The sequence below is a fragment of the Sorex fumeus genome, unplaced genomic scaffold, assembly GCF_029834395.1.
Source record: "Sorex fumeus unplaced genomic scaffold, SorFum_2.1 ptg000129l, whole genome shotgun sequence".
NCBI lineage: Eukaryota > Metazoa > Chordata > Mammalia > Eulipotyphla > Soricidae > Sorex > Sorex fumeus.
The window spans coordinates 9,615,836-9,683,923 of NW_026606186.1; the positions used below are offsets into that span (position 1 = coordinate 9,615,836).

The 68,088-nt window shown below is 38.9% G+C and overlaps 1 protein-coding gene and 1 pseudogene across 1 annotated transcript; both read left to right on the forward strand.

Moving 5' to 3' along the window:
- Nucleotides 1–1,700: 1,700 nt before the first annotated feature.
- Nucleotides 1,701–58,788, forward strand: LOC130045800 (complement C5-like). Its single transcript, XM_056138675.1, has 21 exons — nt 1,701–1,794; nt 2,523–2,715; nt 3,414–3,579; nt 4,863–4,933; nt 6,735–6,826; nt 9,074–9,156; nt 10,688–10,784; nt 13,576–13,693; nt 14,251–14,371; nt 18,578–18,696; nt 19,181–19,363; nt 26,170–26,373; nt 28,002–28,211; nt 28,313–28,456; nt 29,240–29,369; nt 31,381–31,443; nt 34,410–34,607; nt 47,771–47,840; nt 50,195–50,268; nt 51,910–52,017; nt 58,605–58,788. Exons 1-20 carry the CDS (start codon nt 1,730–1,732, stop codon nt 51,984–51,986), a joined length of 2,478 nt encoding a protein of 825 aa, XP_055994650.1. The 5' UTR covers nt 1,701–1,729; the 3' UTR covers nt 51,987–52,017; nt 58,605–58,788.
- Nucleotides 27,103–27,235, forward strand: LOC130045874 (uncharacterized; annotated as a pseudogene).
- Nucleotides 58,789–68,088: the final 9,300 nt, after the last annotated feature.

The following is a 68,088-nucleotide window of genomic DNA, read 5'->3' on the forward strand; positions in this document are numbered from 1 at the left end:
ATTCAAAAAATTTCAAAATTCCAAAATCGTGCAGCCACCACTGCAGCCGCATAACAGCATATGTTATTCATAATCAGCAAAGAAAACAAATTGTCTACAGTTGCCTTTTCGGCAGATCTGAGTGTTGGGGTAAAATCCCAAATAATAGTGGTGGGTCTGGGGTCGAAATATTGAATAAAATCAAAGTAGAGAGAGAGAGAGAGTAATGTGGAAATCATCTGCTCCACAGGTAGTGGGAGGGAGTGAGGTGGGGCGTATACTGGGGTTTTTGGTCGTGGAAAACGGGCACTGTTGAAGGGACAGGTGTTTCATCATTGTATGACTGAGACTTAAACCCGAAAGCTTTGTAACTATTCTCACGGTGATTCAAAAAATAAACTTATAAAAAAGAAAAAAAATGAATGTTACATTAGATATTGTATTTTGCCTTAGAGAAGAATTTCGGTAGTATTTTGCATACCATGGTATGTCTACCTATCTTATAATGCGGAAAAAAAGTTTAGTAGAACAGAGAGAAAGAAATGGCAAGAACCTCCAGGGCAGAGCAGGAAAAATAAAGTTTATCATTCCCACTGCATTTAACATAAAACCTAACTTGGCACTCAAGACCGCAACACATTGCCCTTAACATCAGTTTAAACATTATCCCCCTTGACCTTGGCCCTGAACTCAGTGTGCTTAAAGATTTGTAGCTCAGGATAGATCACTGCATGAAGTTAGATTCAAATTTGAGAAAACCTAAAGCAGTTTCAGAGCTTCCTTGCTCAATCCTAGTCATTATGGGTTATGTTCAGTCTTAGAACTTTTGGGTACACCTCAGCATTTGCCTTGGGATTTAAGATGTATTCTTAAACTTTAACACAGTGTTGATATACTGTGTTAAAGTATATCAACACAGACCTGATAGGTCCATTTTCAAACCAAATCCATTTTAGGGAAGCTTCAGAACCATTTTCATAACTGAGATCCTCTGTGTGAAGTCCAGAATGATTGTCTCCTCTTGTGATCTCTATATTTTGGATGCTTTCCCAGAGGAAATGCCTCAGACAGATATTCTTATCAAGTGGTATATTGTAAGACTTCTCTCAAGAGAAACCATGGAGCATTACTAGGCAAAAAATAAACAAAGGAAAGGCAAGGTTTAACTGAGGCTTTACCGCAGATGAATTTGATGAGTTCAGTAGTTTAAATGATATTACAAAATGACATCACCTGAGGATGAGAGCCTAGTTGTATTCCCAGAATTTATCGATTGTTACTGTGGACCATTCCTAGTGAATAGAAAATAATATTTTAGACAGTTTTGGGCAAGTCGTCTTTAGTAAATAAAAGGAATTGCCTAGAAAAAGGAGTAATTAGGAGACTTTGGTCATCGACATCCATGGTATCTGTAGGTTTCAATGTACTGTGCTCAGAAAAGGTACAGGTTCAGGGCATTAGCTTCATCTGCTACCGCCAGAAATTATGGAAAATCAGAGTCATCTTCAAGTATTTTATGTCTATGTCCAGCTTTGAAACTTTGTTGTCTTCTCAGTTTTATTCATCAAAGTCAAGTTTCTTTGCTTCAGATTCCAAAATTAGCTGTGGACGCAGACAAATCATCATTCCAATTCTTAGGTTCCTGCTCAGTGGCTTCATTAATAATTAACTAAATTTATTTCAACAAAAAATCTAGCTGAGTTCACAAAGAGGAGAGCAGCTTCAGCAACACTTCAATGCTACCCCAGCTATGGAGATTTTTACCATAGTGTGTATTTTATTCTACTTGGTAAGAAGTTGGGGACAGGAGCAAACGTAAGTTTTGCATTCCATTTATATCTGCAATGTTTTGGTTGTGGTTATATTGGAAGTATAATTTTCTCATTGTTGTTCAATATGTTATTAGCTATGCAAGAATTGTGGTCTAATAAAGGCTGTTCCTCCTGCCCCCAAGAAAAGTAACCTGCTGACTAATATTTTTATTAAGAAATAGTGTTGGGTTGAGAAGATCGGAAAAAGTGCAAGGCTTTTTATCCCTCTGGTTTGGGTTGGGAAGATAGGAGATGGTGCAATGCCTGTGCCCCATCTGGGCTCTACCCCTGAACAACTTGATCTGCAGATCACAACTGCGATGGTCCTGGCGGTCTCCAGTATCACAGTACCACATCCTCAACCCTAGATAAGAGCTGCTGGCCAGACTTGCTGAGTTACTCCTGCCTCCCAAGCATCAATGATCTCCCCAAATAAGTAAAATAAAACTGATACTTCAAAAGACAGATGTATTTATCCCTCTGTGAAATGGTTTTTGGGGACTCTATTGAACATTCCTTTGGCTGTTAATGAGTCATCTGTCTTTTATCTACTACCATAAAATAACACCTTTACAACTTTTTCAGGATTTTTTTCTAGCTTTATCACAAAAAATAAAATTTATATTCCCAAGTATAAGAAGCATTTTTAATTGATTTGCTAGTCCTAGGTGAAAGAGATTTTCTTTCACATTTTATCAATATATTATCAGTCTAATTTCACTGTTTCCACAGGTATGTTGTTTTTGCACCTAAAGCATTCTATGTTGGCACCTCTCAAAATGTTGTGATTCAAGTTCATGGGTATACAGAATCATTTTCTGTGTCCATTGCTCTAAAAAGTTATCCTGACAAAAATTTCACATATTCTCATCGCCAAGTTAATTTATCTCCAGAAAATGCATTCCAAAGCGCTGCAAGCTTGACTGTATGTATTCTTCTCATAATTTCTTTCATATGTTAAATATTTCTGTAAAGTACGTACATGGTTGATATGCCAATCCCATGGATATATGTTAATGAAAATGTAATACATCAACTTAAGTGAGTTTATTGATAGATGAGAGATAAATATTACATGGTTGTACATGTTTTTATGTGGAAAATATTAGAGAACTTGTTTTTGACTTGTGATTTAATATACATAGAAACATGTATGAGTTTGAACGAGTCAAATGGGAATTATTACAGTGAAAGGTTTTAGTGAAATGAAAGCTAAATACATCAACACATGAATATGCTTCAAAATTAGATGTTGAATGATAGAAAAAAATCATTGATCTTGCCCGATTTTAGTGGGAAAATATATCTGGAGAGAGATACTGAAATGACTTATATTTCAAAAAAATTAGTGAATGGAGAACATTCTGAATATTTGTTTTACTAAGCTATCCTAATTGTTAGAAAGCATAGTGGCTCTAGAAAATTTTTTTTCTGAAATATTTATTTATTTTGGCTGTTTGTACTTGAAGCATACAAATTTATTTTCCAACCAAATCTGTGAAGCAAATATTCAAGGAAAATGAGAGAAGTGTGCATTACCCTATTAGCATAAAATAGATTTACCACATACATTATTATGAAAATGGATACATAGTAATAATACTTTAACTTTTGTTTTAACAGATACAACTAAAAGATGTGTCTGGAGGACACGTCACAGCTTCACATGTCCATTTAGAAGTTGTCTCTGATTATTTTTCAAAAGTAACACAAATTCCACTACGCTATGACAATGGATACATCTTCATCCACACAGATAAATATGCTTATTTTCCATTTGAAAAGTCAGGTATGAAGAGGGAATTTTTTTTCAAAAAAATAAATAGAACTGCATATATCTTTGAAAATTAGTATTCTAGGGATTGTATTCTAGGGATAGATGCTGAGAAGTGAGATTGATGGATCATGAAAGAATTTCATTTTACATTTTTCAGCAAGTCTATGTACTTTTTTCCACAGAGACTGAATCATGCAGCACTCCCACCAACAGTGGATGAGGCTTCCTATTTCACCACATCATCCATTTGTTTACCTTTGTATCACTTTGTTTTGGGGTCACTCTTGATCATGCTCAGGACTTACTCCTGGCTCTACATTCAAGGACCACTACTTAGTAGACCTGGTAGCGAGGCAAATGAGTACCAGATATAGAATTCAAGTTGGCTACAAGGCAAGCACTATACTATCTCTAGGCCCCCACAACCACCACTATATAGGAATTGCATAAATCATATAATTCTTTAAGGAGAATGGTCATTGTGATAGAGTTAATTGTTCCAATTCTTGAACATTGAATCTTTTCCATATGCGTTAAAATTTTTTTAGAGTGAAAACTTTTAGTGCTTAAGTCTTTTACCTCCTTTGTTAGTTGAATCCAAGGTACTTGTGGTTTTGGACACTATTTTAAATGTGTGTTTCAAAAACTCTTTCTAGATTTTCAATTTTATTGTTAACATATAGAACTTCAATAGGTATCTGTGCTTTGATTTTATAGCCAGCAATTTTTTCTTGACTTATTAAGGTTATTGTTTCTAAAAATTATTTCAGAAAGCAATGAGCTATGCTTTCTTTTCTATAACTTGTCTAAAAATACAATAGGTTGAGTGAATTAATTTGTTATTAGCCAAACCTTATTTTAAAGAGTAATGTTTAGGTAAACTTATTAAGGAGGTCTTATAAAAATATAACTTTCACGTCCAACAGTTTAGTTCATCTTGCCACCTAAACTTGAATTTAAAGTGTTGTACTTTCTTAGTTTAATTTTAATTTTCGTGGTCTCGTACTTGAAAATTATAAATGTTAACTTTAGGTCATTAAGAGTTGGCCATTTTTTGATTCTTAATGACTGTTCTCTAGTGGGAGCATTTCACTGTAGGGGTGGAGGGGACAGAAATAGAATGGGGAACAATGGGACAACCATGGAGGAAAACTGACACTGTTATTGTGTGTGGTGATAGACTGTTTTGGACGTAAATCTCTACCAATATTAATATTGTAAATCACAGTGCCTAAAATAAAATGAAACTAAAAAGAATTGAACTCTTTCTAATAAAGACTTTTTTTTTTTTACAGTAAAAGTTAGAGTTTATTCATTGAATGAAGACCTAAAGCCATCAAGGAGAAAAGTAGTCTTAACTTTTATAGTGAGTATAGCATTGATTTAAGTCAAAATTTAACCATGGGGGGCTGGAGCGATAGCACAGTGGGTAGGGCGTTTACCTTGCACTCGGCTGACCCAGGTTCAATTCCCAGCATTCTGTATGGTCCCCCGAGCATTGCCAGGAGTAATTCCTGAGTGCATGAGCCAGGAGTAACCCCTGTGCGTCGCCGGGTGTGACCCAAAAAGAAAAAAAAAATTTAACCATGGTATTTCATTATATAAATAGCTTTCATTATTATAATATTGATTAAGTGTGACATTGATTTATTTGAATGAATCAATATTAATTTAATTATAAGAAATCAATACTAATTTATCTGAATAAATTAATATTGCATTGGTCATTAATTTATCAATTAATGCCATTGATTAATTTATTGATGTAATTGGTAAATTAACATTAATTTTAAGAAATGAATATTAATTTATTTAAATAAATTAATGTAACAATATTAAATAGCATCAAACCTTACTTAAATATCAGTTGTATGCACAAGTTTGTAATTTTATTTTATCTTTTTAATCTCAATTGGTAGCTTTTGTGGGTAAATGTTAGTTGAAATATATTGTGATAGTCCATTAAAGAACACTTTTCAATAATTCAGTCTTTAATGCAGGTCTGTTGAGTGTTTGTTTTTACTTGCCAGTTGGGAAGCATAGGCAGATGTGGCAAGAGTTATAGAGACACTCATTGTGTTATCTATAAGAAATCTATGGCATAAGTTGTATCATAAGGACCACTTTAAGAGATAACTATTATCTATTTCTAGATGAAAGGCTGAGGGTTAAAAATTTAAGTGACCACTAAGATAATATTGACAATAATTAACTATACATACAGTTCAATATAGTAAATCAGTTATAGAAACACATAGAACCAATAGCAGAAAAACAGGAAATGTAAAGTGAGGATGATTACTCAATTATTGTTCAAACAATTACTAAAGGTCAGCCAATGATTGATTTTTTTAGAGATCCGTTAAGAAGGATTGATAAATAGAAGCTCTAGTATTTCTCAGTAATTGCAGGAAAAATATTCCCAAGAAGCAAAGAAGCAAAGTGTGGAGCTGAATAAAACAATAATTGGCAGAGCAGAACATCCCAGCAATAGTTTAGGAAACAGTTATAGCCATATTGTTTTACTTTAGGCTGAAAAAACTGTGTAGGGTCATATAAATTCAGATAGACCTGTTGGAAATGTCAATGGCTCCACCCCACTCGGTTCCTTTGCTCGAATTCTTCATGTAGAGGAAGGACACAGTGAAGAGGTTCAAGGCCATTGCCATGCCGTGTGCTAACTGTATTTAGGTTGGTCTTGTAAAGGAGAGGGAGACAAGAAAACTGTTATGCCATAACATAAATATTACACATAAAACTTATTGTAGAAGTCCCACTATGGAAATGAAGGGTTGTGAGGGTCCAATTGAAGTTTATTTAATGTTCCTTTAATATCTACCTTTATAAGTAAGAGTCTTATTAAGTGCCTTGGTTTGTGTGAACTACCATGAACTCTTGATAGTCTTGGTGTCAATACCTGACCATGCTGACAATGCTGCATGCACTTAGTTTCAACAACGAAGAGAGGGAACTAAGGAAGGGAAATATTCTTATATGAATATATGAATTCTTATCTGATTATTATTATTTCCCTGAGGGAGTTAAATATTATTCTATGAACTAACAATCACACAGTATGTGTGATTATATGTCATGTATTATATACATTTGACTCAACATTTATAGGTTCTTTAAAAATAAATTTTGTTTCTTCTTTACACTTATAGGATCCAAAAGGGACAGAATTTGTTGAAGTAGGAAAAAATACATATCCTGGAGTTATCACTTTTCCTGACTTCAAGATTCCGTATAATCCTAAGTATTTAAAACTATTTCTCCTTAGTTACTTTGTTTAAAAGCAATTGAAGACCATGTATTACGGCACAATTTAGTGAAGTCATTTACATATGACCAAAAGAAACTGATGTAAAGAAAGTTTTGGTTCTGATTTTTACCTCGGGCTGAAGGAGTGTCCTTCTTCCCTAGGAAGGAATGTCTACGTGGGCTCTTCTGCAGCAAAGCAGGGGCCTAATAGAACACAATGATCTATAGGACCAAACTAGTCTGTTCTATGCAATTCAGGGAGCATGTTTCACAGAAAAATCCACTGTCCCCAGATGCTAAGACTTTAATTAAAGGGAAAAAAAGCTGTACAAATGGAGGATTTCCACTATTAGTCCACAAAGACTTTTGAATTATCACAGAAAATAATTGTAAGGATTTAGATTACTTATTATGTGATTTGAGACTGTCATGTTGCATAATTCTTTGAAAATATAATTCTTCAAAGTGGAAAGGAAATTGGCATTTTTGGATCCTCCCTATGTGCCAATGATTAAGCACTCCAGTCCTTTATCATTCCCATTTTAAGTTGAGAATATTGAAGATCAGAAAAATGTATAGATTCAAGGCCACAGAGTTCTTTTTTTTTTCTTCACACCTGGCAATGCACAGGGGTTACTTTTGGCTCTCCACTCAGGAATTACTCCTGGTGGTGCTCAATGGGAATTGAACCTGGGTCATCCACGTGCAAGGCAAACGCCCTATCCGCTGTGCTATTGCTCCAGCCCCGTCACAGAGTTCCTAAATGGTGGGCTGAAATGGGAACCCAGAGATCAGTGAGCAAAGTGCCACCTTTGTTCTTTCCTTCTACCACAGTGCTCTCTAAAACTAATTTTAGAGATCTGTGGATGTGATAGAGTGAATACCTTGCATGTATGAGGGCCTGGGTAAGTACCCTGGCACTGCAAAAAAAAAAAAATCACACCGGTTTGAAGTTGTGAAATATTCAGAACTATGTCGATCATTTTTACAATTTTGACTTGATCAAAGTTGTAAAAGGTTCTGTTATCATTGACCATATTTTTTGTCACACTGTACAATATATGAACCTAATAATGTGGTTAAACTTATTACTGGGTTATCAAGTAATTACTGACTGAGGGGCTGGAGAGTCTTTTCAATGGGTAAGGCACTTGGCTTTCAAGTGGGCGACCAGGGTTCTTTTATCCCCAGAACTTCTTTTTTTTTATTTAATTATTTTGTTTATTGAACCACTGTGGAATCCCCAGAACTTCTTAAGATATCCAAGTTCTACTAGGAGTGATCCCTGAGTACAGAGAGGGCAGTAAGTCTTGAGTACTGTGGGTGTGACCCCAAAACTGTAGCACGGTAGCACTGTCCTCTTGTTGTTCATCGATTTGCTAGAGAGGGCACTAGTAACGTTTTTATTGTGAGACTTGTTACTGTTTTCAGCATATGGAATACACCATGGGGAGCTTTGCCAGGCTCTAACCCAAAAATAAGAACAAAAAAATAATTGATTGATAAATTCCCTTGCATTTAAAATTTTTTTAAATTAGTGAATCACTGTGAGATACAGTTACATACTTACAAACTTTTCTGCTTGTGTTTCAGTTTACATTTAAATATTTTGTAACCAAATATTTTCTGTGATACATTAGAGGATGCATGATTAGCATGAGAACAAATTTCAGAATGCACAACTCTTCTGAAAATACATATTTTTGTTTATAATTCTAGAGTATTTTTCAAATATGGTTCATAAATCTGTTTATTTTGGGGAGGCAGGGGACACACCTGGCAGTACTCAGAGGCTACTCCAGGCTCTGTTCAGGAATAGCCTTTGGCAATACTTGGGGTTTCTTTGCCATGCTGGGGATTTGAAGTGGGATCAACAGAATGCAAGCCAACTCCTTACCCCCAGAACTTCAGATCCATAAATCCGAAACTGCCTTCAGAGTCATATGGATTTCCTGTCAAGGTCTAGTGAACAAGATGGACAATAGGAATCTCAGCTTTACCACTAACTCATTGTATGCCTAGGCAAGGTGTGTTACTTCACCTTTCTGGGTCTCGTTTGTCTGAAGATGGAGATCATAGCACAATATATTCTATTGCATTTTTATGAGGATTGTAAGAGTTCACATATCAAATAATAAAAATCGTACTTGAATGTTACTAAAAACTCATTGAAATACTGTATGTAATCATTGGGTAAAATTATTATTTGACAACATCTATTTCCAATGTTTTATTTTCACAGTTATGGCATATGGACACTTAAAGCTAAATATAAAAAGGACTTCACGACAACTGGAACTGCCTATATTGCGATCAGAGAAAATGGTATTATCTTATGAATTGCTGAGAGCTCCTGTGTAAAACAGATTATAGAATATAGGAGGGACAGTAAGGATGGTTGCACAGAGGAGACTCAAGATAGAAGGCCAAGGACCTGAGCTCTTGGTCCGACTCATCTCAATTTAGATACTGTGCTCCTGGGTGTTGTTTCCCCTCATAGTTCAGGTATGGGCCAAATTGGATTAGAGGACAGGAGTAGATAATGTCCCAGCAAAATCCCTGCTAGTCTGACACTCTCTTCTGATCTACTTCTTTTGAAGCAAGAGAAATGTGAAGACACATAGGTTCTCACTGCCACTTTGTCCAGTCTGAGAGTTAGAATCTACTCCTAAATCCCAGTCATTGCTCATTTCCATCATCCCTAAAAGTCAATTATGTGTTTGGAAAATTACACTATTTATGAAAATAATAATATATTTATTTTAGATATATTTATATTATTTGTCCTAATAAGCAATTTACAAATATGACTTTTGTCCATATTTCATAGAAGTTTGCTAGAATATTAACATGTATGCTTGGGTAAATTTGTTTTTAAGCTACATAGATCACATTTTCTGCCTATCAGATTAATTAATGGCTTTATTATTTATAATTAGGAGGGACGATCAAGTTCATATCAAAACTGGAAACATGTTAGAGATACATCCACAGAATACCCTCTGAAATTATTAAACTCAACATTTGAAGTTGATTTATTAACTCTCTTGGACACTGTTGTTTAGGTGACAAAATCCCTGCTCTGTCTTTCCCCCAGTTCCACTGGAGGCCATTTTTCTCTTACACAGGGAAAAGCAACCACTACAGTGGGACAATGACCCTGAAGTCAAGAACTCCTTTGCTCCATTGGCTCCACTTCTCACTTTTTTTTAGAAGTCAATTTATTTTATTTTTTTTCTTTTTTGGGTCACACCCAGCAATGCTCAGAGGTTACTCCTGGCTTTGCAGTCAGGAATTACTCCTGGTGGTGCTTGGGAGACCATATGGGATGCCGGGAATCGAACCCGGGTCGGCCACATGCAAGGCAAACACCCTACCCACTGTGCTATTGCTCCGGCCCTCCACTTCTCATTTTTAAAAATGAAATTTTATTCTTAAGATAGTCACTAGAAGATGCCCTTCCTTGATGAGAGTTTGAGATTCATGATCATATTTTGATTGCACAAAGGAGAGTAGGTTAATAGCAGACATGCTAAAGAAGCAAAGTCAATTCCAATCTGATGAGCACTTACACTTGCACTCCCCAGTAGTGTCTCTGGGGAGTAACTTTGCACATGTTTACACTGATAAGACTAGGTCTGTCCTTACGGAGGTCTTACTTTAATAGCATATGTTCTTCAATAAGGATTTAGAGGAAAGAAGAGTTTCACCCCTAATTGGAGGATAAAGAGGCTTCCCAAGGTGTGATTAGTCATAATGAGAAGGATATCCATCTTATAGATGTTTCTTTCTTCCTTTCATACCAAAAATTTTCTTTTTTGAACAACAGTTAAAAGAGTGTTATTATTTTGTTTAGTTCCAGTGAGTACACCCTTCTATATTTTATTAGAACCAGAAGAAAAATTGATTAACCGTAAAAACATTGAGGATTTCAAGATTACTGTAAAAGTTCGGTAAGAAGTTACTGTTTTCTGATTCATCTATTCCCCTGAGCACAAAGAGATTTCACTTCAGGAGTCAAATATAATTGATTTCAGTGCTTGCCTAGGGTTCTATATTAAAAAAAACTGTGGGATTCAACATACAAAATAAAAAAGATTAAGAATAACTGCAGGGATGGAGATGTTGTAGACAGATTAAGGCACTTAACTTTTTACGCACCTACTCCCATTCAAATTCCAGCACTACATAAGAGCCACTAAGAACTGCCAGTAGTGATCTTTAAGCACAGAGCCAGAAGTAAGCTCTGAGCAGGTATACTTCCAAATTTTTAAAAAATAGCTGCAATAGGAATCAGAGTGGGGCGGGGGACAGTAATTCCTCAGCACAGAGTCAGGCATAGTACCTGAATATCAGTGTGTGGCCTAACCATTTCCTCCCCAAATAACTGGAGCTTGATTCATGATTCCTTTGAAGTATCTCTGTTAGTTGGATTCTTACATTTGTGTTTTTCCCCCACTTTATTTAAACACCATGGTTTACAAAGTTGTTCATGATTATATTTTTAGGCATTCAATATTATAACATCAGTCCCACCACTTACTGTCACCTTCCTTCCACCATTGTCTCCAGGTTCCCAACCACCCCTCAAACCTGCCCTCATAGCAAGCCCACTAATCTATTTTATATTGCTATGTATAGCAATTAAATGACTAAAAGATGATCAAAAATATTTTTGTAGAGAAAATATGTGAAAATTGTTGTCTCACCATGGGGACATAAAGCCCTTGTCTGAGTTTACTAAAGGTGTTGTTGCAAGTTAAGCCTTCTGTGTTAATGTTTTTGTTAGTTGGGATTGGTTGGCTTCTCCATTACATCCCATCCAGTCTGATGTGATCCTACTGGGATGTCAGTATTCTAGAGTTTGAGATCTCAGTGTTCTAGAACTCCAAAAGATCCAGAATTTTTAACTGGGAAGTCCAGGTGGAATTAAATCAAATTTTTAATTAGGCAGTGACTTTCGGGTGTGAGAGTGGTTGTCTGGGCTTTGTTAGGGCTGGAGCTGGCCCACCCCACTCCGAGAGTGCCTGGAAGTCTCTGCCAGGAATAAATGTCCAAGAAATTTTTGCAGTTAGGTGATTACCTCTTTTGAGATTTATTTATGAGTCACTGGAACAGGGCTGGTAGATGAGCTTACATGGTGTCAGAGGTGGGACACGGGCCAATTCTTATACTTGGGATCATGTAAGTCAGAATTCTAGGAAAGAAATGTCAGGATTCAATTGAATGGCCACAGTGAAAATGGCTCTTGAGTTGAATAGCACTGCTAATTTAAAAATATGATGTTAAAGCTTTCAGTTCATTTATGGCAGTTAATATTTATTGATTTTACAACTCAATTCTCGAAACCTAGTCTAGAATGGTTTAAGCTGACTCAGAAATCATAATTGACAAGTTACTTATTAGGAACAGTGACATCATGTCTCTTGTTTAAAATAGGAGAAAGTTCATGTTTTCTTTTGAATTAAGTAGACAATAGACCAAACATGATTGCCACTCAGTGCCTCTCTTGCAAACCACAGGAGCCAAAAGGAGAGAGAGAGAACAAAAGGGAATGCCCTGCCACAGAGGCAGGGTGGGATGGGGGGGTGGGGGGTGGGAGGGATGCTGGGACCCGGAGTGGTGGAGGATGGGCGCTGGTTGAGGGATGGGTACTTGATCATTGTATAACTGAAACCCAAGCACAAAAATTTGTAAGTCTATAACTGTACCTCATGGTATTTCACTAATAAAAAAAATAAATAAAGGGGGGGGGGAAAAGGTAAATACAGGACTCACATACTTGCCACCAGCACACCTGGGATCACTGTGATGTTTAACTTTTACTGAAAGATGCCACAGGAAATCGAACCCTAATTGTCAGTCCATGCTACAGTGATTTATGAGCATGGCCCATTACAAAGGCACAGGGATCCCAAGTTCAGTTCTCTAGAAACTATTCACTTTAAAACTGTGGAAAGATGTGAGGCAGAGGGAAACTGGGGTCATTAGTGTTGGGAAATGTATACTTGTGAAGGGATAGGTATTGGAATATTGTATGACTGAAATGCAATCATAAACAACTTTTTAACTCTATCATTAAAAAATAAATAAAAAGAAAACTGTGGGAAGCTGACTGAAAGCTTTTTATCCTTCTGGAACTCAGTTTCATCTTTTATCTATAGGAATAAAAATATCTACCTCAACTCAGCATCTGTGGACTTTACGGATATGGATAAAATGTATGACTAGACAGGAACACTTTCTAGAGTTAAAAAAATTTCATGTCTGATGAAATTTGATGAAATTATATTTGATCTTGTTTCTATAATTGCTCTATTGAAAAGAGCTAACAATATTCTTTTCTGTTTGTTTGAAACTTAATTAAAACACAAATTTGCAGAGTTGTTCATGATACAGTTATTTCAGGTATTCAATGTTTCAACACCAATCCCACCACCAGTCTGACTGTTCCTGCAACATTTTCCACCCACCCTAACCCTATCCCCTAGCAGGCGCAAAATAATTTACATTGCTTGCTACAACATATATCTCATAATGGCCTTACTAAAATAATTGAGAATTTAATGAGTTGGAAGGTGCTACTTGAGCCTTCTGTGTTACTGTTCTTGCTCATTGAGCTTAATGGGTTTCTATGCCACTTTTCTATCTAATTTTTCTGTCAGTACTATGAAAGTTGGGGATTTCTAGTGACTGCATAATTGGCTGTGCACTCTGAGATCTAACACCTTTCTTTTTTGACAGATATACTAATAATTATAGAAATGTGCCTGAGGCTGTAGTCTTTGCCTTTTTTGGAATAAGAGGAGACTTTGATGATAATGGAAATGAAATGATGTTTGCAGGAATAGAAAAGAAAATGGTAAGTGGAGCTCAAGCAACTTTTACAGAAATAGAGAACTAGAGTTAACGCACCAGAATATATAAAGAGAAGTGGGTTTTCCCTCTAGGACTTTACAAAGCTAAAAAGAATAAATAATATCTTAAACTCTGGGAAGTTCCACATCCATAGAGGCTTGAGTTTCTAAAACCTGCTTTCTATGGCAATTCTATCTGCTTATGGGCACAATATCCTTTCCTTTACATTAGGTTTCCTTGGATATACAGTGGAACCCAATAATAGTGTCAAATTTCAAACATAAAGAGGCAAGATTTAAAATCAGAGATTTTCATTGCCATCAAAGGTTTTTATTCCATGTACTATGGCTTTAGAATTCAGGTTTAAAAGCAATAACTTGTCAATGAGTAGAATACCTCATAGATCTCTACTTATGCTTTGTGTTGTCTCTAGCTGTAACTAAAATGTTATTGGTAAAACGAAGATTTTGCAGACTGATGAAAGAACTTTTTTGTTTTGTCTCTGTGAGTTTTTCTGTAATACTCTATCCTCTACCTTTTTGTCCTTCTTTTGTAAAACAGCTTATTAAAGGAGTTGCAGAAATACATTTTAATACTTCAAAGGCAATTTACTCACTAAATAAAACGATAGAAGATTTAAACAACAAATACCTTAATATATTTGTGGAAGTAGAAAAAACTGGTGAGTTCCCAAATTAATCATTAATTAATTTCTCACCACTCGTCCTTATTTCTATGATTCTCAGTTTCTCCTTCTTGATTTTTCATCACTTTATTTAATTACTGTGGTTTCTAACGTTGTTAATGATGATTTGTTACAGGCATTCATTATTCCCACACCAATCCCACCACCACTGTCACCTTCTCTCTACCTTTGTGTCCATTTTCCCAACCACCTCTCATGCCTGCCCCTGTAGCAGGCCCACAGTAATTCATTTTTTATTGCTTGCTACCATCATGGGGGTCTCCCAGTGGACGGTTCCACAACGAAATTGACCACATCATATTCAATTGACGGTTTTGCATGACTAATGTCCCTGTTGTCCCAAAATTCCAAATGGCATCAGACCACCGTCTCCTTTGTGCAAAATTCTACTTCACGAGTGGGAAGAAAGGGCTGCAAAATTTAAGAAGAGAACTCCCAGAACGACCACCAAATGGGAGCTCTTTGGCGCTATTGTGGCAACTTGGGAAGATGCTGTCATTGACAACATTGACGAGGAATACAATTGACTGGTTCAGCACCTCCATGATTGTGCGAGGAGCGCTGAGAGAGAGATAGCCACAAAAAGACATCTGTCTTTGAAAACTCTCGAGCTCATTCGCCAACACAGCTTGGTGAAAGCCTTAGGCAACCGCAAGCGAACATCTGAGCTTGCAAAGCAGTGCAGAGAAGCGATAAAGGAAGACCTCAAAGAGAGAAGAGCAGCAGTGCTGGCAGATGCGGCAGAAGCTGGGAGAACATTTGCAATGCCTGCCTGCCCTTCGCCAACTATAAGACCAAGATGATTGCCCTCCGAGGTCCTGATGGATCTATCACATCTTCCAGAAGGGCAATGGAGAAGATTATCCAGGACTTCTACTCGTATCTCTTCAATAGCCACGTCCACCTGCCCACATACCAAATTCTGCAGGATGGATATGTCATTCCCAATGTTCTCCCTTCCGAAATCCGACATGCCATTTTATTGGTAAAGAAGCAAACAGCACCCAGTCCAAACAAGGTCAGACCCGAACACCTGAAGAACCTGTCGTCAGTAGTCATTAATACATTGGCTCTGCTCTTCACACACTAGATGTCTGAATGCAAGGTTACATCCCAAAGGAAAATCAGCAGGACTGTACTACTACTGTATAAGAAGGGAGACATCCACAACATTGGCAACTATCACCCGATCTGCCTGTCGTCTGTCGTCTACAAGCTGTTCACTTGAGTCATACTGAATAGGATTGGCAGAATACTAGATGAAGGACAGCCATGTGAGAAAGCTGGGTTCCGAAAAGGATTCAGCATGATCGACCATATCCACACAATAACCAAGCTCACTGAGATTTCTTGTAAGTTCAAGATGCTGCTCTGTCTAACGTTCATTGATTTAAACGCCTTTGGTTCTGTTGAAACTGAAGCGGTCATCAAAGCCCTAGCCAAACAGGGCATTCAAACTCAATACATCAGGATCCTCCGTGAGCTGTATTGTGGATTCACTACCAGGATCTCACCATTCTACAGGGAGGTGATCACTGATGTCAAGAGAAGGGTTTGGTGGGGTGATACCATTTCACCGAAACTCTTCAGTGCTACCCTCAAGAACATCATGCAACAACTGAAATGGGAAGAAATGGGAGTGAAGATAGACAGCTGGCAACTACACCACCTGCGCTTCGCTGATGATATCATTCTCATAACAACAAACATTAGCCAAGCAGCACAAATGCTGGCTGACTTTGACTGTGAGTGTGGAAAGGTCGGACTACAGCTGCATCTCACGAAGACAATGTTTATGAGAAATGGTCTCGTTTCTGATGTTCCATTCGCTGTCAATGAAATGAACATCTCCAAATGCAACAGTTATGACTTCCAGGTCAAGAAGTCAACACGACGAATGACCTGGCATCTGAGTTGCGAGGAGGAAGAGAGCGGCTTGGAACGCCTTCAAGAGCGTCGAAGAAATAGCTAAGAGGACGAAGAACCTCCAGCTCCGGGCACATCTCTTCAATTCCACTGTTCTTCCTGCATTAACGTATTCCTCAGAGACCTGGGTCCTATGAAAATGGGATGAGAACGCTATTCGGGGCTCCCAAAGAGGAATCGAAAGAGCTATGCTTGGAGTATCATCCTTCACTCAAATGAGAGAAAGAATCTGAAGTTCTGACCTTCGTCGACGGTCCAGAATCAGAAGTGCTATCTCATTTGCCAAGGCGTCGAAGATCAGATGGGCTGGACACATAATGCGATTTGGAGACGACCACTGGACTAGAGCCATTACCGACTGGATTCCATAGTATGTGAAAAGATTGCGTGGCTGCCCACCTACAAGATGGTCAGACTTCTTCATCAAGACCCTGAACAATCAGTTTGACGCTCTTCGTGTTCCTAGATCAAGCAGACGCCATTGGGCTACACTAGCATGCGACAGGGGATGAACGGAGACATTACTGGCGCCCGCTGGAGCAAATCGATGAGTAACGGGATGTCAAGTGATCAAGTGCTTGCTACCACTAATTGGCTAGGCTAATGAAATGATCAAAAGAACTATTTCTGTAGAAGAAAATTTGTAAAAATTGTTGTATCTGACCATAGGGATATTAAGTTCTTATCTGAGGGTTTACTAAGTTGCAGTTGCAAGTTAAGTCTTCTGTATTACTGTTTTTGGTAGTGAAGAGCACTTGGCTTCTATGTTACATCCTCTCCAACCTGGTGTGCTCCCATTACCTACTGGAATGTCGGTGTTGCAGAGTTTGAGATGTCATACAGCCTGAATATAGCTGTGCGCTCTAAAAAATCCAGAATATTAAACTGGAAAGTCCAGCTGGAGGCATGGCAGTGGTTGTCAAGTCTTCTGAAATTATGGGGAGGTGCAGGAGGGGGAGGTCACCCATCCTAACACCAGAAGACCTGGAGTTTTTAGCCAGAAGGACCCATGCATCTGAAGTTTTGGGCAGGTTAGTTTCTCTGTGGAGCTTTGTCCTGAGGTGGTGGAGTCTGGCCCAAGACATGGCTGTGTTTCTGGTGCATGGGAATGGCTGCTGGGGCGTTGTTGGGGCTGGAGCTAGCCTGCCTGCCTCCATGATTACCCTCGAGGTCTCTGACAGGAATGGGTATTCAAGAAATTTTTTCAGCTAGTTGATCTCTTTCAAGATTTATTTATGAATCTCTCAAATAAGTTTGGTAGATGAGCTTACATGGTAGTGGCAGTGGGAAGTGGATGTGGTGATCGGTTCTTCCAGAAATAGGGGCAGGTAGGGGCTTTCTCCTCTTGTTATCTTGTTTGTCTTGTTACCTTGATGGACATATTTGGTGTTGGTGCTCACACACTTGATTGTTGTGTGTATCTGTGATTATACATCCAGTGTGAAATTTGCACATTTGGCTTTTGAGCTAGCCATGGGTCATACACTTTAGTTTCAGTTTTACTTCTGTATATTCTGGTGGTAGAGCTCCTCTGGGATCATTTCACAGCTCTTATTTCAAAGTTTTGTAGCTTCTGTTGACCGAATGTTGGGCAGAGATAGTTGTGCAACCAAAATATTGTTTGCATAGGGGATGCTGATGAAAGATACCTTTCTGAATGGTCACTCCCAAATCCTTCATGTAGAAGATAGTTTTACTGTTATCAAAACAAATAGGGAATGCTGGCATCAGAAATTTTCCTTGAAAAAATCAAATGAGAGCGTAAAATAATTCAAATTATCAAAGCTTCACTGTCATTTGGCTGTTTGCTTCCATATTGGTAAAGAGTTAACACTGGTATTTTAGCACACTACAGAATTATTTTGAATGTTACTTTGGAAATGAGAACCGGTCATATCATATGTGAATCTCTCTTACAAAGGATTATCAACCCCTTGAGGACAAAGGTATATTTCATGATTCAAAGGAAAATGGGGTACATTATCTGACAGTCTGTATCAGTATGCTGTAGTTGCAGCTGATGAATGGAAATCTTAACAACCTCCTGACAACCTCATATTTTTGATTCATGGAGGGGTCAGGACCTTCCAGTATGACCATAGCAATCATCCGATTCTAGGTTTATAATTTTGTATTAAATAATCTGTGCTGGATGAAGGGTTTATACATAACAAAATAAAGAAAGACACAGAGAAGGGAACAGAAGATGGGTGTGCTATACTGCCAGATTCTTAGAGTGATACTTTATTCCAACAGGATCTACACTTGAGTATACAAATCAAGTAGCTGATGTCAAGTACCAACTTTTCCCCTACACACTGGATTTGGTTGCTACTCCTCTTTTTTTGAAGCCTGGGTTCCCATTTTCCATTAAGGTGAGATTCCTCTGAAGTCTGACAGAATGTATGTGTAGTCTGTGGAGGCAGAGGATCCTTGAGGGATATTGGTGTGTAATACAGAGAGGATACTTGAATGGAAAAGAGACAGAGGGAGAGGAGAGGAGAGGAAAAAACACTCAAAAGCTGTGATGAAAAACCAACAACAGCCAGTGATTGTCTAGACCCAGTCCTCACCCAGGCAATGATTTTGTCCAACTCACAATAAGAGCTTCTGGAACAATTCAGTCACATAAATTGAAGTGAAAGTAATTATTACATGTTCTGGAGTGCTCCAATCAAAATCTAAGAAGAACTGCATTTGGTGACTGAATTAAATTCTATCAAGTTTGTGCCTGAAACTGAAGGAGGGGGTGTTACTTTAGGGTTCTTATAAAAGGATCAATATTAATTACTATTTCATTTACCATATTGAAATATGTTAAAATGTTAACTAGCTAAGGAAATGGATTTGATCCAACAGGTGCAGGTGAAGGATGCCTTTGGTAAATTTGTATCTGGGATTGAAGTAATTTTGAAAGCAAAGACAGTAGATAAAACTCAGGAGAAGACAAATCTGAACCTAAGAAAAAGCACAACAAATTATGATGGAGTAGCATCATTTGTGATTCACATTCCCTCTGATGTGACAACACTGGAGTTTCATGTGAGTAGATTCTCATGTATCCTATGTTAAATTCCCTTCAGTCTGTGTGCTATTCAGTGTGCGGGAATGTTGAGGATGGTCTAGAAATATCTTATTTGTGGTCATAGGAAGTACAATTTAAAGTGGTGGAGTTTCCATGAAAGTCATGAATCTAGTTAATCTGTACTTAGGAACTAAAATTTGCTCATATTGCTGACAAAATACAGTTTGGAAAATTTAGAATAGTTGTCAATAAAATACAGTAATAACAGAGTCATATACATTATTTCCTAGTATCATCCTCCTCATCAATTCACTTTGAGATTCACTAAAGAATCACGTATACTCTCCTCCTTCAACCACATCTCAAAAACTTGAGATGTGGCTTATTCTTCCACTACCCCACTGGAAATAATTTTGCTGAAGTTACCTGTCGGTTGCTTTACTAAGATCACTGGATATTTTTATCATTTCATTTCTTTTTTTAAAAAATTTTTATTTATTGAATTACCATGAGAACAGTCACAAAGCCTTTCAGTTTAAGTTTCTATCAGTCATACAATGATCAAGCACCCATACCTTCACCAGTGCACATTTTCCACCCCCAAGAACCCCAGTATACCCCCCTCCCAACCCTCCCCCTGCCTGTATGGCAGATTTCCACTTACTCTCTCTCTCTACGTTGACCACATTCAGCATTACGACAAAAGACTCACCATTATTATTTGGAATTTTCCCCAACATTCAGACCTGCCAAAAAGACATCATTGGATAATTTGTTTTCTATTGCTGATTATGAAGAGCATATAATGTTGCATGGCCATTTTTTGGCTATGTGATTTTAGATTTCTGATATTTTAGTAATAAGTCTGGAGGGATTACTACCAAAAGCCACTGGGTTCTAAAATTGGTTTGTGTGCCTCTGGGATCATGGTCATTCAGGAGCCGGAGGCATTTGTGGGTGGCAACTCGAGGCCTTGTCAGGGCAGGGAGCAGGGCTGGTTCCACCCACTATCCCATGAGGCCCCACATGCCTCGTCACTGCAGTCTCATACCTGGCTGTCCATTAGGTTCTAAAATATGACAGCCACCATGTCGCCACCTCCAGGGGGGAAAGGTGGAGGGACAAACACCCTTTCCTTCCCGAGCGGCATAGCACTGTAGTTTAAAGCACAGTCCAGATGCATTTTGGTTGGGCATTATATTTTGCTCGAATTTTCCCACCACCATACAAGCCTGCCTTCCAGGGACAGATGCTAGATCATTTACTTTCCACTGTTCAGTTTGCATATCAGGAAAGGTCACGCAGCCACTTATGTGGCCACACGGTTTGGAAGAATAGTCCTGGTGCCCACATACTGGAGTCATGCTCATGGTTTCCGTGATTCCTTCTGGAGAAGGCAGGGAGACTGCACCTACCCCATCTGGGACCTCCCAGTGATATCGGCTCAGTATGGTGCCCGGAGAATTCTCTGGGTGTTGTGGTGCCCGCCAGCCAGGTTTCTTCACTGCTGTGTGCAGCAAGATGGTGCTGGGGATGGGTTGAGGGCATAACTTCTCGGATCAGGGGCTGACTGGGAGCTGGGATGGAACTGCTGGACCCAGCGCCCCCATGCGGTTTGTAAGAATAATCTTGGTGCCCACATACCGGAGCCATGCTTGTAGAAGCTCATAGTCGCCGAGATTCCATCTGGAGAAGGTTATTTTTATCATTTCTTATCTTTATGGCTTTTGTCAAAGACATTTGACTGGTTATTTAAAATTGATGATTTTCTTTAAATTATATACTATTGCATTCTGTATTTTACTTACTTTTTTGTTTCTTTTTAAAGTCATTTTATGGGGGCACACCTAGAATATTGGGGATTGATACCTGGCTCAGTCCCATTGTGTCACTCCATTGGTGATTGGGTACTGTAAGGGATCATGGGGTGCTCAGCACCAAACTCTGTCCTCCTCCATGAAAAGCATGTGCTCAATTCATTGAAGTATCTCACTAGACTTTTTAAAATTTTTTTTTATTTTATAAGGTAGTTCACAATATTTGATTACATTTAATATTCAAACACCAATCCCACCACCATTACACCTTCCCACCACCATATTTGGTATGTTTCCATCCCAAACCCCAATCCCTGTCCCAAAACAGAACTGAAATAATGTATGTATATATATATGTATATATATATACACACACACATATATTGTTAAATCATCTGGCAAATTTTATTTTATTAACTAATTTTTTTGATGTATCACCGTGAGGTACAATTATAGACTTACAAACTTTCGTGATTATGTTTCAGTCATACAATGATCAAGTACCCATCCCTTCACAAGTGCCCATTCTCCACCACCAATGTTCCCAGTATCCCTCTCACCAACCCCACCCCATCTCTCCCACCCCAACCCACCTCTGTTGCAGGCTCATTCCCTTTTACTCTCTCTCTCCTTTTGGGTGTTATGGTTTGCAATACAGGTATTAAGTGGCCATCATGTTTGGTCTATAGTCTACTTTCAGCATGCATCTCCCATCCTGAGTGAGCCTTCCAAGCATCCTTTACTTAGTGGTCCCTTCTTTATCTGAGCTGTCTTTTCCCCCAGCATATGAGGCTTCCAATCCATGAAACAATCTTCCTGGTCCTTATCTCTACTCTTCTTGGGTGTTAGTCTCCCATTATGTTACTTTATATTCCACAAATGAGTTCAGTCCTTCTATGTCTATCCCTCTCTTTCTGATGCATGTCACTTAGCATGATACTCTCCATGTTATCTACTTTTATGCAAATTTCATGACTGCATCTTTTCTAACAGCTGCATAATAGTCCATTGTGTAGATGTACCATAGTTTCTTTAATCGGTCATTTGTTCTTGGACAGTCTGTTTTTTTCCAGATTCTGGCTATTGTAAATAGTGCTACAATGAACATACAAGTGCAGATGTCATTTCTACTATACTTTTCTGCATCTCCAGGATATACTCCCAGAAGTGGTATTGCTGGGTCAAATGGGAGCTCAATTTCTAATTTTTTGAGAAACGTCCATACTGTTTTTCAAAAGGGCTGAACCAGTCGGCATTCCCACCAGCAGTGAAGGAGAGTCCCCTTCTTTCCACATCCACAACACTGGTTGCATTTGTTCTTCTGGATGTGTGTCAGTCTCTCTGGTGAGAGATGATATCTCATTGTTGTTTTGATCTGCATCTCCCTGATTATTAGTGATGGAGAGCATTTTTTTTTCATGTGCCTTTTGGTCATTCGGATTTCTTCTCTGAGAAAGTTTCTATTTATTTCATCCCCTGATTTTCTGATGGGATTGGATGTTTTCTTCTTGTAGAGTTCAACCAGTGCCTTGTATATCCTTGATATCAAGTCTTTATCAGAAGGGTATTGGGTAAATATTCTTTTCCATTCTGTAGACTGTCTTTGTAATCTGGTCACTGTCTCTTTTGAGGTAAAGAAGCTTCTTAGTTTAAGATAGTCCCATTTATCTCTGTTTCCACTTGCTTGGTCAGTGGCATGTCATCTTTGAAGATACTTTTAGTTTCAATATAGTGGAAGGTTTGCCAACCTTTTCTTCATATACCTTATGGATTCTGGTCTGATGTTGATGTCTTTAATCCTTTTTTTTATAATTTATTTCTTTATTGAATCACTATGGGAAAAGTTACAGAGCTTTCGGGTTTAGGTCTCAGTCATGTAAATATCAAACACATTTCCCTTTACCAATACTTATTTTTAACCGCGAACCCCAATAGAACCCCACCTCCCACCCCTCCCAATTCCTGTGAGGCAGATGAGTTCTAGTTAATACTCTATCTACTTTGACTAGATACATTGTTTTGATAGAAGACGCACATTATTGTTTAGAGTTTACGACCCCCCCCATCAGACATGCTGAAACAGCATTGTGAAATGATTTGCTTTCTACAACTTGGTTTAAGAATAAAATGATGGATTTCTGCTATTTTACTTGTTAACCCTGGAAGAATTTCTATTAGAAGTTAGATAGTTAAGAGATTGGTTTCTGTGCTCTGGAGTCGTGGCCGTGCCGGAGAGCCGCTCGTGGGGGGCAGCTGGTGACCTCGGTCGGGCGTGAAGGACAACCCAGAACGCTCCCCTTCCCATGAGGTCCCTGCCGCCCCCACCCGCGGCTCAAACCTGCTGTCCACAAGGCTCCAGTGCGGCCGCCATCTTTCTTTCCAGAGAGGAGTGGGCGAATGGGGCAACACCCTTTCCCCTCCGGGCAGGCATGCTGGCGCGGTTTAACACATAGTCCATTTGCTTTTCTGCTCCAAGCGGGTGGCTCTCTGTGCTAAGTCCTTGTGCCTCTGGGGCCGTGGCCGTGCTGGAGAGCCGCTCGTGGGGGGCAGCTGGTGACCTCGGTCGGGCGTGAAGGATGGCCCATTATGCCCCCCTTCCCATGAGGTCCCTGCCGCTCCCACCCCCGGCTCAAACCTGCTGTCCACAAGGCTCCCGTGCGGCCGCCATCTTTCTTTCCAGAGAGGAGCGGGCGAGTGGGTCAACACCCTTTCCCCTCGGGGCAGGCATGCTGGCGCGGTTTAACACATAGTCCATTTGCTTTTCTGCTCCAAGCGGGTGGCTCTCTGTGCTAAGTCCTTGTGCCTCTGGGGCCGTGGCCGTGCTGGAGAGCCGCTTGTGGGGGGCAGCTGGCGACCTCGGTCGGGCGTGAAGGACGGTCTTTAATCCATTTTGATCTGACTTTTTGTATATTGTGTTTAGGTAGAGGTCTGAGCCCATGTTTTGCATGTAGCTGTCCAGTTTTGCCAGCACCACTTGTTAAAGAAGCTTTCCTTGCTCCACTTCACATTTCTTGCTCCCTTATCAAAGATTAATGATCATATATTTGAGGGTGTGTGTGTGTCAGGATATTTAATACTCTTCCATTGGCCTGTGGCTCTGCCTTTGTTCCAATACCATGCTGTTTTAATTACTACTGCTTTGTAGTAGAGGCTGAGGTTGTGGAAGGTGATGACTCCCATCTTCTTTTTCCCAAGAACTGCTTTAGCAATTCGTGGGGGTTTCTTGTTCCACATGAATTTCAGGAGTGTTTGATCCATGTTTTGAAGAATTTCAAGGATATCCTTATAGGGATTGGATTGACGCTGTATAATGCTTGGGCAATATTGCCGTTTTACAATGTTAATTCTCCCAATCCATGAGCAGGGGATTTGTTTCCATTTTCTTGTGTCCTCTTTTATTTCGTGAAGTAGTGTTTTATAGTTTTCTTTGTACAGGTCCTTTACCTCTTTAGTTAAGCTGATTCCAAGGTACTTGATTTTCTGAGGCATGATTGTGAACGGGATTGCGTTTTCATGTCAATTTCTTCTCTTTCATTATTTGCGTATAGGAAAGCCATGGACTTTTGGGTATTGATTTTATAGCCTGAAAATTTACTACACAAGCCTATTTTTTCTAGGAGCTTCTTGGTAGAGGCTTTAGGGTTCTCTGAATATAGCATAATATTATCTGAAAATAGTGAGAGCTTGATTTCTTCCTTTCCTATCTGGATGCCCTTAATATCTTTTTCTGCCTAACTACTATTGCAAGTACTTCCAGTACTATATTGAATAGAAGTGGTGAGAGTGGGCATCCTTGTCTTTTCCTATTCGTCTTTGTGTCTTTATTAATTAGCATGATTCCTGACACATTAAAGACCGGTGAGTATTGCTTCTTGAAATCAGAGAGTTCTCAACCCACACAAGTGGAAAATAATGGTCTTTCTTCTCTCTGACAGCAAGAACCATTTTTCTTTTGTCTTTATCTTTTATCAAATTTCTTTCACTAATAACATCTTCACCAAAAATGTCTAATTTTTCTGATTTGAGTAAAACATAGATGGCTCCAGCTTATTGTTTAAGCACGGAGACAGTCACATATACAGGGACAGTATTTGACATATATCTGTAATAGTATTCTATGACTGTACCTCACCTTTGTTTATGCTTCTTACATTCCTCAATTTTCTAAGCAGAACTTGCTTAAGTTCCTTCTCCCATCTCTCTCTCTCTTTCTCTCTCTCTCTCTCTCTCTCTCTCAGAAGTTGTGATTTGCTATCATTTTCATTTACAGTTAATGTCTCTATTAGCTTGTAAGAGTTCTACCCATGTATGAGGCCCTGGGTTTGATGTATCAAAGCCACAACAGAAGTAATTATCGCCACATCTCTCTCCCAATTTACACTCCTCCCAATTCTTTGCTTTTCTCAGCCTGAGTGTGTGTGTGGGGGGAAATACGAGACTGTAAGTTGTCATGTTAGTTTAGAAAGAGATCTAAGGTGAGAGCACATATGTCAGATCTCCTCCTCTTCTTTGCCATTTTTTGGACTCTTTCAAACTTCCAGATGTTCATAGTTAATTTTATTGTACTTAATCAACAGTATGTAGACACTACAGGCCATGTATGTTATTAAAGCATTGGAAGCTATTTGTCCTTATACAAGTTGTTATGAGTTCAATATGTATGAAGCACGTGGATACATTTATAGCTATCAGTTAGAACCAGACCTGTCAGTAAGTGACAGCTAGAACAATGTTGAGGATCACTAACACCACCACCACCCTCATTGTGGTTATCATTGCTGCAAAGTTTAGTGTCAGCACTTTTTTGTTTTGTTTTGTTTTATTTTGGGAGTCACACTCAGCGGCTTACTCATGGATATACACTCAGGGTTCACTCCTGGTTGGTTTGGGGGACCTTATAGGATGTCAGGGAATGAACCCAGGTTGGCTGATCCAAAGCAAAGGCCCTACACACTGTACTATCACTCTGGCCCAGCACTTTACATTTTTGTTACTGTGTTCTTTAGGTCAGAACGGATGATCCAAAACTTCCAGAGGAATATCAGGCTAGCAATGACTATCAAGCAGTGGCTTACTCAACACACAGCCAAAGTTTCCTATTCCTCAGTTGGCCTGACAGTTATAAGAGTTTGCCGGTGGGAAAACATCTCAGCATAACTGTCACTCCTAAAAGTCCTTTTGTTGACAGAATTACACACTACAATTACCTGGTAAGGTTACTTCTTGCAATATATCTTTTTCTAAATATTCCTTTAAATCATTTCTCACCTAAGACAAAGAAACACCAAAGTGATATTTAATTAATGTGTGGATGCACCTATACAACAGTTTATAGTCTAAATAGCACTTTCACAATCACCTCAGAACTCCTCCTTGAACTCAATAATACAGTGTTGCAGAGAAGAGAGTCAATAATCTGCCTTGGTCACAGGTATTTGGGTGTAGTTTTGAGATTTAGTTTGATGTCTTCTAACTCTTAGATTTATAGTCTGTGGTGTGAAGCCAGAAGTTTGATCAGAGCCTTCACTCATCCCCAGATTAGTCCTGGCCAATGAAGAGCATTACAAGGGATTAGACTCAATAGGGACTGTAACATTCTTTATGAGCATGCCTATTTACAAAAAAAAGTTGTGTACACAAATAAGAATGTAGTATTTTCAAGCATTGTTCATTGCTGTCTAAAATGCAAATAGTGGTGGCTTTGTTGAGTCATGGTGTAGTACCTAGCCTGTAGGTATGAGTTTGAGGTTCCATTGTCAATATAACTCTATATACCAATGGTCATCCTGGTGGTACTCTTGTTTGGGATCCATGGTAACAAAACATGGTATGTTAAAGGTGGTATATCACATCCAAAAGTGATGAGATCAGTGAAACATCAAGCAATAATAAAGGCAGGAGGAGAAATATTGAAAAAAATGGAAGTACAAGCTAGCAATAGCATGATCTTCTACTTAAATAAAGCCTGGACTAATCATTGGCATGTGAGTCAATATACCTGCATGTTAGTCTTAGGTTCTGATAGAAATGACATGAAATTGACTATCAGGATGTGACTAGTGTGCAGACACCAATTATGAAAATTTCTGCTTGGCAATGGAAGAAGTTAAAACAAGTCTCCTATATTCTACAGAGGGATTATGCAATGCAAAAGAAATAGAAATTAGAACCTCAAGGAATAAATTGCTAACTTATCTCTTTATTGAAAATAAAAAGGCCTGAGCTTTGAATCAGCATCATCAGAGGTGCTTTTTTAGATAAATTCCTGTTCAGAAAGAAACCTTTGAATACAAACAATTCCAAGGTCTCTTCCTTTCAATGACTGATAACATCTTATTTACTGAGCCAGTTGTTGAAGTAAGCAGGAAGTTTATTGATTCTGAGAGAAGCAACTTTCATGCTAATAAACAGTTTGTATCTACAAACCTCAATTTTTTTTTTTTTTTTTTGCTTTTTGGGTCACACCCTGTAGGATAACACTCTTTTGTTCATGGATAAGATTTTACAAAACCCAGCTATGCTCAGGGATTATTCCTGGCTCTGCACTCAGGAATTACTCCTGGCGGTGCTTGGGGGACCATATGGGATGCCAGGGATCAAACCCAGGTTGGCCGCGTGCAAGGCAAATGCTCTACCCGCTGTGCTATCGCTCCGGCCCCTACAAACCTCCATTTTTATGTTACTAAAGGGAATAGATAAAGTCATAATTTTATTATTATCACATGTATAAATTCATATGTGGGTTTATTGCAGAGGAGCATCTCTATGAAATTATTTCTCTCTATTATTTACTCAGTTTTCAATCGACTGATGTTTTTAAATTGTTGTTTATTTTTAGATATCATCTAAGGGTAAAATAGTACACTTCGGTTCAGAGAAGAAACTCCCAGGTTTATCTTCCCAACTTTTGAACCTTACCCTAACTCAGCACATGGCTCCTACTGCCTGTCTCCTCGTCTATTACTTTGTCACAGAAGATCAGATGACAGAATTAGTGTCTGATTCAGTCTGCCTAAAGACTGAAGAAAAATGTGGTAACCAGCTCAAGGTAAGCCACAAAGAACCTTTGCCAGTCTGAATTCTTCTTTAATCTGACACTGACTCTGCTTAATCTAACACTAAGATTATTTCATTCTCAACTCATTTCAGATTCTTCTGTCTCTAAATACACATTCTCGGGGCAGAGGTGTTTCTCTTACTATGGAAACTCAATCAGAAGCCTGGGTAGCATTATCAGCCGTGAACACTGCTACATATCAAGATGAAGAAAGAGTCAAAAATTCCATGGAAAGAGTTAAGTAAATGCTGATCACCGACACTTGGTATGACTTTGGACCCACTAACCTTCATGTTTCTCTCCATGGTAGAGAAAAAGGGAAACATGCATTTATAGCCACATTTATCTCCTCAGTTACATTTACGGACAGTAAAACAAATAACCAACATTTGCTAAACATTTTCTGTTTGTTTAGTATCATTACAAGGCCTTTGTTTCTATAATACTTTTGTTTCTTTTACCTGTTGGTGTTCCTGAATCACCCCATGTGATGCTTGGGAGACCATGTGTAATCGGGAGATTGCATCCAGGTCTCCAACATGCTATGCTTGAGTTCAAGACCTTTTAGCTATCTCCCAACACAGCTTCTGTAATCTTATTAAATATTCACAACAATCCTTAGAGATGGCCATCAAATATAAAGATATTTAAATTTTTTTTAGGCTAGGGAGAATAAAGGGGTGGAATGCATGTTTTGTATGCAGAGAGCATGGATTCTGTCCTCTGGCTCCCATGTATCCCGAGTACCACAAGGAATGTTTCCCAAACACCATGTTGTGGGTAGCCCCTAATTGACTGTGGCTCAAAAACAAGAAACTGAAAAACAATTTTTCCCACATTTTGTGGACTACTGACATCCTTATGTAAAACAGGGAAGGTGAGAATGTTTGGGATAACTGCAGAATTCAATTTTAACCTTTAGTATGATAGTTACTTGGGGCTAACGCTGCTCACAGTCCAGGTATTCCATAATGGTCTCTGATTGTTGTTTTTTTGGGAAATGGTTTCCTCTTGAACAGATACTTCAGTCTTCACACAAAAGTGGTCCGGCGTGTGGATCAGGTGGTGGCAGGAATAATGTTGAGGTGCTCTACTCCACGGGACTCACTGTCCTTACTAATGTGCATGCAGATAACTCCCAACAAGATGGTAACTCATTTTTTCTTTTCAATAAATCTTAAGATTCATTTTGGGGGCATGAAAGAGGAGATCTTCAGAAGTGCTTAGTAGACCCAAGACTACTCCCAGTAGTCCCAAGACTACTACCCAGTGACACCTAACCATCTCACACATAGTGTTTCATTCTGGGGTGTAATAATACTTAAAGTCACCAGGACTATAGCTGGTGGCAACTGAGTGTCAGAGGACCACATAAGAAAACACTATAGGCTACTAAGGCTATGGATGGTGGTATTGGGGGCGAAATGAGGTGGTGGTGTGTTGCCAGGTATCAAACTTGAACTCAGGGTCATGCACTAGTCTCTGGTTATATCTGGTGGTGTTGGGGATGTTGCAGGGGTGTGGAGGTGTGGTATGCATTGCCCGGGATGGAACCTAGGCCTGTCTGTGGAAGCATGCTTCTCTGACTGTCAATCTATCTCATGTCCCCTAACCTAAATGTCATTTCAAGAGAATCCATTGATTTTTCTGACCCTACCAAAGTTGGTGGCAGCCACAGCATAATCTTTGAAAATAAAAACAATTATCACTGTATCATTATCATCCCTTTGTTTGTCGACTACTCGAGTGGGTGCCAGTAACATCTCTATTTGTCCCAGTCCTGAGATTTCAGCAGCTTATCCTTACTGTTCTTTTCCAATGATTGGAGGCTCTTTCAGGGTCAGGGGAACGAGACCTGTTATAGTTACTGGTTTTGGCATATGGAATACGCCATAAGGAGCTTGCCAGGCTCTGCCTGTGCAGGCAGGATATTCTCAGTAGCTTGCTGGTCTCTCCAAGAGGCTCTCTCTATATATAGAGAGGCTACAGTATATATATATATATATATATATATATATATATATATATATATATATGGGTTGCAGCGATAGCACAGTGGGTAGGCCATTTGCCTTGCACGCAGCCAACATGGCCGACCCGAGTTCAATTCCTCTGCCCCTCTCGGAGAGCCTGGCAAGCTACAGAGAGTATCTTTCCCGAACAGCAAAGCCTGGCAAGCTACCCATGATGTATTTGATATGCCAATCGATGAACAACGGGAGGACAGTGACAGTGACATATATATATATATATATACACACACACATATATATATTTCTCTCTATGATTTGTTGCCTACTGTCTGAACCCCATCAAACATGGCGTGGTAATTATGGGAAATGGGTAGGAAATGTCTTATGATGTGTCGAAGCGACCTTGCGGCCCAGAAAGCAGCCTGGAGCATGGTGGTGGTTGGGTAGTGGAGGTTGGCTGCCGGGGCTGGTTCCCTTGGGGCGGGGAGGGCTCTTGCCCACCCCCCTCTGGGGTGCCCTGAGTGAAAACAGCCTGGCACAGAGTCCAGTGGCGTGGTTATGGGGCCTCATTTTATACTCCCCTCTGGGAGGAGCAGCCGTGAGTTCTGGAGGGTGACTGATGAGATTATTTGGTGCTGGCAGATAATGAAAAACAATTATAGTGGTAAAGATTATCTTTTAAACTCTATTTTTAAAACTTAATTTTAATAATGAAAAAACTAATACCCAGGGTCTGGGAAGATTACCAATAGGGCTATCACACATAGTCTGTCTTGCATCAGCCCCCAAGTCGATTTGGGTGGGCCAGGATTATACATGGTTGTGCTCAGGTATTGTTTTCATTTTGTTTCTGTTTGGCCACACCTTGCAGTGTTCAGGGCTTATTCCTGGCTTTGCATTCAGGGATCATTCTTGGCAGAATTCAAGGGACCATATGGAGTACTGAGGATTAAACCCAGGTCAACCACATGAAAGACTAGTGCCCTGAATATTGTACTACCTCCCCAGTCCTATTGTCCTCAGGTGAACGGCAGAGTCGAGTATTGAGACTGGCATCCTACAGAGGCACTCATGTGTCCAACACTTTAAGTACTCCTTCACCTCCAATCTGTGCTATTTTGTTAATTACTTATATGACTGAAGCATTTATTCTAAGAAATGTTCTCTCTCTCTCTTTTTTTTAATAGGTGCATCATTTAAAAAAATTCTCAGATCAAAAAGAGAATGGAAGGATGAAGTAGATCGAATGGGTACTTAAAAGTTTTATTTTGCTTTTTAAGTTACAATATAATAACCCAGCATCTGCAACATTTTTTCTTTCAAAATAATTGATATAGAGGAGGTGAAAAGATCAGTGCTCATTTTGATTTTACTTTCCACAAGCCTCAGTTACTGTAGGCAAATAATCCCACACTTAAAATTTACCAAGTCTTTACATGAAGAAAATTGTTCTCTCTCATGTCAGTTCTCTGTAGAAATAATAGAGACATCTAAAATTATCTCTTAGGTTTTACTCTGTCAAAATGTATGCATTTGTGAGAATGAAAGCCATCCCCTTAAAGAGAACAATACTAATACATAGAACTCTTACACTGTGACAGAATTTGTGAAACCCTCATGATCAGCTTCATAATTTTCTCTTTGAATACTTATACTAACTACATGATGAAGGTACCTACTGCCCCATTTTACATGTGAAAACATCTGGCACAGAGAGAAATTAATGATGATGATAAACATACAATTAATATGCCCAATACCATAGTGATAATAAATGGTATCGGCCAAATATAAATCTAGATCAGGCTGAGAACAGAGTCCCCTACTCTGGATATCACTATGTCCTACTGAGCACCACTTTTCTTCAGTGTATTGTTATTTACGACCTATCCAGAGGATCTGAGAGATGCGTATTTTCAGAACCAGGATTTTCTGTACTTCTCAAATTTCAAGTGCACTATCGATGGTATTAATTACTGGAGGAGTTACAGATATTGTGGTTTAATAATGATGACGGTATCAATAAAGTAATACCACCACCACCCTGCATTTTAGCAGGCCTTTGCCAAAACAGCATCACTTAAGGAACAAAAATGTTATAATCAGAGATCAGGCTTGACTTCTGGCTTACTTTTTACAGCTATGTGACTTCAGGCAAGTTATGTAATATCCCTGAGCTTCAGTTTCTTTTGTCAAATGCAGACAATTTCCTTCTGTCTTACAAAGTTCAAAGAATTAAATGAGATCACTTAAGTAAAGCACCTTGCTTAAATTCATTAACCAGTAACTTACTGTATTTTGTCCTTTAAAACCCCTTCTTTTTTTTTAACATTAATTTTATTTTTGAGCTATTAAGGTACTGTTATTTATATAGTTATTCTTTTTTTTCCCTTTATTTTATTTTATTTTATTTTTTTTTACAGTTGTAGATTTACAATTTTTTGTGCTTTGGTTTCAATTATACAATGATCAGATACCCATCCCTCCACCAGTGCCCATTTTCCACCACCATGGATAATATCCCTCCCACCCCCCATCCCCCCATCCCCCCTGTCTCTGTGGCAGGGCAATCCCCTGTGTTCTCTCTCTCCGTTTGGGTGTTGTGGTCTGCAAAAGAGGCATTGAGTGGCAAACATGTTCAGTCCATAGTCTACTTTCGACATGCATCTCCCCTCCTGGGAGGATCCTCCAAACATCCTTTATTTGGTGCTCCCTTCTCTATCTGAACTGCCCTTTCCTCTAGGATACCCGCTGGCCTCTAAGTTATGGAGTAATCGTCCTGGTGCTGATCTCAGCTATTCTTGAGTATTAATCTCATACTTTGTTACTTTATATCCCCCAGATGAATGCAATCTTTCTATGTCTATCCCTCTCTTTCTGACTCATTTCGCTTAGCATGATACTTTCCATATTGTACCACTTGTATGTAAATTTCATGACTTCATCTTTTCTAAGAGCTACATAGTACTCCATTGTGTAGATGTACCAAAGTTTCTTTAACCAGTCATCTGTTCTTGGGCACTCAGGTCTCTTCCAGTTTCTGGCTATTGTAAAGAGTGCTGCAATGAACAAACACGTGCAGATGTCACTTCGGCTACACATTTTTGCCTCTCTGGGATATATTCCCAGGAGTGGTATTGCTGGGTCAAATGGGAGCTCAATTTCTAATTTTTTGAGAATCGTCCATACTGTTTTCCAGAAGGGCTGAACCAGTGGACATTCCCACCAACAGTGAAGGAGTGTCCCTTTCTCGCCACATCCACGCCAGCATCGGTTGCTTTTGTTCTTTTGAATGTGGGCCAGTCTCTGAGGTGTGAGATGGTATCTCATTGTTAAAACCCCTTCTAACCAAAGCCAAAGCCTGGTTTTTCTTAAACACAAATATAATCATTTTACAATAGTGAATTTAAAGTTAGGATTGCTATTAGTTATGGTTAGGGTTAACATTTCTGACCCATCCAGACAGTCCAAGTGATGGGGTGCATTGGAGCAGTCACATGTGTCAGAGCTTTTATTCTGTGGTCTAGTGTCTTTTGACTTTATGATACTGACTCTGAGCTCCAGCCCTTACTTTAGCTGAAGTAGGTGTGCCCATCTGGGTCAATCTCATCCCTTCTCTGAACATTGCTTCCCATCGCTAAATGACAGAGGTGATAACCCCAATGTCCCAGTACGTGGTTTTTAAAAAAAAATGGAAAAGTGATCAAAAGGAATGGCCTTTATTTCCATGTAACTAATCACTGAGACTTTGTTGAATTATAGTGTGACTGTCTCTGCTAAGTGACCAGTAGAGAGAGACTGTTTGAAGGTTTTGAAACCAGTCTTACCCCATGAAAACATAATAAAATTATAGACTGCCTATAGTGTTTACTGGAGAGAGTAAGACTAAGGTGACTATGAAGTCTGTATTTAAATAGTCAAGAAATTCTTGATTATGGGACTTCTCTGCAAAAGAGGATTGATTCTGTGACTATTTATAAGAGTTAGATTTTGGTTTAGATGTCAAGAAAAATTATAACTGAAATAGAAGAATTTTCTGGGGAGGAAGTAATTAATTCCTTACTCAGGGAACTATTCCTTCGAGGGCTTGGTAACCTCTGGTACAAGAAGGGGTATGCCAGGGGTCACCAGGAAGGAAGCTGGACTAGAGTCTCTAAATCTAGCCACAAAACTTTGAATACATACTTGTCTTAGAGTAGTTGTAATATCATTTCAGTATCCAGATACAAACACATGGTGATCCAGAAATGCTGTCGTGATGGAACCCATAAAACAGAGGAAAGCTGTGAGACAAGAGCTGCTCGGGTTGACATTGGCCCCAGTTGTGTCAAAGCCTTCTCTGATTGTTGTGATCAGGCAAGACAACTGAGGGGTGAGAAAACTCATCATGGTTTCCTATTAAGAGCGTCAGGAGGTATGTATATATGTTAAAACTCTTACACTATGGAAAGTGCAGTAAGAAGGGACCTGGCAGAATTTGTGCTGCCTTGGGAAGAAACTTGGTTTAATACAGAAAAGTTGAAGTATCAGCTCCTCCACTTCAGCTGGAAATGGCAGAACAGACAGACACAGTGACACTATTGTGGATACCACTTTACTACTAATTTATTCTATAAAACAAGAATACTTGACCAAATGATTCTGTGATATCTGTGCATATAGTCATGTGTTGTATTTAAAATTTTGCATAAAGACTATAAGTGTGCTTTGAATAATCAAAACATTATTTTAGATTATGTAGTAAAACTTAGCTAATACTAGAATGTTAGGAGTAGAAGGAAGCTAAAAAGGCATTATAGAAAAAATTACTCAATTTTACATGAAAATAATTATTCAGTTTTACATGATTTGAATGCAAAATAGTAACAAGTATATTTCAGAAACTTTATTTTTTACTGACTTTTCAAACTATTTTTTGGGGGGTTTCTTCTGAATTGTGTTTGTATACACTATTGTGGAGATCATATTGCTTTAAAACTTACTTTGACTTAATCCTTAAAAAGTTAAAATTTTAACATAATTGGAATGTTTTGCTAAGATATAACTGACATTGTGTAAGTTTAAGGTACGAAATAAAATGATTGAATTATGTATATATATTGCTGAAATGTTATATCAGTAAATTTACTTAGCATCCATCACCTGCAGGAAAAAGAACTTTCATTTACAAGACCACTCTCTATATGTAGGTTCAGTGGAAGAATCCTTCCTTGCCTCTTCAAAGTCCTTGTTCTCCTAGACTTGCATTTCTCTGATAATAAGTGGTGCAGAGTCTGTTTTTACATACACTTTTTGGTCATCATATGTCTTTTTTGAGCTGGTTTCTGTTCATTTTCTCTTCCAATTTTTTGATGACAGTTTTTTTTTTCTTGTAGAATTCTATTAGTGGCTTATATACCTTGGATATCAACCTTTTATCTCATGAGTATTGGGCAAACATTCTCTCCCAGTCTGTGGAGTGTGTTTTGATTCTGATCTTCATTTTCTTTGTGGTACAGAAGCTTCTTAGTTTGATATAGTTTCATAGAGTCCTATTTGCTTATCTTTCCTTCAGTTTGCTTGGTCAATGATATCGAATCATTGAAGATACCTCTAGATTCAATGTCATCAATGTTACCTATTTTTTCACCAATATAATTTATGCATTCAGGTTTGATATAGAGATCTTTAATCTGTTTATCATCTCATGTCCACCAACATAGGTTGTTCCCAGTATTTTTGATATGTGCCACTCTCACTGGTTTAAAGTAACTCATTGTCTTCTTGATTTGCATTTCCCTAACAATAAGTGATAATGAGCATTTTCTTCATGTGCCTTTTGGCCACTAGTCTTACATAGAGAAGCTATTCATTTTCTCACCCCATTTTCGAAGGGTTTTTAAAGAAAATTTTTTTGTTGATCTTTGTGATTATTTTATATACTTATAGTACAATTCTTTAATTTTATGTAGTCACAATTGTTTGTTTTTGATTGTGTTGTCTTTGCCAGTGGTATCAGATTATTGTAGACCTTTGAGTTCCAAATCTTGAAGTGTTCTGCCTATATTTAACTCAATGTATAAAATGTTTCTGGTTGGATCTCAAGGTCTTTGATCTGCTTTGAATTAACTTTTGGATCTCATACAAACTTTATAATTAACTGTTCTAAGTCTCTGAAGAATGTTGTCTGAATTTGGATAGCGATTGCACTGAATCTAGTAGTTTAGGAAGAATGGTCATTTTGACAATATTGATTTTTCTAACCTATGGGCATAAAATATACTTCCATACCCTAGGTCTTCTTCAATTTCTTATGTGTTTTAAAGCTCTTATTCATTTTTAATAGTGAATCACCATGATTCACATACTTACAAACTTTCGTGTTTGTGATTCAGTCATACAACGATCAAGTACCCAACCCTCCACCATCCATTCTCCACCACCAATGATCCCAGTATCCCTCCCACCACCCCCACCCCATCACCCCCACCCCACCCCGCCTCTGTGGCAGGACATTCCCTTTGTTCTCTCTCTCTCTCCTTTTGGGTGTTGTGGTTTGCAATAGAGGCATTGAGTGGCCATTGTGTTCGATCTATAATCTATATTCGGCATGCGGGTCCTCCAAACACCCTTTACTTGGTGTTCCCTTCTCTATCTGAGCTGTCTTTTCCTCCAGCATGTGAGGCTGGCTTTCAAGCCATGGGGCAGACCTCCTGGTCCTTATCTCTACTATTCTTATCTCTACTATTCTTGGGTGTTAGTCTCCTATATAATTAAATTATAATTTTATAATAATAAATATATAATATTTATATTATATATTATATTTTGATAGCACAGTGGGTAAGGCCTTGCACACAGCCAACCTGGTCAGCCCAGGTTTGATTCCTTCACCCCTCTTGGAGAGCCTGGCAAGCTGCTGAGAGTATATCTCCCGCATGGCAAAGCCTGGCAAGCTACCGATGACATATTCGATATGCCAAACACAGTAACAAGTCTCACAATGGAGGAATTACTAGGGCAACTCGAGCAAATTGATGAACAATGGGAGGACAGTGCTACAGTGCTATTATATTTATAATAAATATAATAATAAAGTATAATAAATACATAAAATAAATTAAAATAAAATTAAATATATAACTTTATATTCCACAGATGAGTGCAATCTTACTATGTCTGTCCCTCTCTTTATGACTCAGTTCACTTAACATGATACTTTTTATGTTGATACACATATGCAAATTTCATGACTTCATTTTTTCTAACAGCTACATAGTATTCCATTGTGTAGATGTACCAAAGTTTCTTTAGCCAATGTTTCTTTAACCAGTCATCTGTTCTTGGGTGCTCGGGTTTTTTTTCCCAGATTTTGGCTATTGTAAACAGTGCAACAATGAACATACAAGTGCAGATGTCATTTCTACTATACTTTTTTGCCTCTTCGTGATATATTCCCAGAAGTGGTATTGCTGGGTCAGATGGGAGCTCAATTTCTAATTTTTTGAGAATTGCCCATACTGTTTTCCAATAGGGCTTAACCAGTCGGCATTCCCACCAGCAGTGAAGGAGAGTTCCTTTCTCGCCACATCCACACCAACACTGGTTGCTTTTGTTCTTTTGGATGTGGGCTAGTCTCTGTGGTGTGAGATGATATCTCATCATTGTTTTGATCTGCATCTCCCTGATGATTAGTGATGAAGAGCATTTTTTCATGTGCTTTTTGGCCATTTGGATATCTTCTTTGAGAAAGTTTCTGTTCATTTCATCACCCCATTTTCTGATGGGGTTAAATGTTTTCTTCTTGTAGAGTTCCTTGTATATCTTTGATATCAACCTCTTATCAGATGGGTATTGGGTGAATATCCTTTTCCATTCTGTAGACTGTCTTTGTATTTTTTTCCATTTTTTAATTTTTTATTTTTTTTCAGTTCATAGATGACAGTGAGGGTTTTTATTCTCAGATCTGATGCTGAATGTTATTTTGAAAATCAGAGGTCCCATTAGCTCCATTCTAAACAAGTATTCAGCTCCAAGATTACACCTTGTTCTCACCAACAAGATAAATGAACCAGATAGGAAAAAGATTAAGGTATTTTAGTCCTTGTTTCTTTTGAGGTGCAGAAGCTTCTTAGTTTAAGATAGTCCCATTTGTTTATCTCTGTTTCCACTTGCTTGGCCAGTGGTGTGTCATCTTTGAAGATACCTTTAGTTTGAAGCTCTTATAGTGTAGGTCTCTCACTTTTTTTTAAAAAGGTAATTCATTGATGTTTTTGGGTATTGTTTTAAATGGCATGGATTCTTTGATCTCCCTCTCCTCTGATTCAATATTTACATTTAGGAACGCAAATGATTTTTGTATATTGGCTTTGTAGCTGGCCACTTTGCTGTATTGGTTTATTGTTTCTAAGAGATTTTGTTTGGGTCTTCAATGTCTATTAAATGTCATATGAAAACCGAGTTACTTTGACTTCCCCATTTCCAATTTGAATCTCTAATTTCCTTTTTCTGCCTGAGTGCTGTTACTAGGACTTCTAATACAATGTTGATTAAGAATGAATCCAGTGGATATCCTTGCCTTGTGCCTCATCTCAGCAGGACTGCTTCAGGTTTTCCACTTTTAGGAATAATAATGACAATGTGCTCTTTATACGTAGCTTTTACTATCTAGAGGAAGGTTCCTTCTGCCACTATTTTATTGAGGGCTTTTTTCTTTTATTATGAGCGAATGTTGGATTTTGTCAAAATCTTCCTCTGCATTGACTGATATGATTATATTATTTTTATCTTTCCTTTTACTGATGTGTTGTATTATGTATATTGATTGCATATATTGAACCATTCTTGCATACCTGGGATGAATCCCACATGATCGTGGTGTATGATTTTTCATATGTGCTGTTGGGTTCAGTTTACTAAGATTTTTTTTTATGTAGGAATACTACTATTTATTCAGCCACTGATTAGCTGATTGAATTGGGCTTGAACTCCACCTTACTATTTATTTTTTATTTTTTATAATTTTATTTATTGAATCACCATTAGAGCAGTTACAAAGCTTTTGGGTTTAGGTCTCGGTCATACAATGAAACACCCACACCTTCACCAGTGCTCATTCTCCACCACCCAAAAACCCCAGTATACCCCCATCCCACACCCTGCCCCTACCTGCGGGGCAGATGATTTCTCTCTCTACTTTGATCACATTCAATATTTTCACACCAGACCCACCATTATTAGTTGGGATTTTACCACAATACTCAGATATGCTAAAAAGGCAAGAGTAAACAATTTGTTTTCTATTGCTGGTTAAGAATAACATATGATGTCACATGTCTGCAGTAGTGGCCGCGTGATTTTGAAATTTTGAAATTTTAGCACTTAAATCTGGAGGGATTTCTGCCGAAAGTCACTGGGTTCTGAGATTTGTTCCTGAGTCTCTGGGATCATGGCTGTTAAGCAGCTTGATTAGGAGCCAGAGAGGCCCGTTCATGGGCGGCGACTCGGGGTCTTGTTGGGCTGGGGAGGAAAGGGCCGGCTCCACCCCCATCCCGTGAGGCCCTGCGTGTCTTGTCACTGAGGGCCCAACCCTGACTGTCCAATGGCTTCTGGAGGATAGCAGCCACCGAGCTGCCAAGGGGGAGCAGGCGGAGGGACAGCACCCTTTCCCCCCTGGGGTAGTCAGGCAACAGTAACCTACTGCGCGTCCAGACGCATTCCTGCCAAAAGCCACTGGGTTCCACGATTTGTTTCTGAGTCTCTGGGATCATGGCCATTAAACAGCTTGATCAGGATCCAGAGACTCCAGTTCGTGGGCCGTGACTCTAGTTCATGGGCTGTGACTTGGGGTCTCTTTGGGGTGGGGAGGAAAGGTCCGGCCCCACCCCCATTCCGTGAGGCCCCGTGTGTCTCTTTACTGTGGGCCCAAACCTTATTGTCCAGTGGCCTCTGGAGGATGGCGGCCACCAGGCTGCCAGGGGGAATAGGCCAAGGCACGAAATCTATTCCCACCTGGGGTGGCCCAGCACCAGTAACCTCTGCAGGGACTGGACACATTTCTGCCAAAAGCCATTGGGTTTTGAGATTTGTTTCTGAGTCTCTGGGATCATGGCCGTTAAGCAGTTCGATCATGAACCAGAGAGGCCATGCCTCCAATTATATAGCTGAGCCCGAGGTGGTTTGTGGGTGTGTCTCCCACATACCTAACTTTTGGTGTTTACTTTCTTGGTAAGCTTTGCCCCAAATTTTTGGGGTCTGGTCAAAGGCACAGCAGCAATTTTGGGGTATCTGGAAGTCTGAGGGTGCCATCAGGTTGCTGATGCACTCGCTTCACAGGTACAGATTGACCTGCTGGTGGCACCATACCCCCTACTAAGATTTTTTGAGGATATTTGTCAATGTTCTTTCATTCAGTAATGTTAATATGTCATTCCACCCTTTTCTCACCTCTTCTATTTCATATAAGAGATACTTTGTGAGTCTTATTTTTTTCCCTTTCCCTTGTATTTAAATTTTCTCTTCTCTCTTGCTGCTTTAAGAAGTTCATCTTTTTTTTTTTTTGCATTTTGATTATTATGTGTCTTGGCATTGTTCTGTTTGAGATTATTTTGTTTGCTACTCTTTTGGTCTCTTGAATCTGTGCAGCTGCCTCCCTCCAGAGAGTGGGAAAGTTCTCAGCTATTATCTTTCCCACCAGTCATTCTTCCCCTTTCTGTTTTTTCTTACCTTCTGATATTCCTATAATTTGGAGATTATACTTATCGTCTTTGCTCGGTAAGTACCTTACATTTTCCTCCATTTTTCTGTTTTTGTTTTCTTTTTCAGCTTCCTTATCAATCTGCTCTGTATCTTGTCTTCATGTTCATGTGTATGGTTTTCCCCTTGTGAGATTCTGCCACAGTGGCTTGCTACTGTGCTTTTTTTTTTTTAAAGAATTTTAATGCTTTTAATAGGCTTCTTTGTAAAAGTACTTTCAAGTAACAGACTTTTCAATGCATTATTCATATATCCTAAAACTTACTTCCTTAAAGTGTACAGTTTAATGGTGGTTAGTGTTTGCAGAATTGATTAAACATGGCCACTATCTCTTTTCTGAATATTTTCATCACCCTCATAAGAAGCCTTGTGCACATTAGCATTTTCTTCCTATTTTCTTTCTCCAGCAGGCTCTGGCCTTTTCTGGATCTTTACAGAATGGGAACAGACATTCCAGAAATGGGAGCAGACACTAAGAAATATTTTTTCCCTTGATATGGTGTTTTCTTGGTTCACTCTTTAAAAAAAATCAATTTCTTAAATTAACTCACTGTGAGATACAGTTACAAAGATTTTTGTGATAAGGTTTCAGTCATACAATATTCTAACCCCCGTTTCTCCATCAGTGTATATTTCCCACCATCAATATCCCCAGCATCCCTCCTGCCACCCGCCGCCCACCCCAATCTGTCTCTATGGCAGGTACTTCTCTCCCGTTTCTCTCTCTCTCTCTCTCTCTCTCTCTCTCTCTCTCTCTCTCTCTCTCTCTCCTCTTTTGGGAATTTTGCGCTGCAATAAAGATACTGAGAGGTCACCATGTTTGGTACTTTACCCACTTTCAGAACACATCTCCCATCCAGAGCGATCCCTTCCAACTATCATTGTCATAATACCCCAACTACTCCCTCAACTGCTCTCACTCCACCCCTCCCCCCAGCCCTTGAGTCAGGCTTCAAACTTTTGTGACTTCAATTCCATTTGTATGGAGTCTCTTTTCTTTTGAAAAAGTTCTTTGCATTGGTTGAATTTCTCTTCTAGAGATTGTTTCATTTCACTGGCAAGTTCTTACTTAATTTCTGTTGCCAGTGCAGAGATAGTTGATTTCACACCCTCATCAACCAGCTTTAAATGTTTTAATGGGCTTGGGAATTGATGGGGTTTCTGTCCCTATCTGGGATTGCAGCTGGGTTCCTTGGTTTCCCCATTGTTCTTCAAGTTTTGTGGGAGCTAATTGTGGGGGTTCAGATTCCCAGTTACTTGAAAACTGATCTGTTGATTTATTAGTAGCAGATGGCTACTAATATTACATTTGCTGTTCAGATTACTTTCCTTACCATGCAGTATTATTTGAACGTGTCCCCAAAGTGTCAATTAGCTACTCAGTTTACTGAGATTTAGGGCTCTCTATTCCCTGAGAATTAGGAATTTCTCTTTCCACCTGCTTCCAATATAAGAGATAGATGTAGTAATACATATGTATATATATATGCATATATATAATTTAATATATGTAGTAATGCATGTAGTGATACCCATGAGAGTTTGGGTTTAGAGGAGAGGGTGGCTTGAGCTGTGGTTCAATGGTGCAGGGGCAGGGTCCAATGGCACAGAGCAGACGCCTGGGGTTCCTAGACCTGCTGGTGTGTGGCTATGGGGTTTCAGGGTGGGGAGGGGCAAGTCCTGGCTTCACAGAGCAAGCACCTGAGTTTACAAGGTAGACTGATATGAGCTGGGGTCAATCCTTGGCTTAGGGGTGGAGTCTGGTGGTGGCAAAGGACTGAAAGATAGAGTATCTAGGCTTCCCAGCATATGACTGTGTGGTATTTCAGGGTGGGAATGGACTATTCTTTGATCTATGAGCTTAAAACTTGTCAGGGTATTTTTATAGGGACTTCACTGAATTTTTATAATGCTTTCGACAAGATTGTCATTTTCACAGTATTAACCCTAACAATCGATGTAATAGGGAATGTGTTTTCAATTCCTTATGTCCTTTTTTAAATTTCTCTCAGTAGTGCTTCGTAGTTTTTGTTGTATAAATCTTTCACCTTATTTGTTAAGCTGATTCCCAGGTACTTGGTTTTCTTAGGCAAAATTATGAATGGTTTGGTTGTTAATTTTTCTCTCTTCTCTTATATTGCTAGCATATAGTAAAGCTATGGACTTCTATGGCAGTTCTTCCTAGTCATGGCAGACCCTGGCAAACTACCTGTGGCATATTCGACATACCAAAAACAGTAACAGGTCTCATTGCCATGACCCTGAAAGAGCCTTCAGTATGGCAGTGTTGGCAAGGACGAGTAAGGAGAGACTACTAAAATCTCTGGCTGAGATGAATGGAGACGCTACTGGAGCCCACTTGAGCAAATCAATGAACAATGGGATGACTGACAGTGATACAGTGATACAATGATGGACTTCTGTGCATTGATTTTGTAGCCTGCCACTTTACTGTACAAGTCTATTTTTTCTAGGAGCCTTGTTTGTGGAGACTTTAGGATTTTTTAAGTATGCTATAATGTCATCTGCAAAAAGTTACAATTTAGGGACCAGAGAGATAGTATAACTAGGGTGTTTGCATTGCTTGCAGACAATCAGGGTTTGATCGAACCCCAGTACCACATAAGGTTCTTCAAGCTCCACCAGGAAATCCCAAATGTAGATCTGGGTGTGCCCCCACCCACCAAAATCCAAAAGCCAAACAATAAAGCGTGAGCGTTTAACTTCCTCTTTTCCTCTCTGGATGCTCTTGGTATCTGTTTTTGGCCTAATTGCTCTGACAAGGACTTTCTATACCATACTAAATAGTGCTGGAGAGAGTGAGTAACCTTGTTTCATGCTTAATTTTAGAATGAAGTCTCAGTTTTTCATCATTGAGCATGATGTTTATTGGGGGTTGTGGTAAATGGCTTTATCTATATTGAGGAAAATTCCTTCAGCCCCCATTTTACTGAATTTTTTAAAAATCGTGAATGGTTGTTGGATTTTGTCAAATGCTTTTTTTGCATCTACTGATATGATAACATAATTTTTACTTTTTCTTGTGTTAAAATGGTATATTACATTGATTGATTTGTGTATATTAAGCCATCCTTGCAATAGAAGGATGAACCCTACTTGACAATGTGTATAAGCTTTAGGATGGATCATTGGATATGACTTGCTAATGGTTTGTTGAGAATCTTTTCATCCATGCTCTATCTTATACACAGATATATGTATATATATGTATATAGTTTTCCTTTTTGTCATGTCTGTCTGCTTTTGGAAATGGTAATGTTTGCCTCAGAGAAACTATTTGGGAGGATTTCTGTTCTTCAACTTCTGAAACAGCCTAGAAAGGATTGGGGGGTAGGTCTTCTTTAAAGGTTTGAAAGAACTAATTAGTAAATCCATTTGGATCTGGGTGTTTGTCTTGGAGAGAGTTTTGATTACCATTTTGATCTCTATGATAGTGAATAACCTGTTCAAGTGCTCTTTTTCTCTTGATTCAATCTTGGAAAGTTATAGAAATCCAGAAACATATTTATTTCTATCATTTCTCAGTCTTTTGGCTAAGAATAAGTGCGGAAATGCATCCATTTCTTCTAGGTTCAGCAGTTTTGTCACATAAAGATTTTCATAGTAATCCCTGGTGATCTTTTGAATTTATGTGGTCTCTGTTGTGCCATGTCCCTTTACATTTTGATTTAGCTTAATTGGTTTGTTCTCTTTTTCTTTGTGAGTTTTGTTAATGGCTTGTTAAACTTGCTAAGTCTTTCAAAGAATCATATTTTTTTGGTTGATAATTGTTTTATAGTCTTGATTTCCTTAATTTAAGCTCTAAGTTTAAGTATTTCCTTCCCTCTGCCTCCTAACTCTCATCGGTTGTGGAATCATCATTGCAGTCCCTGCTTCTATTTTTATAGGACTGTAATGTCCTGTGTTTTTGTGTCTTGTCCTTTTTCTTAGGACACTTGATATCTTAATGTTATAGGGACACTTTGTTGTTTAGGTCACACCCTAGTATATTTAGGCTGATCTCATTTCTCAATCCCTAATCATTATCTGCTTAGTCCCTATTCTCAAACAGATGTCATTTATAGAGACAAGGCATTAGAATGTACAGGTATATATTTACACATATGTAGCTTATTTAGAAAATTATTCATAATGTTTATGTTTTAGGAGTTAATAATGTTACCATATTATGTTCATTACCTAAGTTCTAATATCCTTACAATGGTTTACTAGACCTGCTCCACCATGGATGGTCTCATCTGCTATTTGTTAAATGAAATTTTTTTCCATTTAACTGTCTTTGTTCTCTTGTCATAAATTAACAGTTTATGTATGTGAAGATTTATTTCTATGTTCTCAATTCTATTCCTTTATTATGTGCATCTTTTTATTACAATATCACACCACTTTAGATTACTATTGTAGTATAATTTAAAGCTGGGAACCATAATGCCTCAATTGCTTTGTCTGTTTGGCATCATTTGTGGTTTCATACCAATCTGAGGAATGTTTGTTATATTTCCTTGAGGAATGTCATCAGAATTTTTATGGGAATTGCATTCAATCCATATAATTTTTGGGGTAAGGAGGGGTGATGTATAGGGAGGTTTAGACCACACTTTGCAAAGCTCAGGGGTGACTGCTGACTCTGCACTCAGGAATTACTCCTGGCGGTGCTGGTGGACCATATAGGATGCTGGGAATTGAACCCAGGTCGGCCACGTGCAAGGCAAATGCCCTACACGCTGTGTTATCACTCCAGCCCCCCACTGTAAGGTTTAATGATAGGACCCAAGGATGCAGTACTGAGCATCTGTGAGACTTGGGACCACCAAGATCATCCCAGTGGTGTTTGAGAATTACTTGGGGCTACACCAGGTGGTGCTTGGGTGACAATGTAGTACCAGGATCAAACTAGGGTCCTACACACACAAACTATGTGGGCTTGGCCACTTTGATATTTTATTGAGTTCCTTAAGTCTATTTGATGCAATTTGAAATAGTATTGTTTTCTTGATTTCACTTTACTAGTTCATCTTTTGCATATAGAAGTGTAACATTTTTGCATATTGATTGTATATATTACCAATTACCTATTATTTGTTTATTATTTCTACTAGTTTTTGAGGAAGTCTCTATTTAGGATTTCTATGTATATTGTTGTATCAACTATAAATAATGTATTTAATTCAATTTGTGTGTCTTTATATCTCTCTCTTGCCTAAGTTCTGTAGTAAGGTATTGCTAACAGTGGATGGCCTTGTCTTACACCTGATTGTAGAAGGGAAAAAAAGTTTTTCTTTTTTATCACTGAATATGGTATTATATGTGGGTCTGTCATACGTGGCCTTTGCTATGATTCTAAGAATTCATCTGACTACTGGGTTCTCTAACTTAGTGAGGTAAACTTGTTTATGAGTCTCTTGGGATACTTTACATTTCTATGCTATCTGTTCTATATTATGTCCTTTTATTTCTGAGTCTATTTAGTTGGATTTTCCTTGCCTTTTTTTGGTTGTTGTTGTTGTTGTTTTTCTTCATGATACCTCTAAGGGTGTGTTGATTTTATGTGTTCTTAAAAAAAGACAGTTCTTGATTTCAATGATAAATTGATCATTGTCTATGAACATTTATTTTTTTGGAATCACTATTCAAAAACCTCCTTTAATTGGGTATTTGTTGTTATCCATGTAATGATACTTTCGTATTCTTTATATCCTTCCTTGTATTTTGTTGACTTGCTTCTGCACGCCATTATTCTTTACTTTTCAGTTAAAATTTTACACCAGTTTTTATTATAAAATAAAAATATAAAGCAATTCTGTGTTAAGCAATGTGAAAAATAAGATTAAAATGTTTGATGCCATATTTACTTTCTTTTCAATATACTGCCATTGCTTGTAATTGTTATATTCATTAAAGACATTTCTTTGACTATATAAAATTTACATTAACATCTTAATCCATGTTTATATTTTCTTTGATCACTTGATCACTTGATCCCCTGTTATTCATCGATTTACTCAAGCGGGTGCCAGTAACGTCTCCATTCATCCCTGTTGCGTGCTAGCGTAGCCCAATGGCATCTGTTTGTTCTAGGACCATGCAGAGCCTCAAACCGATCATTCAGGGTCTTGACGAAGAAGTCTGACCATCTTGTAGGTGGGCATCCATGCTATCTTTTGATGTCCGGTGGAATCCAGTCAGTAATGGCTCTAGTCCAGCGGTTGTCTGTAAACCTCATTACGTGTCCAGCCCATCTGATTTTTGATGCCTTGGCAAATGAGACAGCATCCCTGATTCTTGAGCGTTGACGGAGATCAGAACTCCGGATTCTATCTCTCATTTGAGTGAATCATGATATTCCAAGCATAGTTCTTTCGATTCCTCTTTGAGAGACCCGAATAGCGTTCTCATCCGTTTTCTTTGATATCTATGAGATATTAGCATAATGCATATTATTTTTTACACTGATTGTATTTTAGGCATCTTAAATCAAGACTTTTTCCTATTATATTATAGGAGCATTATGTGTTCAATTTTTTGAGGGGGGCCACACCCAGTGATGCTCAGGGGTTACTCCTGGCTATGCACTGTAATCACTCCTGGTGGTGCTCATAGGACCTATAGGATGCAGGGGATCAAACTAGGATGGGTTGCATGCAAAGCAACCATCTTTCCTATTGTATTATCTCTCCAGCCCTGTATGTTCAAATATATTAAATATTTTATTAAAATTAAACCATCATGCTTTATTATAGCTCTAAAATATATTTGTTTGTGTTTAATATAATCCTGTTATATATTAAAATCATTTTAATCTACTTTATATTTCTAATTCAGAAACAATGAAGGTACGCAAAGAATTTATATCAGAAAACTTGTTATGGAATGTGCATCATGTTTTCCAAAGGTATTCTAAGACTTTTGCTTTATCTTTTACTTAGAAAATATAAAAAATATTACAATTATTTCTAAGTATTCTGTTATTTACTTTTATAATTAAGGATATTATTTACATTGATCTAGTTTAATGTGTTGTTGGGTGGGTGTTTTGCTGTGTTAGTAGCAGGATTTATTGGAAAACTATCAGCATATAATGCCATTTCACTTACCTTGCACTTATTTATCTAGCTTGCAAATTGTGATGGATCTTGGCTTCTCATTTCTATATAGTAATATATAGTGATTTTGTTCTTCCTAGGAATTGTTTTATAAAAATATATCTAAGTTATATATATCTAAATATATCTTATTTTATATCTAAATATATCTAAGAATGAATACTATCCCTTTAGGTATTTTTTCCACTCTTGTTATCCATATAACAAGAGGAGACAATATTATCACAAGAAACACACAATATAAAGTAGTGAATCTAGAGATTTAGAAAGTGATTCATTTTTGTTTAGTTACACGTTTGCTGGATGTCACAAGAGATGTTTTCCTCTCCTTGACTCTAATGCTATCCTTTTTTCTTTTCCTATTAAGTCTCCAAACAGCTGCCCCGGTGATTATATTAAAATAACACAACCCTATATCAGGTTCCTTCCTCATCCTAAGCACTTCTCCATGATCTGTTCAGCAAAAGTTATGTGTGTATGATGTTCTCTCCAAAAGTTCTTGTATCTCTAGCACCTCCTCCACAATCCCTACCTCTCTTCCCTACTGTGTATATATGCTCCAGAAATAGCTTTTTTTTTTTTAAAAAAAAAGAGGGCTCCTTCGTATATTTTACTAGAAATGCTCTTTAAAACCCATTTCATGTTAGATTCCTTTTGTAATCCATATAGAGACTGAGTTGTCTGAAAAATAGGCTTTCAGTAGTTTATTACTCACTTTTCTGCACTTACACCGAAGTTGTATGTGCTTTACTAAAGTATTTATTACCTCCTTGTGAAAAACATTTCCCATTTCTCTCCTGTTTTAGAATAAATTTCATGAAGGCAAATCCTTTGTGATTTATTCCTACACTGACTACAAATCTTAGAACAGTGATTTGTAAATGTAAAATATTTAGGGAATATGATTGATCTTTGGTGATCTGAAATTCCTTTTGTCTTAGCCTTGTTCGTACCTTTCCCTTTGCTTTTTTGAGTTCAGTGAATGTAATTTATTTTTATTTGATGATTCATATCACAGTTCTTTCAAACTGTGAGGGCATGACAATCAAACCAAATCATAGAAATTTGAGTTGTAAGTTAAACTGTGTCTTAGACTGTCAAACAGAGCTGCTGCATGCAATAATATAGAAGGATAGTGTTCACTTTCTCACAGTTTTGAAAGAGGGAAGCCCAAGATAAAAGCACTAGCAAACTAGTATGTGGTGAGAACCACCTTTCTGGTCCACAAACTTTCACTATAATCTCTCATGACAAAAGAGATGAGCAAATGTTTGATGTCCTTTTTTCATAAGTACATCAATTCTACTGCTATAGTCTAAATCCTCAATTATCTTTTAAGATCTTACTTCCAACTACTATCACCTTTGGGGTTAGATTTTCGGTATTAATTTGGGTGAAGGATAGACATTCAGTCTGTAGCAAATCAAGTCTATCAGCACATAACCAAAACTAGATCTACACAAATATTACATGTTATGCCTAAATCTCACAGATGTAGCACCGTAGCACTGTTGTCCAGTTGTTCATCGATTTGCTTGAGCGGGTACCAGTAACGACTCTATTGTGAGACTTGTTGTTACTATTTTTGGCATATTGAATACACCACGGGAGCTTTGCCAGGCTCTGTCGTACAGGCAGAATACTCTTGGTAGCTTGCTGGGCTCTCCAAGAAGGGGGGAAGAATCGAATCTGGGTTGGACACGTGCAAGGCAAATGCCCTACCTGCTGTGCTACTGCTCCAGCCCCTCACAGATGTATAGACAATTATTCTGAATCTGTTAGAGGTCCTGCTCTTTCTTCTTCTTTTTTTAAAATTTTATTTTAGGCACTGTGATTTACAATACTGTTCATGGTAGGATTTCCTGAATAAAACATTCCAGTGCCAAACCCTCCGCTTCCTTCCACCATCATCATAGTGCCACTCCCTTGTATTTTCCCCGTCCTCTTCCACAGTGGTAAGCTCCCTTCCTTTTTCCTTAATTCATTCCCACCAACGGCCACTGATTTCTTTTCTTTTTTGTTGTTTCAAAATTCTGTCTGGGAAAACAGAAAGATTCTGTTTAATTAAAGATGGTGTCAAGTTGGATTCAAGTTAAGTAAAGTTCACTTGTGTATGACAACTGTGAAATACTTTTTGTTGTAGGCATCAGGTGAATTTCATGCTACCTACTTATCTAAGTGTCTGGGGATTCCAAGGCATCGGCATTTCAGAAAAAGGTAAGAATCTTGTATATAAAATACTGAAATTAGGGAACAGTTTCTCCATTGAAATCTGTTCATCATTTCATTAACAGTGGTATATTTCGAACTTATTATAACAAGATAAACAAGAAATTTTTATACATTTGAAATATTTAGTTTATTTAACCACCTTAAGTCACTACTTTATGAGCAATTACTTCAAATTCCCTTTTCCTAAAATCTTGTGATTTGCCGAGGGGTTGAAGTAGGGAATAAAAATAGGACTCACTAATTCATTTCCCCCCTTATTAATATGGGTAACTGCCACTCAGTACTAGTATTTTTACAGGGTTTTTTCATCGTTGTCTTATTTTTAATCATTATGGGTTCTAAAACAATAGAACTTTTTGCTACATTTAAAACTAGGATTGGGAAAGACTTCTTTAGAAGCTTTTTAAAGCTTATGCAATATTGTTACTAGAGCATTAGCCATAAAACAAATGAGTAATCATGATAAATTTTAAAAGAGCTATTCAATTCATTACACAACAGATATAAATAAATGAAAAAAGTTTCTAACAAAAATTGTAACATATTGTCTTATTAAAAAATGGAAAGTTGACTGAAATGACATGAGATGGAGTTGAGGAGGTCAAGTGATGGAGACAACCAAGTCCAGAGACATCTGGTGATCTGATGGCCAAGAAGAGATGAGGAAAGATGTAGATGGATGGGCATCTTGTCATTATCCCCACTTTCTTATTTGCTGGATGCATTTATCTGAGCACTATACTTTCTGTTCAGTTGATATTACATGATGTCAAAAGGGAGAAAGTACCAAGATTTAAAAAAATTCTAGCTTGTACCTAGATTTGTACCTGCAGAAAAATTAACTGTATCTTTAAGAAAAATCATGGGTATGACAATGGAATACTGTGCAGCTGTTAGAAAAGATGAAGTCATGAAATCTGCATATAAGTGTATAGAAATGGAGAGTATCATATTAAGTGAAATGGGTCAGAAAGAGAGGGACAGGCATAGATGGACTGAACTCATTTGTGGAATATAAAGTAACATAATGGTAGACTAATACCTACGGATAGTAGAGATAAGGATAAGGAAGATTACCCCACGACTTGAAAGCTCACCTCACATTGTGGGGGAAAGGGCAGCTCAGACAGAGAAGGGATCACTAAGTAAAGGAGGCTTGATGGGCTTGCCCGGGATGGGGGATGTGTACTGAAAGTAGACTATAGACCGAACATGATGGCCACTTACTACCTGTATCACAAACCATAGCACCCAAAAGGAGAGAGAGAGAGTAAAAAGGAATGAGCCTGCCACAGAGGCGGAAGGGGTGGGTGGGGTTGGGATGGTGGGAGGGATACTAGGAACATTGGTGGTGGAGAATGGGCACTGGTGGAGGGATGGGTACTCTATCAATGTATGACTAAATGTAATCACGAAAGTTTGTAAGTCTGTAACTGCACCTCATGGTGATTCATCAAAAAAGAAGAAAAGACAAAAAAGAAAAATTGTGGTTATGTAACTAATATTGGGGGGGGGAAGAGATGTTAATTGTGACCCAGTCTTTTTCTTAAAGCATATCCAAGCTAATTGGAAAAGGAAAAGCACTCTGGAAGCCTCATTACACCTGTGCGCACTCATATCTTGTAGGTCTGTGTGTTACTGATGTGCAGCACCTGTGGAATTTTCAAGGGCACTTTCTGAACATAAACCCAGAAGACAACTGAGAGGCCACTTACAACACCCAGACTCTAGGATGTAAGTTATTACGTGGATGGCACCAGGGAACCTAAATAGTCCATGTGTGACACTAGACCTGAGAATTCTGGAGTAAAAGCAGTGTACACATTATTCGCTTCAGTGCTGAGTGAATTGAGCATTCAGTGCAGAGAAAGCTTTTGGGGGCATTTAAAATATCTCTTATTTTATTTTATTAATTTTTAATTTAAGCACCACGAGATACACAGTTACAAAGCTGTTCATGATTGACTATCAGTCATATAATGTTCCATCATCCTTCCCCTCACCAGTGCACATTTCCTACTACCAATGTCTCCAGTTTTCCTTTCTGCTTCTGCCCCCAAAGTTCCAACCTGGTTCTGTGGCAGACACTTTTCTTCTCTCTCTCTCTCTCTCTCTCTCTCTCTCTCTCTCTCTCTCTCTCTCTCCCCCTCTCTCTCTCTCTGTGTGTATCTGTTGTCTGCTTGTCTCTCTTGCTCTTTTGCTCTTGCTCTTTCCTTTTGGGCATATGGTTTGTAATACAGATACTGAAAAGATTATCATGTTTATTGCTTTACCTACTTTTAGCACCCAGTGTTTGTCCAGATTGATTATTTCTAGCTATCACTGTCAAGTGGACTTCTCTATCCTAACTGCCCTCTTATGTTGCACGATTTATAGCAAGCTTCCCATCATGGGCCAGTTTTGCTGGCCCTTGTTTTACCGTCCTCGGGTATTTGTCTCCTCCAATGCTTATTTTTTATTATCCCACAAATAATTGTGATTATTCTGTCTGTCCCTGTCCTTCTGTCTCATTTCACTCAGCATGATACTCTCCATGTCCATCCATTAATAAGTCAATTTCATGATTTCATTTTTCCTGGTGGCTATGTAGTATTCCGTTGTGCAGATATACCACAGTTTCTTTATCAAGTCATCTGTGTTTGGGCACTTGGATTGTTCCCAGATTCTGACTATTGTGAATAGTACTGCAATCAACATAGAACTGCAGATGGTATTTATGCAGCATGTTTTTGGGTCCCCAGGGTACATTTCCCAGAAGTGATATTGCTGGGTCATATGGAAGCTCTATTTCTAGTGTTTTGAGGATTTCCCATATTGTCTTCTAAAATGTCTAGACCAGTCAGCATTCACACCAACAGTGAAGAAGAGTCCCTTTCTCCCCACATCCACATCATGACTTGTTGCTCTTGTTCTTTTGATGTATGCCAGTCTCTTGGTATAAGACAATATCTCATGGTTGTTTTGATTTGCATCTTAAAATATTCTGTATCAAACATTGTCATCTTATAATAAAGTCAGTATTATATTTCTAAATATTAGAGACTCAATATTCATGATTTTGAAAGGCAACATAGGAAAACAATTTGTGCCATAAATATCTGGTTAAACTAATATCACCTCTTTCTTCTTTTTTAAAAATTTATTTATTTATTGAATCGCTGTGGGAAAAGTTACAAAGCTTTCAGGTTTAAGTCTCAGTCATGCAATCATCAAACACATTTCCCTTCACCAGTACTTATTTTTCACCAAGAAGAAACCCAATATACCCCCCCTCCCAACCCTCCCAATGCCTGTGAGGCAGATGAATTCTAGGGAAAAGTTACAAAGCTTTCAGGTTTAAGTCTCGGTCATGCAATCATCAAACACATTTTCCTTCACCAGTACTTATTTTTCACCAAGAAGAAACCCAATATATCCCCCCTCCCAACCCTCCCAATGCCTGTGAGGCAGATGAATTCTAGTTAATACTCTATCTACTTTGATTAAATTCATTGTTTTGACAAAAGATGCACCATTATTATTTAGAGTTTATACCTCCAAATCAGACCTGTTGAAAAGACATTGTGAAATAATTTGTTTCTACAGCTGGTTACAAGAATTAAATGATGACACGCGGCTGCTATTGTGGCCGCACGATTTTGGATTTCTGATATTTTACTTATTAAGCCTGGAAGTATTTCTGCTGAGAGTCAGATAATTATGAGATTGGTTTCTGTGACTCTAGAGATGTGGATTAACACATAGTCCGTTCACTTTACTGCCGCAAGCTGCTGGGTTCTGCCTTAAGTCCTTGTGCTTCTGGAGCCATGGCTGTGCTGGAGAGTCGCTCAGTGGGGGTAACTCATGACCTCGGTAGGGCGTGAAGGACGAGCCCGGAACGCCCTGGAACGCCCCCCCTTCCCAAGAGGTTTCAGTCTTCCATCACGACCGGCTCATACCTGGCTTTCCAAAAAGCTCTGAGGCGGCCACCATCTTGCTGTCCAGAGGGAAAAAGGCAGAAGGGAGCAACATACTTTTCCCTCTGGGCAGGCATGGTGGCGTGGATCAACACATAGTCCATTCACTTTACTGCCACAAGCTGCCGGATTCTGCCTTAAGTCCTTGTGCTTCTGGAGCCATGACCGTCTCACCTCTTTCTTCTTGATGATTAGCAATGTAGAGCATGTTTTCTTGTGCCTTTTGCCCAATTGTATTTTTTCTTTGAGGCAGTTTCTGTTCATTTCTTCTCTCCATTTTTTGATGGGATTGGATTTTTTTTAAGTTCTATCTGTGCCTTATATATCTTTAATATTATCTGATGGGTATTAAGTAAATAATTTTTCCCATTCTGTGGGCTGTCTCTGTTTCTGGTTAACTGTTTCTTTTAAGGTGCAGGAGTGTTGGATAACATTGGGTTGTCCTTGCTCCTTCTGCAGGGACCTTAGGCTTATTGAGTTACTCCCAAAACAGTGCTCTTGAGGCACACCCAATTCCATCAAGCACTAATAATCCTATATTGCTTTTCTATTTCATTTATGTCATTTTCATGGTTTAGCATTGGCCTTTTTGTATAGACACAGTAAGACAGTTGATGCTATGCTTTTGTAACATGGGTGTTAATTGACTCCAAATAATATTTACTCCTGGGAATCTGTCATATTTACCTGACTTGAGTCTCAGTTGCCTTTACTTATTTTTTTTTCAATTTTGAACTTAAAATTTGTCTTTGGTCACAAGTTCTATTTTTCTTTTATTAAAAAAATTTTTATTAGTGAAACACCATGAGGTACAGTTGTAGACTTACAAATTTTTGTGCTTGGGTTTTAGTTATACAATGATCGAACACCCATGACTCCACCAGTGCCCATTCTCCACCACCAATGATCCCAGTATCCCTCCCACCCCCCACCTCACCTCCATCCCACCCCGCCTCCATGGCAGGGCATTCCCTTTTGTTCTCTCTCTCTTTTTTGGTGCTGTGGTTTGCAAAATAGGCATTGAGTTGCAGTCATGTTCAGTCTATAGTCTACTTTCAGCATGCATCTCCCATCCCGGGAGGATCCTCCCAACACCTTTACTTGGTGTTCCCTTCTCTGTCTGAGCTGCCTTTTCCCCTAGCATTTGTGGCTGGCCTTCAGGCCATGGAGTGAACCTCCTGGTACTTATCTCGACTATTCTTGGGTGTTAGTCTCTTATTTTGTTACTTTATACTCCCCAGATGAATGCAATCTTTCTATATCTGTCCCTTTCTTTCTGACTCATTTCATTTAGCAATATACATTCCATGTAGTACCACTTGTATGTAAATTTCATGACTTCATCTTTTCTAACAGCTGCATAGGAGTCCATTGTGTAGATGTACCAAAGTTTCTTTAACCAGTCATCTGTTGTCGGGCACTTGATTTTTTTCCAGATTTTGGCTAATGTGAACAGTGCAGCAATGAACATACAAGTGCTAATGTCATTTCAACTATATATATATTTTTTGCCTCTCCGGGATATATTCCCAGGAATGGTATTGCGGGGTCAACTGGGAGCTCAATTTATAATATTTTGAGAATCATCCGTACTGTTTTCCAAAAGGGCTGAACCAGTCGGTATTCCCACCAGCAGTGAAGGAGAGTCCCTTTCTCCCCACGTACACCGCGCCAACTGCACCAACACTGGTTGCTTTTGTTTTTTTGGAAGTGGGCCAGCCTCTGTGGTGTGAGATAATATCTCATTGTTGTTTTGATCTGCATCTCCCTGATGATTAGTGATGTAGAGCATTTTCTCATTTGCCTTTTAGCCATTCGGATTTCTTCTTTGAGAAAGTTTCTGTTCATTTCATCACCCCATTTTTGATGGGTTGGATGTTTTCTTCATGTGGAGTTCAACCAGTGCTTTGTATATCCTTGATATCAACCCCTTATCAGATGGGTATTGGGTGAATATTCTTTCCCATTCTGTAGATTGTCTTTGTATTCTGGTCACTGTATCTTTTGAGGTGCAGAAGCTTCTTAATTTCAGATAGTCCCATTTGTTTATCTCTGTTTCCAGTTGGTTGGTCAGTGGAGTGGAATTAGAGTAGGCCAGTGGATTATTGTCGTATTGTGGTTGAGGCGGTCAGGACTTTTTCCACAGAATTAGGTGATAAGGCTGAGATGTAAGTCAAGAGAGCTGGGAGTGGAAAATATAACTGTGCACCACACAGAAGGCCAAGCCCACTTTTAAGGAGGCCACGCCCCCTACACTGGAGGCCACACTCCCAGCTAGTCTCAGGAGCCCGCTGACCTAGGAACCTGCAGAGGAGGGCATCACCTCAAGGAAGTGGGTGGGAGGTCCAGAAGAACTCAGGCAGGTGTTCCCCAAAGTCTCCTCTGGCTGCCTGGCAGAGGGGGCATGGCGTGGGGCAAAGGGCACGCACAGGGCGCGAAGAGGAACTCACTCCGCGGCTACCCGACAACCTTGCCTTACTTCTTAGCACCCCCCAAAACAGGGTCCTGACGAAGGGATCGATGAATCCAAGGCAAGCTGTAAGCTACCTTGGCATCGAAAGGAGACAAGCTAAATATCATAAGTATAATAAGTTAAGAGCATGATCATGGAACAAACTCTGTAATGACCCAAAAAGAAATAACTGAATAAGGACCCTGCTGGTGTTGGGAAAGTCTAACTTGGTCTGAGGACTATAGTCTGAGATATATAGTGAGCTCTCCCTGGGAAGACCCAACCTTTAGGCTTAATATATCTCTTACTGTGTTCATACAAAATGATTAGAAATATTATAAGAAGTAAATTTTTTATGATTGTTTAAATGTGGAAAGGAGAAAGTAACACATCCTGGATGGAATCCCACCCTTGAACAGATCTCCTAGTAATCTGGAGTGCTAAATCCTCAGATGAGATTTTGACCTTTAGTTAATTTCCTAGAACTTCCCCAGAAAGAGTGGTTTTACCTCTGTTTGTTGTTATAGCAATGTTCAACCCCACCTATGTACCCTCACCCTTCGTGATTTCTATATAACTATGCTGTAAGGAGAAAGAAGGGGACTTTGGGACTTTGAGGTCTTTGAGGACTAGAGGGTCTGTGAGGACCAGAAGGAAGACAATGACTGGAAGGAGATAATGGAGAGAACTTTGAGGTCTACAAGGAGACTAGGGTGATGGAAGTATGATGACTGGGATTAGGACCAAAACTACAACTATGATTGCACCATAAGGGGAGAGATTGGAGTAAGCTGGGGAAGAGAAATAAACTGACTGCCAATAGCCTGGGGTCTGGACCCTGTTTCTTTGTTCTCTCATCCTTCTTCTGTCTGTCGCTGTTGTGGGCTGAACTGGGGAGGCAGGTCTCAGCTACCGAATGCTTGAGTCCCTTGCGTGTCCCCATGCTTTTCTTGAAAACTCGCAAAGGAGTTTCAAGAGAAGGAAGCTTGGGTGGAGGGAAAGTGGAAAGACTAAAGATACAATAACTAGTATATAAAACAGGGAAGATAAGTGGTGATTTAGCTTGAGATTAATGGTATATTTCCATTGAAATGAGAATGATTTAATCTTTATTAAGTAAGTCTTTGGAAATACACAACAAACTTGCAGTGCAAAGATAGAGCTGGAGTAGTGTGGAATAATTATTCAACAGGAGGTTTTGTTTATTCTTTTTTTTTAAAACGTTGTAGGCTCAGGTAATGTACTTATAATAGTCTTGACACATATTTGATATACAAAGTATGTAAAACTCTCCACCACTTTAACTTCTAGTCCGTCTTATCCTCCCCTAAACTTCATTGACCATCCACTTTGTAACTTCACCTGAAGAAGGTATTTTATGTATTCTTCTCTTACAATGGGGAAATTGAGGCATATATAAATAAAGTAATTTTTCTAGGAAAACACCTAGAAGCAAGGGTTGGGAAAAAATAAAGCTTGAAGCAGAGCTGAGATCCAAGCCTAGTAGTCTGATTCTTGGTTACACAGGGAAGATTTATATAATTTATAATTATATCTTTATAAGTTTTACATTTTATTATAATTACATTTTATTAAAATAGTCTGTATCAAAAGTTATCATATTATAAAGTCAGTATAATATTTCCAAATATTAGATACTCAATATTCATGATTTTGAAAGGCAATATAGGAAAATAATTTGTGTCATAAATATCTGGTTTAAACTAGTATAACGTCTTTCTTCCTTATTTTAAGAATCTCAATTTTAGCCTGCTATATTGCCACTGTTCTGGGTCTCAAAATTGGGTAGAGATAAGTTATGAGGCTCCTGGAGAAATGAAATTGCATGATACTTCTAGGAAGGAGAGTTGATTAATAGGAAAGGGTCCTTATCTTATCCTCCTGTTTTGCAGCCTGTAACCAAAATGATGGTTGGTGTTCTGGCAGTCATCTGACTAAGAGGCAACAGTGAAAATGGAAGATTGATGATGTGGAGGAACAAAAATTAGTCCTTATCTCTGATGACCCATGGAGATGCCATCCCAGATTTTTCTTTCTTTCATATGAAAAATAAACTTTGTTCTCATTTAAGCAACACTTATGTCAGTGTTTGCCTTACACACAGCCAACATGGCCAACCCGAGTTCAATTCCTCCGCCCCTCTCGGAGAGCCCGGCAAGCTACCGAGAGTATCTCGCTCGCACGGCAGAGCCTGGCAAGCTCCTCCTGACGTATTCGATATGCCAGACACAGTAACAACAAAGTCTCCAATGGAGACGTTACTGGGCCCGCTCGAGCAAATCGATGATCAACGGGAGGGCCTTTATTATTTTATTATTATTATGTCAGTTGTCTATTACAAACAAGAAGACCTAGCTCTAGGTATAAATCATTTTCCTTCTTCAACCTAGTTTCTCTTCACAATGTTCATCATGGTTTGCTCTGTTTTCAAACCTAGACTCAGGTTCCTTGAGCCTCAGTCATGCTCACTGCTACCCAATTCCAAGCTCAGTGTCTGTCATAAGTGAGGTGCCCATGAACATTTTTGAATTCATGATGAAGAATAATTTAAACAGCATTTTCCTAATATCTGTGCCCTTCTCTCTGCTTTATCTATTATCCCATGTGCCAATTTTTAAATCTGATTAACCCATCCTTTTTCTCTCTCTATTCCTAGTGACAACCTTAAACCTCTCTCACCTTGTCCATCATCTCATTGACCTCTCACCACCCCTATGTCTTTCCATTGTATGTCCCAGTCAAGGATGCCTGGGATATACTCCACCAATTTCTCAAGGATCCAGAACCTGACCCTAAGAGGAGAATGAAATGGAAACTCAGGTCTTTTTTCTGTGGCCACATTAGAAGCTAGGTCCCACATGGTGCCTAAGGTGGGATTCTGCAAGTTCCAGGGGATGTTGGGAGGCAAGTTCATACTTAATGCATGACATCATGACATTGTGGCTCTAGGGATGTCCTCTATGACCAGCCTGGGATTGGTGTGAGGGACCTCACTTTAAAATGGCAGTATTTAATCCCCACCTTAATCCAACACTTCGGTCTTCTGCTCATGTACCCCCCAAGGACCCTGAATAGCAGCTTCTCACAGGAGGAAATTTTCCCAGCAATCAAAAAGCCCACCAAAGAGAGGTGGCTTTGTTTCCTCCCTACAAAGAGAATGAGGAAGATTTAAGTCCTGCATCCCCAGTCAGATCTCAGCTATTCCAGAATTCAATTTTAATCTTTTTTTTAAAAAACTTTTCTGAGGGAGCAACACACCAGTGATGCTCAGGGCTTACTCATAGCTCTGTGTTCAGGAATCACTCCTGGCAGGGGTAGGGGGAGCAAATAGGGTGCCAGAAATTGAAGCCAGGTTGGTGTTGTGCAAAGAAAACTATCTGCTGCTTTATCTCTCCACTCCTGAGGTTTTGATTTTCTTGAGGGAAACAGGCACAGTTCCTAGATGATTCTGTATCATCTCAAATAGATCGTTAGTAAGATTCTGAGGACATGTGATGTGGGATTTGACATTCACTTCATCTTCCTAATAATACATGCAAAAATTCTAATTCAATTTTGAACTTCTCTATGCGTCATCTGGCAAATTTCATAGCACAGATTGGTTTTTTTTCTTTTTTTCTTTCCAGGTTAAAAAATGCATTGAAATGGAACTCTGGTGGGTGGAAGAGAACATGCTTTTCTATCTGAGACCCTAGGTCTGAGCTTCAGCATCACACACACATACACACACACGCACATACACACTTGCACATTGTAGTATAATAAATATAATATAATGTTAACTTTTCAGCACACACTTCAGAGGTATTACATACATACATGATGCTGTGTAACCAACACCACCATTTATACCCCACATTTCCCATTATCTACAACAAAAACTTTGTACCATTGAACAAGGACTCCTCCTACATCTGTTTCTCTGTTAGAAATGGGCCTCTATCTTATTTCTAGGTCCTACCTGCTTCCCCATGTAGGCCTCCATGATATGACCTGATGTCCAGGCTCTGAGGAATGGCCCCGGGATAGTCAACCTTTTGTGGCTTCACTTTGTTGAACCCCTAGTACTAGCCTACTCTTTGGCCTTTCCTTTCTTGGGAAACATCTATTCTTGCTATCATAATAGCTCCACAAATGCTCAAAAACCTCTACAGATTAGAACTTCCTTTGTCCTGTCCTTGGGAACTAGCTTATTTTTAGACCATAACTCCCATCCATTGATTAGTCTATTGAAGTCTCTGTATGGTTCTATCCTCTGACCACATTTTTCTTTAGTGAGTCTACCCCCTTCTTCTCCTCCTCCCAGATTTTAGCCCCGGCACTCTTTCCATTCTGGTAGTCCTCCATCTTTCTGTCTTGTTCATAACATCTCTAACTATCCAGTCCCAGGTCAGCAGTTCTATGTTGCTTTCATATGCTCTGAAAAGTTTCTCATCTCCCTGACATTCTCTAATCACTCTGTAAGTGCCACGTTCATTGTTATTTGAGGAGATTCCATGTGATGTTTTAAGAGTGGAGTCCTAAGCAGAGATGCCCTAGAGATGGATTTATAGAGAATCCATCTGTGCAGTAACACAGAACCCAGCATTTAGAAGTTCTCATGCTTAATTTCAAGCTAAACTCTGTCTCAAAATAATTATTTTGAGTATGAACTTTATAAGCGAAGTCTGATGGGACAATAGAGCATGTGAATAAGAAGATCTCCACTATCCCTACTGCCCCACTTATACAGAGTGTTCACAATAAAATGCATCTGTGGACCCCAAAAGTGTGGACCTTCAATGAGAGTCACAGTGAGAACAAGTTCAGTATGCCACAGCTATAGGCAAGCAGAGTTACTGACACTTTCCATTGCAAAGGAACTTTTGAAAAGACATCCACAGCGTAATACACATGACTGAGAAACCTATTCATTTTTTGACTTACTCCCATCACTCTTCTGTATTAGTCATCCACTTACACAAGATATGTTGTTCTAGAAGTAAAATGAGGGAGAAGACAGTTTTTTAAATCTTTTAGCCTTTTCTAATTTATTATAGGTAAATATAAAGTATATTAGAAGAACACACACATATCAAGAAGTATAATAAAACAGTTGCTTGAGTGCCAGAGCATTAGTACAGGAGGTAAGGCACTTGCCTTGTATTGTAGCCAAACCAGGTTCAATTCCGGATACCCCATATGGTCTCTTGAGCACCGCAAGGAGTGATGAGTGATCCCTGAGCACAGAGTCAGGAGTAGACTCTGAGATTCTCCAAGTAAAACCCCAAAATCTAAACTGTCACTATTTGAGGGTGATGTGATAATACACAGTAAGACCCTAAACACTTCACCAAAAAGCTCTTTTGTGGAGGCCCACTTGGTGGTGCTCAAGGCTTACTACTGGCTCTGCATTCAAGAATCACACCTGGCTTCTACTAAAAATCTATTAGAAAAAACCCATATAAAATAAAGGTTACAAAAGAGATATAAAATTCATTGCATTTATAGGGCTGGAGCATTAGTACAGCATGTAAGACAGTTGCCTAGCAAGTGGCCAACCAGAGTTTGATCCCCAGCATCTGTGAAGTTCCCTGAGCCTGCCAGGAGTGATCCCTTTATGCATAGCCAGGAATAAGCCTTGAGCTCTGCCAGGTGTGGTCCAAAAACTCCCTCCCTCCATCTATTGCATTTATAGATGTAAACAGTAGCTAGAAAAAGAAATAGAAATTCAATTTTATTTCAAATAGCATTAAAAAATCTTAAGGACCTAGGAATCAACATTAAAAATGATGTGAAAGACTTCTACGTGGAAAACAAGTCACTAATGAAAGAAATAAAAGATAACACTGGAAGTAGAAACAATTCACATTCAGGAATTAGAAAAACTAATATCGTCAAAATATATATTCTATTCAAAGTGTTGTTAAAATATCAATGGCATTCTTCAAGGATGCAGAGCAAATGTTACTCAGCTTCGTATGAAATTATGAAACTCTGTTTATCCAATGAAATTTTTAGTAAAAGAAGATGAAAGTTATTATCTATCCTGACTGGAAATTATTAAGCTATAGTAACCAAGGCTGTGTGGACCTAAAATAAAGACAGACTATCAGACCAATAGAAGAGGATTGAGAGTCCAGAGACAGACTTGTGTAAGTAGATAGCTAATCTTTGATGAAGGATCTAGTTATATGAAGTGGAGCAAGGAAAGACTATTCAACAAATGGTGGGGAAAGACTGGTCAGCCACATGCAAGAAAACGAACTCAGACCCCCATCTCACAGCATACACAAAAATCTATTAAATGGATTAAATATATTGTTATCAGACCCGAACCCACACATTGAATTCACGAAAGTATAGGCAGAACTCTTCATTACATTGAATCTGGAGGCATTTACAATACTCACTGTCATTGACCAGGCAAAACAAGGTGAAAAAATGAATAAATAAATAAATAAATAGGATCACATCAAATTAATAAGCATCTCATTAAAAAAGAAACACTGACTAGAATCAAAAGATATTGTACAGATTGACCCTGTGTATTTGCTCACTATTCATCTGGCAATGAGTAAAAATTAAGCATATATAAAGCACTTGTAAAACTTAAAAATATAAAAAACACAATAAAAAATGTAGGAGAGGAACTAAGCAGATGCTACTCAAAGTAGAGTTACATACCAAGATAAAAATCCAAGAGTTTCCCCATCATCCTTTCTTCTATTTCTTTTTTCTTTTTCTATTGGTTTTATTTCCTTCTTCCTTTCTTGTTAAATTTCATCTAGATACTAATCCTCCAATATTTTTATCTTCTTTTTTAATGTAGGAGTATTGCTATTTATTCAGCCATTGATTAGGCTGATTGAATTGGGCATGAACTCCATCTTACTTTTTTTTCTTTCTTTTTTATAAATTTATTTATTGAATAACCATGAGAGCAGTAACAAAGCTTTCAGGTTTAGGTCTCGGTCATACAATGATGAAACACCTGTCCCTTCACCAGTGCCCATTTTCGACCACCAAAAACCCCAGCATATCCCCGATGCCACACCCTCCCCCTACCTGTGGGGCAGATGATTTCCACATTACTCTCTCTCTACCTTGATTACATTCAATATTTTGACACCAGACCCACCACTATTATTTGAGATTTTACCCCAACACTCAGATCTGACAAAAAGGCAACCATAGACAATTTTATTTCTATTGCTGCTTATGAATAATATATGATGTTGCGTTGCTGCAGCAGTGGCAGCATGATTTTGGAATTCCGAAATCTTAACAATTAAATCTGAAGGGATTTCTATCAAATCCTGCTGGGTTCTGAGATTTGTTCCTGAGTCTCTGGGATCATGGCCATTAAGCAGCTTCATCAGGAGCCAGAGAGGCCGTTTGTGGACGGTGACTCAGAGTCTCATTGGGGCAGGGAGGAAAGGGCCAGGTCCACCCCCTATTGTGTGAGGCCTATCATGTCTCATCACTGTGGGCCCAAACCTAACTGTCCAATGGCCTCTGTAGGATGACAGGCACTGAGCCGCCAGGGGGAACAGGCCAAGGCACAAAACCTATTTCCACCTGGGGTGGCCCTGCACCAGTAACCTACTAAAGGGACCAGATGCATTTCTGCCAAAAGCTGCTGGGTTCCAAGATTTGTCTCTGAGTCTCTGGGATCATGGCCATTAAGCAGTTCAATCAGGAACCAGAGAGGCCTTGCCTCCAATTATATAGCTGAGCTGGAGGTGGTTTGCGGGTGTGTCTCCCACATACCTAACTTTTGGCCGTTTACTTTCTTGCTAAACTTGGCCCCAAGTTGTTGGGGTCTGGCCAAAGGCACAGTAGAAATTTTGGGGGTATTTAGAAGTCTGAAGGCACCATCAGGATGCTGATGCAGTCACCTCACAGGTACAGATTGACCTGCTGGCGGCATCATACCCCAATCCAATAACTTTCTATCCCCTATTCGTTATAATCTCCTTCTCCTATAGTGCTCTCGGATCTTCAGTCTCTTTTGTCTTCTCCTCAAGTTTAAAATCAGTCATGCAACAGATAAAAATTTTGAACTTACTATATAATAAGCAAATTTTTCTTCTTGGAGACAAGGATAACAGACTATATTAGAATAAAATATAGTGTGGTTGAAACAAGTCAGCTTAAACAACCCCACTAGAGCATGTGCCTGACCTGAGTTTAATTTCTCACACAACATGGATCTGTGAGCCTTAGTGGGTATAGCACAGGACGCCCCTAAGAAACCACTGTGTGGACCTCATGTTCCCCAAGCATTGCTGGGGTAACTCTGGCTATCCCCATCATCACAGAGGCCTGAACAGCAACAGATCCCCATTCTCTAGCGTTGAACATTCTAGCTCTGGCAACATGGAACCTTTTAGCTCATTAGGTGTGAGAATCACTAGGAGTTGTCTCAGTGCACTCTGAGCCTTGCTAGGGAGTTATCTACATGCTAAAAGATGATAGTATTTGAACAATTTGTTTGTTCTCCCATTTGTCAAAAGGTAGCAGCATGGAAGCCGTAAATATTTCAGTGTTGGAAAATGTGGGATGTTTTATTACCAGAAATGGTGTCACAATGCTAAAGTGATACCATTACTGGTAATATTATGCATTTAACTCAAAACTTTTGGGTCTCCAAATTTTTATTTTCTTTGGTGATATTTTTTGATGACAAAGTGAGATTATGCATAGGATTGAGTACAAACCAGAGATTTGTGTCCTCTACTGGTCAAAAGCTGAATCCTATGTACAAACTTGCAGGCTATCGAATGTAGCCTGCCCACAGGGCAGAGTCTGGCAAACTCCCCGTGGCGTACCAAATATGCCAAATACCAGTAACAATTATGGGTCTCATTCTCCTAAATAGCCTTGAATATAATCTCAGGGCTAGGATGAAAGAGACGTTACTGGGGCCTGCTCGAGGCAATCGACGAATAACAGGATGATGAAATGAAAAAAAATGAAAAAATGTGATCATATTCAGCATGGCAATTCCTTTTTCTTCAGAGGCCTTCAATAATTGAGACAAGTAGCACAAAATTAAAATTCAGTTAGTCATTCTCATCAGAGGTGACCTACTCCTGATAGTTTTGGTCTGAGAATATTCTGGACTAGATTTATGGCAGACTTAGTTGTACCTACTGCAAACTAAAGATTCCTTTACAGTAAATCATTCTTTACAGTCTACTGTTGCTTCGTAATTTTCTTATCTTTGATTCTATTTGATATGGCTCAAAACTCAGACATTGATTTAAACATTAGCCCATTAGTTTCAGTTTAGAAGCATGTCTGAAACAGCAATCTAATCATTAGTCACCTGAAACAGATGATTTATGGTTCAAAATAAATCTATGCATGTAATTGATTTTAGACTTGAGGAAACCTAAGGCAGCAATAGCTTCAGCTTTCGTGCCCACATTCTGAATACTGATGTGTTATTGTTGATCCTGGGCTGGAGCGATAGCACAGCAGTAGGGCGTTTGCCTTGCACGCAGCCAACATGGCCGACCCGAGTTCGATTCCTCTGCCCCTCTCGGAGAGCCCGGCAAGCTGCCAAGAGTATCTCGCCCGCATGGCAGAGCCTGGCAAGCTCCCCGTGAAGTATTCGATATGCCAAACACAGTAACAACAAGTCTCATGATGGAGATGTTACTGGGCCCGCTCGAGCAAATCGATGAACAATGGGAGGGCCTTTACCTTTTACCTTTTTATTGTTGATCCTAGAGTTCCTGGATACACCTCAGCATTAGGAAGACTTCCAAAGATTTCAGGTTTGTTTCCAAGTAGATCTGATAAAGGCCTGGTGGATTCAAATTCAAACCCCACCCACCTCAGATAAACTTCATAGACTCTCCATAGACAGCCCTGGTTGGCAATCTCCTTCCATGATTCTTACATTTAATAGTCTCCAAGAGGCAAAGCCTAAGACAGTCTCTTATGAGCAATTTAAGTGACACATCTCTCAAAGAAATTTGGAAGAAAGTGAAGAAAGCAGGAACGGCAGAAAGGAAGGTAAAACAACAAACTCAGTGGGTAGGGCGTTCGCCTTGCAAGCGGCCAACATGGCCGACCCAAGTTCGATTCCTCCACCCCTCTCGGAGAGCCCGGCAAGCTACCGAGAGTATTCGATATGCCAGACACAGTAACAACAAAGTCTCCAATGGAGACGTTACTGGGCCCGCTCGAGCAAATCGATGATCAACGGGAGGGCCTTTACCTTTACCTTTACCTTTTACCTTAACAGACAGCTCTGTTGAGGGGGCTCAGTAGATTGAATGATAGCGCATGGTTGTTCCACCTTGAGATTTGGAACCTAATTGTTATGTCTCCCAGAGTAGGTTAAGTGTTCACGGTGGTCAATTATAGTGGGAAGACAAGACTTCCCAGGCTTCTCTAGGCTGTCTCCAGCAGCCAAGGTGACTTAATGAGAAAAACAAAGCAATAAGGAAACTAAGCACCAGCCCATACATCTGTAGAATCCATGCACTGGACGCAGTAAAGGGAATGGTTCAGGACAATAGCTTCATATTCTACTCCCAGAAATTGTGGAAACAGGCAGCTTTCAAGAACTTTGTGTCTGTGTCCAGTTTTGAAACATTTTCTAAGAGACTTTTATTTGGGTGTCTTTTCTGTTTGATTCATCACAGTCAAGTTACTCGCTTCAGATTCCAAAATTGCTGATGGACATTAAAAGGTTATCATATAAATTATTGGGTTTCTTTCTTAGTGAACAAACTCTCAGAGGTTGATTGTTAACCTGAACACTCATTTAACAAAGCTCACAAAAAAGAGATATCCACAATCACACTTTAATACTATTCCAGACATGGATATCTTAAGCATAATATGTATATTTTTCTCTTTGGGAAGAAGTTGGAGACAGGAGAAAATGTAAGTGAAGGATTTCATATTTCATTTGCAAGTGTTTGTGTATTAGTTATAGAGGCAGCAAAATTTAGTTCATGCCCTAAAATTTTAACTTTCTACTTCTAAAAATTAACTTCCTACTTATGAAAATGTCCACTTTTATCTATTGATCAATGCTGTTACTGGCCTGGCATGATTTGTATCATAATATAAGATGGTATCCAGGTATTCAAAAGACATAACTTGCTGACTAGATTTTGATTTAAAATGTTTGATGGAGATGGGAAGGAGTGGCCTGTCCCTGATCCCTTGAGGCCTGAAGTTAGCAGTCACTGGGGTTTTTCATTGGGTTCTGGAAGTTTGCGGCTGCTGGGGTTCAAAGGGGACAGGTGGAGGGCCTATGCCTGCTCCCATCTGAGGCACCCAGGTGAAATCATCCTGGTGCAAGGTCCGGAGGCATCTCTAGATCATTTATGAACTATGTTCATGAACTGCCCAGCTCATAATGCCTAT

Bases quoted from the DNA above. Each gene is read 5' to 3' on its own strand.
- LOC130045800 (XM_056138675.1), top strand. From the start codon at position 1,730: ATGGAGATTTTTACCATAGTGTGTATTTTATTCTACTTGGTAAGAAGT. The intron at 13,694-14,250 runs GTAAGTGGAGCT...TTTGTAAAACAG, and splicing joins CAGGAATAGAAAAGAAAATG to CTTATTAAAGGAGTTGCAGA. The intron at 26,374-28,001 runs GTAAGGTTACTT...GTTTATTTTTAG, and splicing joins TTACACACTACAATTACCTG to ATATCATCTAAGGGTAAAAT.